Here is a 72,089-nt window from a genome sequence, read left to right as displayed (position 1 = left end):
GACCGTTTAGAGAAATATTTTCCAGAAAGTTTGAAAGAAATATTGCTTCTTCAAACCGAATAAATTTTCTCCAGTAATTTATTTGAAGGCAGATAAGCCACTGCTCCAAAAAGATAGCCTATTGTCATTAATGTATTGAATACCTTACCATGTTTTAGAAAATAGATGTGGTAAAACTTAAGGGGCAGGGAGATACGATTGAAGATACAAAACCCACAATGTCCTCCAAACATATTTGTCCTAGTATTGCTTACAGGTTAGGGAGTGCTGTAAACTAGCATTAATGCATTTTAAAAATGTGGAAGGGAAGAAAGAGCTATTGCCTGATTTCCCAACTATTCTCTTCTTTACGTTTATACCAAAGTATGTAATATTTAGCATAGCCAATCTATCCATATTCAATACTCTGTGTTTTATAAAATATGTGTAAAAAAGGCTAAAGAAGGAAACAGCAAAAAGAAGCACATTATATCCAGCCTAGAGCCCCAGCTACTGGCTCTTATCTCCATCTTTAGCAAAAGATGGTTGCAGATGAATTTTCAGGTAAAAGGAAGTACTTCTCTTAGTACTCTTTTCAGATGCTGAAATTTTAGATCTATTACCAAAGAGTCACAGAAATTGAGAATTGGAAATGATTCAAGTCAAACTTTCTTGTTTTTTGTAGAGAAAGTAAACCCAAAGAGGTCAAATAATTTGCGTAAGACAACAAAAGAATTGGTTAACTAAGGAAAGGGATGGGACTAGAAACAAAACTTCTTTATCCCTCAGGATTAGAGCAAGTGAGAGCCTGGATATCTTAGGAAACAGGCCTTTAGAGTAATGGCTCAAGTTTTAGTTAAATCTCACTTTATGAAAAAACAATATTCTTAAGATGAAAGACTTTAAAAACTCTTTATATCAAGAGAATAACCCAGTTCTGGAAAATGTTTTTCTCCATTTCAAAGTGAAAACATTGGTGACAGATATAGAAAATATTTAGAAAGAACTATAAAGTGATAGTTTTTTAAAGAGGTGACACATATCAGAGTTCCTGTTGTGGTGTAGTGGAAACGAATCCAACTAGGAACCATGAAGTTGCCAGTTCCATCCCTGGTCTCCCTCAGTGGGTTAAGGATCTGGCATTGCCGTGAGCTATGGTGTAGGTCACAGATGCAGCTTGGATCCTGTGTTGCTATGGCTGTGGCACAGGCCAGCAGCTGTAGCTCTGATGTAACCCTATCCTGGGAACCTCCATATGCTGCAGGTGTGACCCTAAGAAGCAAAAAAAAGAAAGAATGAATGAATGAATGAAAGGAAGGAAGGAAGGAAGAGGTGACATATCAAGCCATTCTATTCTTTTTAAAATGGCCAGCATTGGACATTGTATGCATTTTAAATTATTCTTTCATGAGGCAATTTTTTTTTTGCCTTTTTGTCTTTTTCCTTTTTGTTGTTGTTGTTGTTGCTATTTCTTGGGCCGCTCCCACGCATATGGAGGTTCCCAGGCTAGGGGTCGAATAGGAGCTGTAGCCACTGGCCTACGCCAGAGCCACAGCAACGCGGGATCCGAGCCGCGTCTGCAACCTACACCACAGCTCACGGCAACGCCGGATGGTTAACCCACTGAGCAAGGGCAGGGATTGAACCCGCAACCTCATGGTTCCTAGTCGGATTCGTTAACCACTGCGCCATGACGGGAACTCCTCATGAGGCAAATTTTTTTTAGGGCCGCACTCTCACCATAAGTAAGTTCCCAGGCTAGGGGTCAAATTGGAGCATAGCTGCCTGCCTACATCACAGCCACAGCAACTTGAGATCTGAGAGCCGCATCTGTGACCTACACCAGAGCTCAGGGCAATGCTGCATCCCTAACCCACTGAGCAAGGCCAGAGATCTAACTGCATCCTCATGGATACTAGATGGGTTTGTTTCCACTCAGCCACAATGGGAACTCCCTCACAAGGAAAATTCTTTAAGGAAGTCCTGTAATTTAACATTTCTGAAAAATCCTGGATTGTTCATCTGAAAGTCCCTGTGGCATTTTGATTTTTTAATCTCTAGCTAGATTCAGAATTCTGAAAGTACATTAAATTTCGTATCATCTAATTTTGAAAGCCACAAAAATAAGATAATCAACACTAAAAAGAGGATAGAATGTTGCAAATAAAGGTATGCTAAGAAGCAAATGTCAATTTAAGTCCATAATTTCCATTTCCATCTCTAGTCTTAGACTTTGAACTTAACAGGAAGAATTTTTCTTAAAAAAGACATAATTTATCATAGAATACAAAAATATGAATTTATATATACATATAAATCTTGCCCTATAGACACTGAACAAATCAAGTAATTATTTCAAATTACTAAATCATTCATATTGGTAGGAGATGCATGTGGGAGATAGCAAAATAGTAGCAAATCTGAAGGTTAAATCTCCTAAGACATGAAATCAAGAGGAACTAAAATATAACAGATAAGTATGATCATGTCAAAAGCATAAAGGAAACAGTCTGAAGGGGCTCCTTCTGGCCAAATATGGGACAATTTGACATCGAAATAATAATGGTGTTGATGAATTATTGTGCCTTGAAAAATTTAATAATCCATAGTATTAACGAGAGAGAAAGACGGAGAAATTTGAAAGAAAATAAAAGATAATTTGGCAAACCATTAACAATTGGTAAATCTAAGTAAGAGATATACAAAGATTTATTTTAAAGATTTATTTTACTGCTCTTTTCAACTGTACTGTAATTTTGAAAATTTTCAAAATAAAATAATAGGGAAAACAACATTGCCCCCTCCATCCCCCACAGTATATTTATAGCAGGAGGAAAAAAGGAAAGGATAAGATTGGACATCTTTTGGTAGACAACTAAAATCCTGATCTAACATCACTATCATCCTTATAGGACTTAATATGCTAATTATAGCCCTGTACTAAAGTGATCTAGAAGTTCACTAGCTTAGTGGGTTAAGGATCTGGCATTGCACATTGTCACCACGTGGCTCAGTTTCAATCCCCAGCTTAGGAAATTCTGCATGTTGCGCGGGGGGGGGGGCGCTAAAAAAATAATAAATAAAATGATCTAGGTAAAAGTTCAGAGGAGTAATAGGATTAAATGATTAGGTTATGATCATACCTGGGAGGCTTAAACCCAATCAATTTTATAGACATTACCTTTTTTTTTTTTTTTTTTTGGCCCCATCCATGGCATATGGACGTTCCCTGCCCAGGGACTGAAGCCACAGCTGAGGCAACATGCACTGATGGACCTGGACTCGGACTGCCAGATCCTTTAACACACTGCAGGGAAGAGGAACAAACCCCCACCCCCAACAGCGACCTGAGCCTGTGCAGTAGGATGGATTCTTTTTTTGGCTGCACCCGTGTCATGTAGAAGTTCCCAGGCCTAACTTTTTTTTTCTTTTTAAAGAATATATAAACAAAAATGGAGTAGTCCTCTTGTTATGCAGGAAAGGGGAATCTGAAAACCTAATTTGACTGGTGTTGGATTTCAAGCACTCTCCAGAGGACAGAGTGGTCTGACAAGCAAAGAATTTGGTGTTAATCTGGGAGTTAAACCACCATCATGGAAATGAATGTCAGGTGTTAGCTATGGTGGCACAGTTGTTAAAATTATCTACCTCTTTGCTCCCATGGAGGTTTTGTTATATTGTGTATAATTTATTTTAAAATTCTTCAACATGGAGGTAATTTTCTTTCACAGGGGCCCTTATCTCTCAAACCACACCCCATTTCATGTGCTACACTGGCCTAACTAGTTTATCAAATTATTTCAGTTTTCAGCACAATGTCAGAAAAGAAACTAGCGGGATACTGTAATGACAAACCCAGGTTTTGTCAAATCTAATTTAGTCTTACAAATAAGTGAAATTTTCGAGAGATGATATCCTGCCCAAAGTGCTAGATCTTTGCTTTTTATCCTTTAACAAACATTGGCCACATAGAGTGTTTCTGAAACCACATACCATAGAATACCATGCTCTGTTTAGATACCCCAGGGGAGTGTTAGTGATGGCAGAATGGGAAGTAACAAGATACCAGCACTGGCTATTTCTGGAAATCCATTCATCACCAAATACTATAAATGAAATAATCAATACACAATAAAGATTGTGGAATACCATGGGAATATTTGGGGCAGGAAAAGATTACAGTAAATGAATCAAGTAATCTTTATAAGGAAACATATAGAGCAGTAATTATTACATTTGCAGACACTAAGGGAGAAGTTATACAACAACAAGAAACAAATAGGAAATACAATACACCATAATAATTATTCCCAGAAAGCCATTTTGGCAGAAGCACAATGGGAATTATTTTAAAAATTGATAGAATATACATTAGAGAGTAGCCATGTAGTGCAGGGTCAATTAGCGTCCTGGAGACAGATAACTGCTGAGTACACTACCTCTAAATTTTAGGGGCAAAGAAACGAGTTAACATTTCTTCCACCTCTCCAGAAGGAACTGCCATCTACAATTACAAAAATTACCTTAGTTGAAGTGAGTCCACTTGACAAAAAAATTCAGCCAATAACTCTGAAATAAATGATAGAATTACAAATGTAATTAATTTGTAAACCCTAATGAGATTATTGATTTGGCCAAAGCTTACCAACTGGTGCTAAAAGGATTAGGCAAATGGCTGGTTGGTAATCCAGAGTCACCTAGTTTCAGCCAAAGAAAATGTGATCACAAGCTGAGAAACATAACTTTACAATGGAAAGAATCATAATTTCAAACCCCTCAATCATACGGCCAAATTTAATATCACCACTGGTGGAACTACCAGACATGTGTGACACCTAGTGTGATTCAACGTGAACTATGACTTGAACTTTGACAAAATGTCTCACTAAACTTTATAAAGCTTTAGATTTGACTCCTGGATTATAGAGATTACTGGGGGTGAAAGAACTAGTGCAGCATCCCTACATGAAAGGAATCAAACAATACGACATTCTAAAGGACCACTCAGAGAACTTCAGCAGGTCAGAATGTCATTGTAACAAGTACTGTGGAATGGAATTCCCATTGTGGCTTAGCAGGTTATGAACCCGACTAGTACCCATGAGGATATGGGTTCAATCCCTGGCCTCAATAAGTGGGTTAAGGATCCACAGTTGCTGTAAATTGGTGTGGCCAGGAGCTTCAGATCCCTAGCCTGGGAACTTCCATATGCCCCAGGTACAGCCCTAAAAAGAAAAAAAAAAGAGAGAGGAAAAAAAAGTGCTGTGGAAGAATAAAAGATACTCAAGGGGTTTAACAAGATGTGTTTGGTTCAAATCTTGATTCAAATGGACCGCTTACAAAGGGACAATAGTGAAATTTAAGTATGAACTGAGTATTATGTGGCATTAATAAATCATTAACTTTGTAGGGTGTGATAATGTCATTTTGGTGATGTTTTTATTTTTAAAAAGCCATTTGAAGTATTAGGATGAAATGTTATATTTATTTAATTTAAAATACATCATCGAAGGCAGTACAACATATATGTACACATCAGCTTTAATCTACAAACTAAAAGCAGAGTACATATACCGGGGATAGTAAGAACTTGGAAGAATATTCAAAAGCCCTTCAAACTACCCATTTTGGAGTTCCTGCTGTGGTGCAACAGGATCAACAGCATCTCTGTAGCACCAGGATACAGGTTCAATCCCTGGCCTGGAACAGTGGGTTAAAGGATCCAGCGCTGCCACAGCTGCAGCATCTGATCCCTGGCTCAGTAACTCCATATGCCCCAGGGCAGCCAATCTTTATCTCCAACTACTGAGTATTTATTAATACATAATGGATGTTAGTAATTATTTTGTATTAGTGAAATGACCAGTACTCTATGTACACAGATTGGGCTAGAAATATTTTGCAGGCACACTGGTCCTGAATTCTGTTGTTAGAAGATTATTTCATCTACCTTAAGTAATCTTCTACTTGTTTGCCAGGGACCCAAAAAGGGAGCTGGACATCACTGAGAATACTGAGAAATGGTGTGACTGTGCTGGTGCTTGCATACTAATAAATGCTTGCTGAATTTCAAAATTCAGTCAAAATCTTGCTTTATTTCTCACACTGATTACCTCATACCTAGGTTAAGGAAAAAGAGACCTATAGTCTTCCCCTTCATCTAATTACTGGAAGTCATTAACTACCTAACCACCAAAGGAACTGAACTGCAAAGGAGTAACATAGAGCTTATGCCAGTTTAAAATAGGGTCTAATAGGTGGCAACAGACAGGTATTTCAGGTATCCATTTACGTAAACACTGGGCTGAGTGCAAAAACAATGGTTGACCCAATGGGATATTCTTCTCAAAGAGCTTATATTGTATAGACAAAACTCAAGACCATAAAACTTGACATTTTCTTTAAGTTGAAAAAATTTTCAGAAAATGCTTTTTTTTTTTTTTTTTGGTCTTTTTGGGCCGCTCCCGCGGCATATGGAGGTTCCCAGGCTAGGGGTCAAATGGGAGCTGTAGCCCCCAGCGTACACCAGAGCCACAGCAATGCGGGATCCGAGCCGCGTCTGTGACCTACACCACAGCTCATGGCAACACACGGATCGTTAACCCACTGAGCAAGGGCAGAGACCAAACCTGCAACCTCATGGTTCCTAGTCGGATATCGTTAACCACTGTGCCACGACGGGAACTCCTCATTATTTTTCCATTTAGTTTTTATATCTATATAAAAGTAACATCTGGATATCATTTTTTTTTTCTTTTTAGGGCCGCACCTGTGGCATATGGAAGTTCCCAGGCGAGGGGTAGAATCAGAGCTGCAGCTGCTGGCCTACTCCACAGCCACAGCAACACCAGATTCAAGCCACATCTGCAACCTACACCATAGCTCATGGCAACACTGAATTCTTAATCCACTGAGCGAGACTAGGGATCGAACCCACATCCTCAAGGATACTAGTAAGTTTTTTTACCTGCTGACCCACAACGGGAAATCCTGGATATCTATTTTCAATCTAAAATTTAGTGCTCAGTTTAACTTCACTAGTCTAATTACCACTTTTTTGCCTTTTTATTTTACCCACAAAGCATATCACACTCCCTAAAATAGATTCTGATTATCTTTTTAACATCAAAAGTATATTTATGCTAATTCTTTGAAGCTAGTCATAAAACATATTAAACCCATAATTCCCATCAAGATTAAAAAAACAAAGGATGTTTTATAGGACTCCAGGTTCTAACTAATCAATTGATTATAAATCATTGCTTGCTATTTATATGATAATTCTAAATAAGGCCAAGAAAAATTTCTCAGGTCTTTTACTCAAAAAAGCATTCCTGGTACTGAATCTTGTCAAAATAACTCCCAGCTTTGTGGAGGCATAAAAGGAGAAAAAGCTGCTTACTATTAGATCATTTAGGACTTGACAACTGCCAGTAAGCAAGATATTTTGGTAAGAAAAAAGTGAAAAATTTTATTTGAGCCAAATTTGAGGATTATAACTCAAAAAGAGCATCTCAGAAAGCTCTGAGAACTATTCCCAAGCAACATACTTTTAAAAATCAAAGGTCAGATGTTAAAATTTTCTGGTCAAGTGATGACTTGAAATAAGATTCCCTAGTAATAATCTGTTAGAGCATTGTGGCTTTTAATATTTCCTACTATTAATCCACTGTGCATGAAGGAGTTTATACATCTAAAGAATATATATTTTAACTTGAAGCTAATTAATGTGGTATTTAAATACAGATTTATGGCCCCACTTTTGTAATAGATCTACTCCTGAAAAATTATCCAAATATCAATATTCATCAAATATTCAGGAACTTTAAATAATAGCATCTAAAATACGCAATGAAAAAAAAATGCTTATGTTACAAGAAAAGTTTTTTACACTCAATTCGTATGTACTTTTCGGTATAAACTATGTTTGACTATATTTCAAGTGCACCTGGAATTTCTAATTAAGGTAACATAGCTTTTAAGCTTCATTATTCCAGCAAAAAAAGTGAGATTTTAAATTATTTATATTTTTTACATATGGGCTTATGATTCAGATTTATAATCTGGGGTTAACAGATGCAAACTATTGCCTTTGGAATGGATAAGCAATGAGATTCTGCTGTATAGCACTAGGAACTATATCTAATCAATTATAATGGAGCATGATAGAGGATGATATGAGAAAAAGAATGTATATATGTATGTGTGACTAGGTCACTTTGCTGTACAGTAGAAAATTGATAGAACACTGTAAACCCGCTATAATGGAAAAAATAAAAATCATTTAAGAAGCTAAAAAACAGGAGTTCCCGTTGTGGCTCAGTGGTTAATGAATCCGACTAGGAACCATGAGGTTGGGGGTTCGATCCCTCCCCTTGCTCAGTGGGTTAAGGATCCGGTGTTGCCGTGAGCTGTGGTATGGACTGCAGACTCGGCTAGGATCCTGTGTTGCTGTGGCTGTGGCATAGGCCAGTGGCTACAGCTCCCATTTGACCCCTAGCCTGGGAACCTCCCTATGCCACAGGAGCAGCCCCAGAAAAGGCAAAAAGACAAGAGAAGGAAAAAAAAAAAAAAAAGCTAAAAAACAAAACAAAACAAAAAACAAATGATCATTTGTTTCTTCTTAGGACATTTGTAGTTGGGTTGATAAAACCAGCTAAAGAAAGGTTGACATATTTCCTTGAGGTCACTATCATCAACATTCTTGCTGCTTAAACCAGTGAAGGGTCGTGCTTTGGAATATGATGAGGTCCTTGAGCTTTTCTCCCCAGAGCTAAAAAAGAGCAGAAGTGGCCGCAGGCCATTCAGTTACTCCTATTTTATCAAAACTATAATTCAAAAAGAGACATGCACCTCTATGTTCATAGCAGCATTATTTGTGATAGCCAAGACATGGCAACAACCTAAGTGTCCATCTGCAGAAGACTGGATTAAGAAGATGTGCTACATATACACAATAGAACACTACTCAGCCATAAAAAAGAATTAAGTAATATCATCTGCAGCAACATGGATGAAACTAGAAAGTAACATACCAAGTAAAGTAAGTCAGAAAGAGAAAGACAGATACCATATGATATCACTTATATGGAATCTAAAACATGGAACAATGAACCTATCCACAAAATAGAAACAGACTCACAGACATGGAGAACAGACTTGTGGTTGCCAAGGGGGAGGGGGAGGGAGTGGGGTGGACTGGTAGTTTGGGGTTGGTATGTGCAAACTATTACATTTAGAATGGATAAATAACAAGGTCTTACTGTATAGCACAGAGAACTATATCCAAACTCCAAGGATAGACCATGATGGAAAATAATACTAAAAAGACAATGTATATATATGTATGACTGAGTCACTTTTCTGTACAGTAGAAATTGGTACAATATTGTAAACCAAGTATAATTTTTAAAAATGGAAACAGTTAAAAAAAAAAAGAAAGAAAAAGAAAAAGTGTTTCCCCCCACAGAGTAAATTTAAACTACTAGCATATTTAAGAAAAATTAATGAACATGAAGCACTATTTCAAGAAATACAAAAAAGCAGGTGAAGTCTTCCAAGGTCACCGATTTGAAGGTAAATAAAACACTTTTTCAACTTGAATCTTTTTTTAGACCCTTCCTCTTTCCTATTTTAATCTACTTCCAGAAAACTGCTTCCTTTTGGCAGCTGATGATGTTAATTGCACTGTTGACTAAATTGCCCTAAGGAAGAACATTGTGTATTTTTAGCTGGTTTATAATCTTCAAGAACCCCAAGCAAGTCGTTACCCTGCACTTGCTTTAAGGAAATAATTCTCCCAGGAGGGAGAATTTCTTCCTTCCGAGTCCTATCAATTCATGAATGTCAAAGAATTGTGTATTCTGAATAAGTTTTAAACATAATTGTCCCCTTGTATCTTTTTTCTAGTTATTAGACAATTACTTTTTTTAGTTTTTTTATTTTTTAGTTTTTAGTTTATTTTTTATTATTACTCAATTTATTACATTTATAGTTGTACAATGATCATCACAATCCAATTTTATAGGATTTCCATTCCACAACCCCAGCACAAATAAACTCAAAATGGATTAAAGACCTAGATATATAAGGCCAGACACTATAAAACTCTTAGAGGAAAACATAGGCCAAACACTATCTGACATAAATGACAGCATATGGTTTCCAAAGGAGACAGTTTTTCAATGTCTGTGAGTCAGCATCTGTTCTGCAAAGAAGTTCATTCTGTCCTTTCTTCGGATTCCACATGTCAGTGAAAGCATTTGATGTTGGTGTCTCACTGTAGGGCTGACTTCACTTAGCACAATAATTTCTAGGTCCATCCATGTCGCTAAAAATGCCAGTATTTCGTTCCTTTTAATGGCTGAGTAATTCTCCATTGTGTATATGTACCACATCTTCTGGATCCACTCCTCTGTCGATGGACATTTAGGTTGTTTCCATGTCTTGGCTATTGCAAATAGTGCTGCAATGAACATCGGAGTACATGTGTCTTTGCCAGTCATGGTTCTCTCTGGATAGATGCCCAGAGTGGGATTGCTGGATCAAATGGTAGTTCTATTTTTAGTTTTCTGAGGAATCTCCATACTGTTTTCCACAGTGGTTGCACCAATTTACAATCCCACCAACAGTGTAATAGGATTCCTTTTTCTCCACACCCTCTCCAGCACTTACTGTTTGTAGACTTTTGGATGATGGCCATTTTGGCTGGTATAAGGTGGTATCTCATAGTGGTTTTGATTTGCATTTCTCTAATAATGAGTGATGTTGAACATCTTTTCATGTGTTTTTTGGCCATCTGTATGTCTTCTTTGGAGAACTTTCTGCTTAGATCTTCTGCCCATCTTTTGATGGGCTTGGTTTTTTTCTTTTGCTATTTACCAGTAGGAGGTGTTTATAAATTTTGGAGATTAATCACTTGTCAGTCGATTCACTTGCAAAGATTTTCTCCCATTCTGTGGGTTGTCTTTTCATTTTGTTTAGGGTTTCCTTTGCTGTGCAGAAACTTTGAAGTTTGATTAGGTCCCATTTGTTTATTTTTGTTTTTACTATCATTACTCTAAGATATGGATCTGAGAAGATGTTGCTGTCATTGATGTCAGAGAGTGTTTGGCCTATGTTTTCCTCTAAGAGTTTTACAGTGTCTGGTCTTATATCTAGGTCTTTAATCCATTTTGAGTTTATTTTTGTGTGTGGTGTTAGGGAGTGTTCTAATTTCATTCTTTTTCATGTGGCTGTCCAGTTTTCCCAGCACCACTTATTGAACAAGCTATCTTTTCTCCATTGTATATTCTTGCCTCCTTTGTCATAATTAGTTGGCTGTAGGTGCATGGGTTGAATTCTGTGCTTTCTATCCTATTCCACCGATCTATATTTCTGTCTTTGTGCTAGTACCATATGGTTTTGATGATTGTTGTTTTGTAGTATAGTCTGAAGTCTGGGCGCCTGATTCCTCCAGCTCCATTTTTCTTTTTCAGGATGTCTTTGGCTATTCTGGGTCTTTTGTGCTTCCAAACAAACTTTAAAATATTTTGTTCGAGTTCTGTGAAAAATGTCCTTGGTAATTTGATAGGGATTGCATTGAATCTGTAGATTGCCTTGGGTAGTATAGTCATTTTGAAAATATTGACTCTTCCAATCCAAGAGCATGGTATGTCTTTCCATCTATTTGTGTCATCTTTGATTTCCTTCATCAGTGGCTTATAGTTTTCAGAATACAGGTCTTTTGTCTCTTTAGGTAGGTTTACTCCTAGGTATTTTATTCTTTTGGATGCAATGGTAAATAGGACTGCTTCCCTAATTTCTCTTTCTGCTCTTTCATTGTTGGTGTATAGAAATGCCATTTATTTCTGTGTATTAATTTTGTATCCTGCGACTTTGCCAAATTAATGAATGTGCTCTAACAGTTTTCTGGTGGAGTCTTTAGGATCCTCTAGGTATAGTATCATGTCATCTGCAAATAGTGATAGTTTTAGTTCTTTCTTTCCAATTTGGATTCCTTTTATTTCTTTTTCTTCTCTGATAGCTGTGGCTAGGACTTGAAAAACTATGTTGAAGAGTAGTGGTGAGAGCAGACATCCTTGTCTTGTTCCTGATCTCAGCGGGAATTCCTTCAGCTTTTCACCATTGAGAATGATGTTAGCTGTGGGTTTGTCATATATGGCCTTTATTATGTTGAGGTAGGTTCCTGTTATGCCCACTTTCTGAAGGGTTTTTATCAGAAATGGGTGTTGGATTTTGTCAAAGGCTTTTTCCGCATCTATTGAGAGGATCATATGGTTTTTATTCTTCAGTTTGTTAATGTGGTGTATCACACTGATTGATTTTCGGATATTGAAGAACCCTTGCATCCCTGAGATAAATCCCACTTGATCATTAATGTACAATCCTTTTAATGTATTGTTGGATGTGGTTTGCTAGTATTTTGTGAGGATTTTTGCATCAATGTTCATCAGTGAAACAGGCCTGTAGTTTGTGTGTGTGTGTGTGTGTGTGTGTGGTATCTTTTCTGGTTTTGGTATCAGGGTGATGGTGGCTTCATAGAATGAGTTTGGGAGTTTCCCTTCCTCTGCAATTTTTTGAAGTAGTTTCAGAAGGAGAGGTGTTAGCTCTCTAAATCTTTGAGAGAATTTGCCTGTGAAGCCATCTGGTCCTGGACTTTTGTTTGGTGGAAGTTTTTTAATCACAGTTTCAATTTCAGTTCTTGTGATGGGTCCATTCATCTTTTCTATTTCATCTTGGTTTAGTCTTGGAAGATTGTACTTTTCTAAGAATTTGTCCATTTCTTCTAGGTTTTCCATTTTATTGGCATATAGTTGCATATAGTAGTCTCTCATGATCCTTTGTATTTCTGTAATGTCCACTGTTTCTTCTCCTTTTTCATTTTTAATTTTATTGATTTGAGTCCTCTCTCTTTTATTCTTGGTAAGTCTGGCTAAGGGCTTATTAATTTTATTGATCTTTTCAAAGAACCATCTTTTTGTTTCTTTGATCCTTTCTATGGTTTTCTTGTTTTCTATTTCATTGATTTCTGCTCTGATCTTTATGATTTCTTTCCTTCTACTAACTTTAGGTCTTGTCTGTTCTTCTCTGTTGAGCTGCTTTAGATGTAAAGTTAGCTTGTTTCTTTGAGCTTTTTCTTGTTTCCTGAGGTGGGCTTGGATTGCTATAAACTTTCCTCTTAGAACGGCTTTTGCTGCATCCCATAAGTTTTGGAGTGTTGTATATTTGTTGTCATTTACTTCTAGGTATTTTTTAATTTCCTCTTTGATTTCTTCAGGGATCCATTGGTTGTTCAGTAGCATTTTGTTGAGTCTCCACGTGTTTGTGTTTTTTGCAGATTTTTTCTTGTTGTTGATTTTCAGTCATATAGTGTTGTGATCGGAAAAGATGCTTGATATGATTTCAATTTTCTTAAAGTTACCAAGGTTTGATTTGTAGCCCAGGATGTGATCATGTGCACTTGAGAAGAATGTGTATTCTGTTGCTTTTGGATGGAATGTCCTATAAATATCTATTACATCCATCTGATCTAATGCTTCATTCAGGGCCTGTGTTTCCTTATTGATTTTCTGTCTGGTTGATCTGTCCATTGCTGTAAGTTGGGTGTTAAAAGTCCCCCACTATTATTGTGTTATTGTTGATTTGTCCTTTTAAGGTTGTTAGCAGTTGCCTTATATATTGTGGTGAACCTATGTTGGGTGTGTAGATATTTAAAATTGTTGTATCTTCTTTTTGGATTGATCCTTTGATCATTATGTAATGTCCTCCTTTTTTTCTTATAATATTCTTTATTTTAAGGTCTATTTTGTCTGATATGAGTATTGCTACTCCAGCTTTCTTTTGATCCCCGTTTGCATGAAATATTTTCTTCCATCCTCTCACCTTCAATTTGTATGTGTCCCTAGAATTGAAGTGGGTCTCTTGAAGACAGCATATATATGGGTCTTGTTTTTGAATCCACTCAGCCAGCCTATGTCTCTTGGTTGGGGCGTTTAGTCCATTAACATTTAAGGTAATTATTGATATGTATGTTCTTATTGCCATCTTTTAATTGCTTTGGATTTGTTTTTGTTACTCTTTTTTCTTTCCTTCTTCTCTTGTTCTCTCCTCTTCTGGTTTGATGATTATCTTTAGTGTTGCATTTGAGTTGATTTTTCTTCATTTGTGTATCAATTAGAGATTTTTGGTTTGCAATTATTCTGAAGTTTTGATATGAGTCTATATATATATAAGATTGTTTTAGGTTGTAGGTCTCTTAATTGCAAGTGCATCTCCAGTGTCCTGCATTTGTACCCTCCTCTTCTCATGATTTCTGATTTTGGTGGTATAATTGTGCATGGATGATTTTGTATCTTTACTGTACTTATACACTTTACACTTATACACTTATACACTTTTACTGGTGAGCCTTGTCATTTGTGGAGTTTTTGTTTCCTGTTGCTGTGTTTTCTTTTCTGCCTAGAGAAATTCCTTTGGTTTAGTGTTGCTGAATTCTCTTAGCTTTTGCTTTTCTATGAAGGTTTTGATTTCTTCTTCAAATCTGAATGAGAGCCTTGCTGGGTAAAGTAATCTTGGTTGGAGGTTTTTTCCTTTCATCATGCTAAGTATATCATGCCACTCCCTTCTGGCCTGCAGAGTTTCTGCTGAAAAATCTGCCAATAACCTTATTGGAGTTCTCTTGTATCTTACTTGTTTCTTCTCTCTAGCTGCTTTCAAGATTTTCTCTGTCTTTAATTTTGGTCAGTTTGATTAATATGTGTCTTGGGGAGTTCCTCCTTGGGTTTATTTTGTATGGTACTCGTTGTGCCTCCTGGATTTGACTGAATGGTTCCTTTCCTATGTTAGGGAAGTTTTCAGCTATTATCTCTTGGAATATTTTTTCTTTCCCCTTCTCTCTCTCTTCTCCTTCTGGCACCCCTATAATATGGATGTTGGTGCATTTAATGTTGTCCCAGAGTTCTCTGAGACCCTCTTCATTTGTTTTCAATCTTTTTTCTCTTTTCTGTTCTGCATCCGTAATTTCCACTAGTCTGTCCTCCACCTTGCTTATTCATTCCTCTGACTCCTGTATTCTGCTGTTGGCTGCTTCTAGCGAATTTTTTATTTCAGTTATTGTATTTTGCACCTCTTCTGTTTAAGTTTGATATCTTGTATCTCTTTGCTCGGTGTTTCCTGTAAGTTATCCATCTTTGCCTCCAGTTTATTTCCAAGGTCTTGCATCACCTTCAGCATCAACAGTCTAAAGTCTTTTTCCTGGAGGCTGAGAATCTCATAATCACTTAGCTGATTTTCTGGGGGGCTTTCTTTCTCTTTCATCTGAGTTATAGTTCTCTGTCTTTTCATTTTTATAGGTTTTTGGCATGGTGACTTTTTATAGATAATAGAATTGTAGCCTCTCTTACTTCTGATGTCTGCCCCCCTTGTGGCTGAAGTTGGTATGGGGGCTTGCTGTAGGCTTCCTGATGGGAGGGACTGATGGCTGCCCACTGGTAGGTGGAGCTGATTCCTATCCCTCTGGTGGGTGAGGCTTTGTCTCTGGATGGGATTAGAGGTGGCTGTGTGCCTGGGGGGAGTTTAGGCATCCTGTTTACTGATGGGCAGGGCTGTGATCCCACCTGGATTGTTATTTGCCCTGGGGCTTCTCAGTGCTGATGGGTGAGGCCAGATTTTCCCAAAATGGCCACCTCTAGAGAAAGGCATGCTGCTGAATACTCCCAAGAGCTTTGCTTCCAATGTCCTTCCCCCACAACAAGCCACATTCACCCCTGTTTTCCCAGGAGGTCCTCTAAGAACTGCAGCCAGGTTTAACCCAGATACCTACGGAGACTTTGCTTTGCCCTGAGACCCAGTGCACGTGAAAGCCTGTGTGCACCTTTTAAGAATGGGGCCTCCATTTCCCCCAGTCCCGCGGAGCTCCTGTGCACAAACCCCACTGGCCTTCAATGCCAAATGCTCCAGGGGCTCTTTCTCCCAGTGCTAGATTCCCACACGTGGGAGTTTGATGTGTGGCTCAGAACTCTCACTCCTGTAGGTGAATATCTATGAATCAGTTGCTTTCCAGTCTGTGGGGCTTCCCACCCCAGAGGTGTGGGGTTGTTTATATCATGAAGTCACCCCTCCTACCTCTTGATGTGGCCTCCTCTTTGTCTTCTGGAGTAGGATATCTTTTTGAAGGTTTCCAGTCTATTTGGTTGAAGATTGCTCAGCATGTAGTTGTAAATTTTGTTGTTTTGGGGAGAGAAGTTGAGCTCTAGTCCTTCTATTCTGCTATCTTAATCCCATCTTCCTAGACAATTATTATTCATGAGAGTTACACATTCACTGTTTTCCTGAGTGCTGCTTCTTAGTTCAGTACTCTGTTCTAGCTAAATAGTTTTTGGCTTTCTATAGAATAGTCAAGTCTCAAAGGACCCAAATATTTCTTTTTTCTTTCAGGGTGTGTGTGTGTGTCTGTGTGTATGTACGCACATACATGTGCACTCCATCTTTAAAGTAGATTGGGGAAGATAGTGCTTATTTGTTCTTTTTATCATATTTTTAATTATAAAATTCACATACTTTTTTTTTTGGTTTTGATTTTTAGGGCCGCATCCATGGCATATGGAGGCTTCCAGGCTAGGGGTCAAATCGGAGCTATAGCTGCCGGCCTATACCACAGCTACAGCGATGCAGGATCCTTAACCCACTAAGCAAGGCCAGGGATCAAACCTACAACCTCATAGTTCCTAGTTGGATTCATTTCCACTGCACCACAATAGAAACTCCAAAATTCACATACTTTTAAACTAACACAATATTATAAATCAGCTACACTTCAATTTTTAAAAATGTCTACATACTTCTGATGGAAAGCAGATAAATATTACCCATTACTCCATGATCCAAAGAAAACAGTAATAAAACTGCACTGAATATCTTCCCAATATGTTTTATGTGTACATATGTGTGTGTATATATATATATATATATATATACACATATACAAATTTTTTACTTTGTTTTTTAACAAAAGAGTTTCTATTATACATATATTTCTTAGTCAATTTTCCTACAGCAATATAATACTTTCATGTATCAAAAAATATCCTATATGAGTTCCCCTTGTGGCACAGTGGTTAACGAATCCGACTAGGAACCATGAGGTTGCGGGTTCGATCCCTGCCCTTGCTCAGTCAGTGGGTTAAGGATCTAGCATTGCCGTGAGCTGTGGTGTAGGTTGCAGATGAAGCTCAGATCCCAAGTTGCTGTGGCTCTAGCGTAGGCCGGTGGCTACAGCTCAGATTAGACCCCTAGCCTAGGAACTTCCATATGCTGCAGGAAGCAGCCCTAGAAAAGACAGAAAGACAAAAAAAAAAAAAAATACTACAATGTGATTCTACCATGTGATTTTAATGGACTCATAGTAACAATGGTGTTCTTTTTTAAAAAAAATTTTTTTATGGCCACACCTACAGCACATGGAAGTTCCTGTGCCAGGGATTGAATATGAGCCATGGCTTCAACCTACACCACAGCTACGGCAACACTGGACCCTTTAACCCACTGTATGGGGCTGAGGAATCAAACATATGCCTCTCCAGTGACCCTAGCCACTGTAGTTGAATTCTTAACCCACTGTACCGCAGTAAGAACTCTAATAAGGATGTGTTAAAGTAGCTGCAAGGTGTTCATTTTATGCCTCTCTTCAGAGATAAAGTAACAGAAAAAAAATCCATAACAACAAAGAGCATACTGAGCAATTTTTGTGAAATGCCTACTATTTGCTTACATGCTGGGAAAAACAAAGATACACAATGAGTTCTTAGACCAGTTGTATTAGAGAAAAGCCAGTCAAATATTTTTGTGTGTGCTGAGGACTATGATAGAGGCAGACCTGGGTGATAGAGAACAAAAAGGAGCATCTACATCAAAATGAGGATCACCTGTTAAGGGACACTAAAATTCTGAAGGACAAGAGGGAAGGGTACTGCAGAACAAAAAAAGAACATAAATAAAAGGATTACCTAGAAACAAACCCACAGGTAGTATTTCATAAACTGGCCCCATTTTAAGAATCACTAGGGATTCCAAAGTCCTAGTCCTGGTGATTCCAATTCAATAAATTTAAGGCAAAGCCAAGAATCTACAAGTTTAACAATGCCCCCAAGAATTTCTTTCTTTTTTTTTTTTTTTTTTTGGCTTTTGTTGTTGTTGTTATTGTTGTTGTTGTTGCTATTTCTTGGGCCGCTCCCGCAGCATATGGAAGTTCCCAGGCTAGGGGGTCCAATCGGAGCTGTAGCCATCGGCCTACACCAGAGCCACAGCAACACAGGATCCTAGCCGAGTCTGCAGTCCATACCACAGCTCACGGCAACACCGGATCCTTAACCCACTGAGCAAGGGGAGGGACCGAACCCTCAACCTCATGGTTCCTAGTCGGATTCGTTAACCACTGCGCCACGATGGGAACTCCGCTCAAGAATTTCTTAAATGTAGGCAAATTTACAAAAAAAATTCCAGACCCTCCAACAGGAAACCTGATTGTTTTATAGTAAAGAGGTAAGAAACTGGCCATCAGCAAGGCCTAGAAAGTGGCTAAAGACAGACTATGTGGGATAAATTTTGAAGTTTATCCTGAAAGACTGAATCCCAACTTCCAGATTAGATTAGCATTTTAGGAAGATCACTCTGTGAAAAATGGAGTGTGATGTGGAAGGAAAACTGGTGGAAGCTAATGTGGCAATCTAAGTGAAAAAGTACAAAGATCCTAATCAAAAGCATGTCACGAGAGAATAAGAAAAAGAACTATTTAGGAAGTAAAGCCACAGAGTTTCATGAGTGGCTGGTGACTGCTGAGTGAGTGTTAGGTGTCACGGTGACCTGGGAAGACTCAGGGGAAGTGGACTGAGAAACTGATTACAGATGTGCCATTCACCAAAAAGAAGAACAGATCTGGAAGAAAGAAGTTTCTCTTCTAAACACACTGAATTTTATTGGATATTCAAGTGTGGGTTTCAGTCCAAAACCCAAGAGAGACTTTTGACATGACTTGAAGTACAGTTTGTGATATAACAGTAGTAGAAGTTGTATCCATGCATCTGAGAAGAGACAAGACATAAAGCCATGGAGAAGCCAATATTTAAGCAAAAAGAAAAAACCTACAGTGGAGACTAAAAAGAATATCAACTCTTTCTTTTTTTAAGTGAAGAGAATAGTGTCATAGAAATCAAAGAAAGAGAAAGATTCAGGAAGGAGAAAATGTTCATCTCTGTTAAGTACTACAAAGAAATCAAGCAAGATAAGGGCAAACACTGTCCAGTGAACTGTGCCATGTGGAAGTCAGAGTTGAAAGAATCAAGAATGCCTCCTCTACACATGTTTCTGGTGGGCCAGGCCAAGCAAACAGTTCCTTCTTATGAGCTGAATCTTGAGTGGTGACACACAGGGAGGGAAGGTTGAACATACATGTGCAAATATATATGATCAGGAAGGTCCACAGGTCCATTTTCTGTGATCCTGATCCTGTTTTGGTTGTTTAGCATTTTCTTCTAGACTATGAGTTACATCAGTATTCTTCCAATGAATTCCACTTTTTCTACAAATTATTGAGTTAGTTTCTATTGCTTAGAGATAAAAAGCCCAAATTGATACAGTAGAGTTGCTTTTTGTTTGGTTTGGTTTGTTTTTAATGAGATAAAGGATTGTTCCCTTTGTTGTCTGAGGTACAAGAGGAGAGGGGAGATGACTGATGTAATGACCTTACGTAGGCAGCGTGGGAGGGAATCCAGCCACAGCTTGAAAAATGAACCTTTCCTGGGGGAGCTCTCCCACCAGGAAAGGGAGGTACCGATGCCAATAAGCTTATAAATAAAAAAGAGGAAGATTACAGTTCTCACTTTTGTCCTTGGCTTTTCTCAGTGAAATGCCAGACGCATAATCTGAGTCTGAGAAAGCTCGGTGGCAAAAAGGGGATTGGAGAGGAGACGGAAGATTTAAAATAACCACTGTCAGTTGAACAAGCAGACCTACTGACTATAAATGAGGACCGAACCTTAGAAAGCAGCAATATGCAGTGACATCAATTGTCACAGCTGTGTAATTTTTCTCCATAAAGACTCAGCTGCTCAGTTCCAGGACCAGAGAAACAGGATGGCTGCATTAGAGTTGAAAGTAATATTAAAAGCATGATGCAAGTTGTGGACACCAGTGTCTGAGGCTGGACAGGGGAAAATGGGGAGACAGGAGGGGCTGATTGATTAGGAGGAAATGGAGGACTCAAAGCACTTGGGGTCAGGAGGTCAAAGAGCAAGTATAGTTCAAGTAAGGACAAGAAAGTTAACAGAAGCAAATGGTGGAGAGAAGCAGATGTCTTGCTTAAACATGAAGCCTGAACCTAAATCTCTCTACAGATGGAGAATTTGTGTTCATCCACCTTCTACCTATCTTTCTTTCTTAAAAAGGATTCCTAATTCGTGTTTCTGTGACTTTCACCCACAGGCTGCATGACCACTTGGTGGGGCTCTTGCAGAGAGAATATCAGCCTATGTTTGAATATTAAGATTCTCTGAAAAACTGAAATTCTATGAAATTATGCAGTTTAGTTTAGCCTAGTACATTAAACGCTAAGTACTGAGAAGTACTTTTTTTTTTTTTTTTTCATTTTTATGGGCTACCTATTCCCTGTTGCTTTCAATGGAAAAAGAGCTGACTTCTGGTACTCTGAGCAACCAAGAATTTGAAAGGTTCTTGATCTTAACTCAACAATTACTGTTCCCTGTATAACTAGCCTAACCCTAACTTTTTTTTTTCTTTCTAGTCCTCCAGTAGCAGCAGAAATCATCTTTAAGAGGAGATCGGAGAAAGGGACTATAATTAGGACATTGTTCTTTTAGTCTATTAATACTATCTTTAATAGTTCACCTCACAGGTTTAAAAAAAATTCTGTCTATTGCTTAGTGCCACCTTTCTTTACTGCTGACTATGAAACCATAATCTGTTGAATAAATTGCCACCTACCTTTTATTCTGTAGCAGCCATATATTAACATTCTAAGGCCAGTAATTACCAGTAAAGAGAGTGGCATTATCTGCTGAGGCCTCCTGTTCAGTTTAACTTTGAAAAAGTCTTAGCAGATTAGCTTACTTGGGTACTGTGTGCCATAGACTACTTATTCTCCCATTCTTGGCACAGTCCCCAAAATGTACCTCATCTCTGCAAGAAGAAAGTGGCTGAATTGCTGCATGTTCACCTCTGTAACTGGCAAGATGACTCACCACCAGATTTCATTATATACTGATCGTGATTTCATCTTGATTTATGATCGACAGCACGTACTTTCTTTTTTTTTTTTTTTTTTTTTTGGTCTTTTTCCAGGGCCACACCCATGGCATATGGAGGTTCCCAGTCTAAGGGTCTAATCAGAACTGTAGCCACCAGCCTATGCCAGAGCCACAGCAAGGCCAGATCCAAGCCGCAGTTCACAGCAACGCCGGATCCTTAACCCAATGGGCGAACCTCATGGTTCCTAGTCGGATTCGTTAACCACTGAGCCACGATGGGAACTCCTAGCAACACGTACTTTCTAATGTAGTATGAGAAAAGCAAGAAAATGTTAGACTAATAACTTTGCAAAAAAAATACTTGTGTGCTTCTTACAACTGGCACCTAGTGGTTGGAATCATTAGACTGAAAAGCCACTTGTTAGGTAAGCTATGGATGTCGGTATGCTTCTTACACTGGGCAGAAGGTTGGATCAAAGATTCTCTGTAATCTCTTTCATGCTAAAAATATCAACTTAATTAAATTACAATGCCTGTCAGCAATCCAAGGGCAAAAGTTTGCTCCAGGCCTTAGCGTACAGCCTTAATATCTTAAGAGATGTTACAGAATACAATATAATACAACCAGTGCAAAAATAAAGTAGGCCAATACTTGCAAAATCGTTGGGGCGAAGAAGAAGAAAGTGATTACACAATATTCAGGATCATTCTTGTGTCACCTAAAAACATGTTAAAATCATATTATCTCGGAGTTCCCGTCGTGGCTCAGTGGTTAACGAATCTGACTAGGAACCATGAGGTTGCGGGCTCGATTCCTGGCCTTGCTCAGTGGGTTGGAGATCCAGCATTGCCATTAGCTGTGGTGTAGGTTGCAGATGCAGCTCAGATCTGGCCTTGCTGTGGCTCTGACATAGGCTGGTGGCTACAGCTATGATTTGACCCCTACCCTGGGAACCTCCATATGCTGCGGGAACAGCCCTAGAAAAGGCAAAAAAAAGACCAAAAATATATATATATATCTCATTATATCAAATTTATATTTGATTTTATGATAGACAAAGCAACTGTCAATCTTCCTAATGTCCAAGATAGAGAATTCTCTAATTCTCAAAACTTTACATTCCACAAACCTATCAAGATGTCTTCCTTGATTTAATCAGCATCCCAAATTATTGGCTGAGTGCTTAATCATGGTGCCGCTTTCTTCTAAGAAACACAGACACAAAGCATTCTGTTCCAGTTTGTTCTGCTACTAAGCAGAAATAAATAACAGTCTCACTTTCTGTTTTGTTCTCTTTCTGCAAGGAGAATGAGTTGCCTATCAGAAACAAATGGGCAAAGGCAAAGTGAAAATAATTAGTGGAAAGAAAAAGCGAAGTTGAAGGATAGGATGGTAAAAAAGAGAAAGAAGCGTGTGCAGTTGAGCAGAGCAACCACATGTCTGAATCCCTTCACTCTCTTGCAATGCCCTGAGGAATTATAGTTTGGAGGGCACTAGCTAGTAAAGGAAGTGGGCAAGGGAGAAACGTGAAGGCAAGACCAGAGCCTAAATAGAGTGGCATTTGTGTAAAAGAGGATGTGTTTTTGTTTGCAGTTACAAAGGAAGGTCTAGCCAGGTCAGACCTTGAGAAAGATGCAAAAGTCTGATTAAAACACTTTTTTAAAAAACCAAGTATGTGGTGGAGTTCCTGTTGTGGCTTAGCAGATTAAGAACCCAATGTAGTCTCCATGAGAATGTGGATTTGATCCCTGGCCTTGTTCAGTGGGTTAAGTATCCGGCATTGCCACAATCTGTGGTGTGAGTCAAAGATATGGCTCAGATCTGGTGTGGCTGTGGCTGTTGCTCTGATTCCACCCCTAGCCTGGGAACTTCCTTATGCCGCAGATATGGCCATAAATAGAGGGAAAATTTTTTTAATAAATAAAACCAAGTACGTGTGTTTTGAAATTTCTGAACTTATTTTATGACTTTGTATAAAATAATCACATATTTTCATAATTTTTAAAAAATTTTAAGATCTAATTGGCTTTATTCAACAACTCAGCCCATCTAGTGAGTAGAGAGATACTCCTTCTCTTCATGACATTTCTTTGAGGTGAATTTTATTTTGATATTTCTTTGATAACTTTGGGGTCAGGTATAGTTATCCAGAGATCACGAATGGAAGGACTGAGGAGAATAAAATGGAATAAGGAAAATCAGTGTATGGAATGCTCTCAAGTTGAATGTGACCACAGGAAACCAAGACACGATCCATTAGGATCCTAAGAATTGTGGATCCAAGGGGTTGAAGAGAGTCACATTAATCCACTGGGTCTGTCCTTTATTGCTCAAGAGTTGTTCCAAAGGCATTAACTCATCCTCATATATTGTGTGAGGCAGGTCTGTTACGTGACGCTAGCATCCCAGCCACTGTGTAGAGAGTAGCAATGAGGTTGGAATCGAGGTGAGAGCATGATGTCAGTTGTTATCTGGCTGACGATGGCTGCTTCAGTGATGGCTGGAAGGAGAGGAGGCCTAACAGGCTGTGATTTGGGCACACCAGCTGCCTTTACAGCAATTAACCCTTTTTTTTTTTTTGCTTTTTAGGGCCGTACATGCGGCATATGGAAGTTCCCAGGCTAGGGGTTGAATCAGAGCTACAGCTGCTGGTCTACACCACAGCCACAGCCACAGCCACACAGGATCCAAGCCACGTCTGCAACCTACACCACAGCTCACGACAACACCGGATCCTTAACCCACTGAGCAAAGCCAGGTATCGAACCTGCATCCTCATAGTTCCTAGTCGGGTTTGTTAACTGCTGAGCCACAAAGGGAACTCACCATTAACCTTTCTTGAGATTAAAAAAATTTAAAGCCCTGTGTATAACTCAGAGTTGAAAAATAGTAACTTTATAAAGACAACTTTATCAAGCAAAGAAAGCTGGCAGATATCACCAATGATGGGACAAGATGACACCATGTGCCTCCCGGTATAATACACTGAGAAGGAAACAGCATTACTCTTACAGAGTTTTCTGCCAAACTGTGTAACCTAGATCTAACCATGAGGAAACATTAGACATATCTAAATTAAGGTCCATCCTACAGAGTAAATACCCCAAATTCCTAAAACAAAAATCAATATCATGAAATAAAAGGAAAGAATGAGGGACACACAAAAATACAAAAAGTAAATACAATGTGTGATCCTCTTCAATCCTGAGCCAGAAAAAAAGTCACAAAAGACATGATTAGGAAAATTTGCAAACCTTTAATATCTGTTAATTAAGGTATTATATCAATGCTAAATTTCCTGATTTTGATATTTTACTATGATATATAAGTAAATAGCCTTGTCTTAAAAAATATGAACTGATGAATTTAGGGGGAAAGGAGCATTGTTGTCTGCAACATTCAAATGATTCATAAAATTATAGATAAATAAGATAGGAACGTAGGTAGGTAGATGAGAGAAATAAATGTAGTAAAATAACAATGGGTGAAGCTGGGTGAAATACACAGGTGTTCACATTAATCTTGCGACTCTTCCATAAGTTTGAAACTGTTCGAAAAATAATTTAAAAATAAGCTCTAGATCAGGAGTTCCCGTCGTGGCTCAGTGGTTAACGAATCCGACTAGGAACCATGAGGTTGCGGGTTCGCTCCCTGCCCTTGCTCAGTGGGTTAACGATCAGGCATTGCTGTGAGCTGTGGTGTAGGTTGCAGACGCGGCTCGGATCCAGCGTTGCTGTGGCTCTGGTGTAGGCCGGTGGCTACAGCTCCGATTGGACCCCTAGCCTGGGAACCTCCATATGCCGCGGGAGCGGCCCAAGAAATAGCAACAACAACAACAAAAAGAGACAAAAGACAAAAGACAAAAAAAGAAATAATAATAAAAAAATAAAAAATAAAAAATAAAAATAAGCTCTAGATCAAATGATGCTACACTGAGAATTTAAAAGACCTGAGTTCTAGTCCAAGTGACTGATGCTTGCTAAGTTTCCATTTTCTCATCTGGAACTTTGTAAAAATTTTTATAAGAACTAAATAAAGCAGTGCATGCAAAAGAGGTTTGAAATATTTATAGCATACAATTGTGTATCATTGTTAGAAATGAGAGTCTGACATTTGAAAGGCAGCTTAATAGATGGGGTGTCTGATAACACATCATCTAAGCAGTGGCAGATTTATCCAGACAAACAGAGGAATGGGTTGGATAAAATGAAAGAAGGAGACATTTTAGGTCATTTTCAGCTACCAAGTCCCTATTCCAAATTGGTTCCCTTCAACAGGCTTTATTATCTACTATATACTAGATAATGTGTACATTGCAAGAATTGAAAGGATACACATTTTGTATCCTAAAGGAATTCAGAATCTATCACAGGACAAAACTACAAAAATAAAAATCTGTAATGTGTTAAGAAATGCCTACAGTAACATAAATAAGAAAGCAGTTAATCTGAGATCTGGAGGTGGATATAACAAAATTTCTGACAGGAAGTAGTATTTGAACTAGCCTTGATGAATGAGGAGATCACTTAAAAGTAAGAAAAGTGCATTTTAAGCAAAGAGAATGTCTGAGGATGGTATAAAAGGACTTGACTTGTTTAATCTCTTGGCAATTTTTGGCCTCCTCTTAACTTCCTAACATGCGTGATGCCAGGAGAATTCCGTTTTTATTTCTTTTCTGTCACTATCTTTGCAAAGTATGTTAATATACTGAGTGATCTACCACAATTATGAGGAATGAATGGAACCTGCTGATAAAAAGTTTATCTGTTTTAGGGCTAATTAATTCTCTTAAATCTTGGATCCCAAGACGGTTTCATTAAAGAAGTAGCAAACATCTGCATACCATGAATTCTCTTCTTTGCTTTGGTGTTTGGGTTATTTCATAGAGCATTGCGGGGGGGGGGGGGCAGTTAAATTGTTTTATTTGGGAAAAGTGCTTCTTACAAAAAGGCAGCTATGAAATACATAGGCCTCTACAATAATTACTTTTCTTTTTTCTTAAAGTAAAAGAATGAGTGGGATCCAAGGAATTAAAGCCGTAGATGGACAAATCAGGAGCATCTATCTCCAAGTTAGTTTCAGGAAACAGCAACAAAACACAAAGCTAAAATTTCCAATCAAGGAATTCTTCTAACAATTTATCTTGTCTTGTGGATTACCACACCTCCCCTCCCCTTTCACAGTAGAAAAGCATGACTTATTACAAAACAATTATTCCATTAGAGGAAATACCTTAGAACATAGTTTTGAATCACAACAGTCTAGCTGCAATGCTCAGAGATGAACTGAGGCAAATACCCACAGAAACAAAAACCCGACAACAAAACCCCTCGAATGAGGACAAAGTTTTGTCAAAAAGTGCATATACTGGAAAGGCTAGGAAATTATAAAACAAATAAATACAACTGTATTTCCAAGACCTAGTTTGTGTTAATACGTGAGAAAACCAGATAGCTTTAACTTTTGTGGATAAGCCAATTTCTCTATTTATATTGACAGACAGAGCTAGCACTGGTCTTCACAGAGCATTGTGATTAATGGTATACATTTGTCTAATTACCAAATCAAGCTAAAGTGCTCAGAAGTGATATCAGTGAATACTCATGCTGTGGAAAGGAAAAGAAGCATGACTATTCATAAAGCCACTAAGAACAATTTTGGGTACCCATAATGTGACTGGGCTGGTTAAAAAAAAAAAAAAAAAAAAAGGCAGTAAGATATGTCCCGATTTAGGACATAAGTGAAAGACGCCTCTGTGGTTAATCATTTCACTTGCAACAAGGGAGCAAAAGCCCCGGGTGGACACACTCTACTGGCGCTGCACACAGGTAGAAGGAGAGTTTCAGTTTCAATTTTGCTCTCTCTTTCTCTGAAATGATTACAGCTTCTGCTTTTGAACAAACAGTAATAGTTCCTAATCTCTGTTTTACTGCCATTGAAGACCAAAGTGAGAACTTGTTTTTGACACAGGAAATGCTGGTGAAACCTCTAGCTCTGTCAACACTTTCTAAGCAAATTTAGGCACATTTCTTCCATTCTCATGCTCTGAGGTCTCCCTCTCTCTCAGATACTCATTGTAATCTGGAAGCTAAAATAATGCAGACCGTGGGTACTACTGACTTTGTTTTAAAGTGGTACGAAGACTTTATACCAAGCAATTCTGAAAAGTGTTCTAAACACCTTGGGAGAAAATTATATATTCTAAAATCATCGACTCGGAAGTCATTGCTAGAACTCTGCTCCAACTCTGCAAAATATGGACCAGGAATAATTTACAGGGCACACAGTAAGTTACGATGGGTATTTTGGGCCTTTTGTTTTGGAAGTCAACAAAATGCAACTTGTTAAAACAATTTTAGCTCTGTAGTCTTTGGCTGCCAATTTATGCTAAAATAAGTCATTTTTTTATACACACACAAATTAGTGCCTTTCTACTCACTTCACCAAAGCAAGCCATATGGGTAAAGCTGCTCTCTACTCAATTTAGGCCACCTCCGGCTCTTCTGAAATATTCTATTTCCCTCCCCCCTGCCACCGGGCTGCCTTTGACATGCAGTTTAAATGTACTTTACCTATAATGAAAATGAAAGCAGCTGACAAGCAGGAGAGGCAGGAAGATTTCTCAGATTCTGGAATTCTCAGGTTCCATCCTCAGAGAATTTCAGAAATTCTCTAGAGGTAGCTAAGTTAGCACACAGCCACTTACCTGCAGCGCATATTGCTTTTTCTCCTTTGGGATTTAAGGCTTTAATTAGCAATATTTAACTTAAATAGTCCCACAGCGCCACAGATTGGTATGCCTTTCCCAGGTGAGCCAGATGGACTGAGGAAGCTCCCAGGAACTACTACTTGTTTCCAAGCCCTTTCAAGCCCTTGCCAAGACTCTCCCACAGCTCCCTCTCCTCTAAAAAAATTCTCTTTTAGTTAATACTTAAAATCTTCTTATTTGAACTTTCTCCTTCAGCCTAATGTTTGTTTTTGCTAAAATGAAAACACATTTTGCAATACTATTAACTACTTACACTCTACTGAAATGGATGAATCTGAATAACAATTTTAGTAAGTAGATAAGACTTCAAGAGGGAATTAACCATGACTGATCAATTTGAGAATGAATTAACCAATTATTGCTCACTTACTGTATTATAAGCTCTGGCCTGGGTACTTTTTAAAAGACCCTGGTATGTTACCTACTTTAAGCCTCACAATAATTCATTGTTGACCCAATCAATTTTCAAAAGGCTTTTAAATTTTCCTTTTTTGGGGTTATTTTCAAAAAAATAAATGACACATGCATATGAAACAAATTTCAAAAAGTAGCAAAGAATGCAGACTGAAGAGTAAGTGGCCTTCACAACTCTGCCCCTATTTACCAGTTCTCCATCACAGAGAAAACCTTGTTTTCAGTTTTTTTGATATTCTTCCAAAGATCATCTTTAAATATACTTAATATAATATATACATAAGAATTATATATTATATATATTCTTTAAGATAAAGTATATACATGTTGTTTAAAAACTATAAAGACAAATACGGAAATTCCCAGGCTAGGGGTCGAATCAGAGCTACAGCTGCAGGCCTACACTATAGCCACAGCAATGCAGGATCCAAGCCATGTCTGTGACCTATACCACAGCTCACGGCAACACCGGATCCTTAACCCTCTGAGCAAGGCCAGGGATCAAACCTTAATCCTTATGGATCCTAGTCGAATTTCTTTCCATTGCACCATAACCTGAACTCCTACATCTTGCTTTTCTTAACAAATCATGTTAGTACACACAGGCTACCTTATTCATCTTTATGGCTATATAGTATTCCATTGTATTCATGTGCCATAAGTTATTTAATACCAGGTCCCTTTTGATGGACATTTAGGATGTTTGCAATATTTTACTATTAAATAAGTGCTGCAATGAATACCCTTATATGCATATCATTTTGCAAATATGCAAGTATATTTGCAGGGCAAATTCCTAGAAGCAGAATTGCTGAGTCAAATAATCTGTGCATTTGTATATAATTTTGTTTGTTTTTTTCTCTTTTCTAGGGCCGCACCTGCAGCATATGGAGGTTCCCAGGCTAGGGGTCTAATCAGAGCTGTAGCCACCGGCCTACACCAGAGCCACAGCAACACCAGATCTGAGCCACGTCTGCGACCTACCACCACAGTTCATGGCAACACCGGATCCTTAACCCCCTAAGCAGGGCCAGGGATCGGACCCACGACCTCATGGTTCCTAATCGGATTTGTTAACCACTGAGTCACCACGGGAACTCCCATTTGTATGTAATTTTGACAGTCATTACCAAAGTATCTATTTCCCTATACCTTACCACACCAGACCTTATCTGGTGTGGATAATCTGTAAGTGGAATAGTGTCTCTATAGTTTTTATTTGAATAGTCAACCTTTTAAAGGCAGGGTATTTCTGCTTATTTCTCTCCTTAGATATAGGCAGGGGAGAGAAAAAGCATGACTTCCAGTTCCCATTAAAAAAAAATATCTGAAATCTGGCAACTCTGGACCCACATTCCCACATGGCGAACAGCTGAATGGGGGCTGTGCTCCTTCGATAGAACATATGTGCTCAATATTGTGCCACCCCGCCACACACACACCCTCCATACTTTCCTTGATACTGAAGCTAAGAGCCGGTTACCATTTATCATCTTTCACTATCGCCCCATTTACTAATTTATATTTTCTTCCTGGCTTTAGATATTTGGATTTCCAACTGGTCTAGAGAGAGATTAATGATAGAAGAGAAAACAAATGAAGCGAGTAGGTAAAACTGCCAAAACAGTAAGTAAATATAGAAGAAAAGTACGTTAACATAGTTCATGAACAACCAATTTTAGGCTCTTCTGAATGATCACCCAACCTCTCAGAATTTAATTATCAGGTTATTTGCACAAATTTAATCCAGCACCAAATAACTTTATGCCTCTGGCACAAACATCCCAGAGTAATTTAGGAAATCTTGGGGTTAACCCTGATGTGAATTTAATCTTAAAGCAACCATGGCCCTGGCCTTTTAGAAGGCAAATGTCTTCTATATATCCAGGTGCAGGGAGCATCACATTGCTTTATTTTCCTAAATCAAATTAAATTTGGAGTCATGCCCATACTCACAAGGGAAGTAAAATCAGCAGATATTAGTTATCATGGGGAGGCAGGGCATGAAGTCCTCCCTGAAGTGAGTTGATGCTGCCCTGATAACTTGGAGAAGCACTCAGGTGTCTGTTCTATTGCCATCTTAACCTATCTGGTGCATCTAAAGACCAGCAGCCCATGCCTTTCAAGGCAGTTATGAGCACAGGGACCTTCTGCCATGATTCAGTTTATTTTTCCCTGATGAAGTAGCAGGAGATAAAACTCTAACTTTACAAACAAATTGCTGGCTACTCCTCTCTTGCTTGGGAAAAGGAGATGGCTTGTTCTTCCCTTTTTAATTCACAGTGCAAGAAAACATCCTTTGGCTTGATTTTCTTCATAATTTACTCTGTTGCTTCAGGAGCAAAGGTTCTACAGGTTCTGCAATATAAGTTCTGTAGGTTAAATCTTCCTTAGATTGGGACTATATAACAGATCAGAGCCTAGATTAACCAAGCCAACCTAGAGAATATTTAAACTGCCTCAGATGAAACTCAAAAATCCCCTGCTGTCCATTGGGCCCTTTTTCCATACAAGTATCTGTGTAAATACATCTAGCCTGGATCTCAGACACACCGTCTTGGGATTTTTACCATGTATTAATCTTTTTAATGCTGATCTGTCACTTAATCTATTGCTGCATGATTTTGAAATGATTTGTTTGCTGTAGAAAATAGTTACATTTACTTTCCACAAGTTTTCAGTCAAAGAGAAGAATGGGGAGGGAAGGAATGACAATTGGAATCAGGTTCAATTAAAACTTGAAACAAATGTGAGTCAGAACAAATTATCAGTCACGGAGTTCCCACTGTGGCGCAGTGGTTAACGAATCCAACTAGGAACCATGAGGTTGCAGGTTCGATCCCTGGCCTTGCTCAGTGGGTTAAGGATCCGGCATTGCTGAGAGCTGTGGTGTAGGTCGCAGACATGGTTCGGATCCTGCATTGCTGTGGCCCTGGTGTAGGCTGGCGGCTACAGCTCCGATTCAACCCCTAGCCTGGGAACCTCCCTGTAAGCAGCCCTAGAAAAGGCAAAAAGACAAAAAATAAAAATAAAAAAACAAATTATCAGTCACACAGACTTTCCTTCTTTCTGCTACTGACAGAAACTGCCAAATAAGTATGTATCTGAATAAGTCTCCTCCCCACCATTTTTTTTTTTTTTTTTTGGCAATACCCAGCAGTGGCAAAGCCAGACCCTTACCCTGTTGAGCCACCAGGGAACTCCAAGTCTCCTCTTCTTATAAAAAAAAAATTACTACAGAGAAATAACTCCCATAACAAAGGACAAGGACATATATGACGGTTTTTCCTCCTTTTATAAGATCTCAGCAATCGACTACAATTGAATATTTTGCTAACTGATAGTTTCCTCAAACATTTTGAGACATTTCTAATAAATGATCTGCAATTTTTGACACCAAAAGGGAAGAAGGTATTTTTTCCAATGCCTAAAAATATGTGCAATGTTACATATAAGCTAGTTTTAGTTATAAGATTTGTTGACTTTTGAAAGTCAACTTACTGTGACTGCTTAAGAGATAAGTATATGAAGTTGGAATCCTGAATGTTTACACCTCATGTCAGAGAACAGTTAAGCCTGTATAAAACCTTGACTTTGTACTTTGCCCTCTCAAGTGTGAACTTGCATCCAGAATTCAAACTTTGAAAATATAATTAAATTGGATTTGCAGTGATAGAGTCTTCAACAAGGCATATAACATGTTGATAAGAGAATTTTGGACTAATTTAAAGCAAAATGGCTATAGGTAAATATTTTTTCCATAGTGAAGTTTTCCAGAAATAAAGTTGTTCTTAAATGAGAATGATGTCATAAAAAAGCCATATATCAAGGACAATTACCCAACATTTGTTCTGTGAGAAATATAAACTCGTTACAGGTTTTTTGTAATGAGTCACCACACTTATAGTCACTGCTTAGTGTCAACAGTGCAAATTTTGAATAGACTCTCCAGTTCATAGAAATTTTTGGCCAGCTTTTATACATAAAACACTGCAGATTTCTCCATGTCCTATTTGTTCTGTTTTGTTTTCTTTTGCATGGATTCAGCCCAGAGCTTCTCAGGAGTTCTCCTAGGCAGAAGAGAACTTTCCTCCACCATTCCTGCTCCCTGTTTCCTCTGTTCTTTCTCAGTCTATCTGACAGCATTTGCTTTCTTTTTTTTTTTTGTCTTTTTTTGCCTTTTCTAGGGCCACTCCTGCAGCATATGGAGGTTCCCAGGCTAGGGGTCCAATCAGAGCTGCAGCTGCTGGCCTATGCCAGAGCCACAGCAACGCCAGATCCGAGCTGTGTCTGCGACCTACCACCACAGTTCATAGCAACACCAGATCCTTAACCCACTGAGCGCCTCACTCAGGGATGGAACCCGAAACCTCATGGTTCCTAGTCAGATTCGTTAACCATTGAGCCACGATGGGAACTCCTTTTGTTTTTGTTGTTGTTGTTGTTGTTGTTGTTTTGTCAGCATTTGCTTTCTACCTCCCATTATTCCTCATGTCTTACCTACTTAAGAATGATGTTATGGTTTCATTATCAAAACGAACATATAAAACTAAAAAAACAAGCAAAGCTTTCCCATTGTCTCAGTAGGAGCTTGACAGGGAAGTGGGGGAGATGTATAAATTCAGTTCCAATTCTTGAACATTTTCAGTGGCTCTTCATTACCTATTTTAAAAAATTTAATTTCCTCCATGTAGGAGTTCCCATTGTGGCTCAGTGGTTAACAAACCCGACTAGTATCCATGAGGACGTGAGTTCGATCCCTGTCCTCACTCAGTGGGTTAAGGATCTGGAGTGGCTGTGGCTGTGGTGTAGGCCTGTAGCTACAGCTCTGATTCTACCCACAACCTGGGAACTTCAATATGTTGTGAGTGCAGCCCTAAAAAGACAAAATAAATAAATTAATTAAATTAAATTAAATAATTTCCTCCATCTAGTATTCATGGCCTAGCAGTTCTCTTCAAACATACTATGTTACTCCCAAAACAACGTTCTATAAAACTGCTGTTAAGAGTTCAATTGTGTTGCCCCAAAGTGCTATGTTGAAGTCTTAACTCCTGGTCCCTCAGAATGTGACCCTATTTGGAAACAGGATTTTTACAGAGGCATCAATGAGGTCCTTAGGATGAGTCCTAAGCCAATAAAACATGTCTTTATAAAAATGTGAAATTTGGGCATAGAGACAGACATGAACAGAAGAAAGATGATAGGAAGACACAAGGGGAGCTCCCTTCATGGCACAGTGGAAACGAATCTGACCAGTATCCATGAGGATGCAGATTTAATCCCTGGCCTTGCTCAGTGGGTCAGGGATCCGGCATTGCTGTGAGCTGTGGCGTAGCTGGGCAGCTGTAGTTCCAACTGGACCTCTAGCCTGGGAATCTCCATATGCCACTGGTGTGGCCATAAAAAGCAAAAAAAAAAAAAAAAAGGAAAACACAGGAAGAACACCATGTGAAGATGGGAGTTTGAAGTGATGTGCGTACTACAAGCAAAGAACACCAAATTTGGCTGGCAAACCATTGGAGCTAGCAAGAGGCGAAGAAGGAAGGAGAATGACCCTGCCTACACCTTGGCTTTGGATTTCTATCTTCCAGAACTATGAGACAATAAAATTCTATTGTTTCAAGCCACTTAGTTTTTGGTACTTTCTTATGGTAGCTCTAGGAAACCAATACAATTGTCAAGTAAATGTCAAGCTTCTCTCAATACTATTTCTTCAGCTCCCATTTATCTCCTTCTTTCTTTAAAAAATTCTATTCTTTTTCAGAAGCCCACTTACATCTTACTTCCTCTGCTGCTACTGTCCCTTATTAAAAAATCATTCCTTGGAATTTGAACTCCTATAGAATTTCCTATATTCTTAATACTGACCTTATATCTTAACTCAATACCTTATAACTTCCTTATGTCCTGTGGGTAGTTAACTTACATACATATGTTCTCTTCTTTATTCTAGACTCTAAACAGACTCTAGTTTTTCATATTCCTTAAGTTAGCAATTAATTATGTAAAAGTATTCAATAAATCATTTTAGTGACATGATGTATTGTTTCCCAAATGACAAATACGGTTGACCCTTGAATAACATGGGTTTGCACTGTGCAGGTCCACTTATGTGTGTATTTTTTTCAATAAATATATATATGTACTGTAAGTGTATTTTCTCTTCCTTATGATTTTCCTAATAAGATTTTCTTTTCTCTAGCTTACCTTATTGTAAGAACACAGTATATAACACATATAACACACAAAATACATGTTAATCAACTGCTTAGGCTATCAGTAAAGCTTCCAGTAAACACTAGGCTATTAGTTAAGTTTTGGAGAAGTTAAAATTTATACACAGATCTTTAACTGCTGAAGGATTGACGCCCCTAACCCCCACAGTGTTCAAGGGTCAAATGTGAACTTAAGTAATTTATATAGATAGACTCTATCTATCTATCTATCCTATTAGTTCTGTTTCTCTGGAGAACTCTGACTAACACAGCTACATAATATTTCTTTTTTCTAATTGAAGTATAGTTGACTTACAATATTATATTAATTTCAGATGTAGAACATAGTGATTCAATACTCTTAGATTCCACACCAAAAGTTATTAGAAGACATTAACACTATTCCCTGTACTATACATTACAGCACTGCTACTCATTTACTTTATAACTAGTAGTTTGTACCTCTTAATCCTCTTCACCTGTTTCACACTCCCCCACCCTCTCCCCATCACAACCACTATTTTGTTATCTGTGTCTGTGAGTTTGCTTTTCTTTTGTTACATTGATTTGTTTTTTAGATTCCTCATATAAGTGAAAACATACAGTATTTCCCTTTCTCAGCTACGTAATATTTCAAACATACGGTTACACCATAATTTAACAATTCTTTTAATGGCCATTTAAGTGGTTGCAATCTTTTTAAATTTTTTTTTTTTTTTTTACTTTTTGCTTTTTAGGGCTGCACCCATGGCATAGGGAAGTTCTCAAGCTAGGAGTTGAATCAGAGCTACACCTGCCAGCCTACACCACAGCAACAGCAGCTTGGGATCCAAGTCACATACAGCTCAGGGAACTGCCAGATCCTTAACTAAGTGGTTGCAATCTTTACTCTTATAATTTCATGAAGACTATTTTTCCTCATATATCCTTGATAGCACCTAAGAGCATTTTCTTGGGTAGATTACTGGAAAGAGAATTAGTTCTTCACACCTGGCTATTAAGGTTTAAAGTTCCATTAACAGTGAATGAAAAGTACCTATACATCACAACCTGAAACATTTTGGTATTATAATTTTTAATGGTAATATAATATGTAAAACTATTACACTAGTCTAATAATTTTTAATGATGTGAAATGTATATGTAATGTAAATGTATATTAGTCTTTTGTATTCCTGTGAATTTTCTGCTTAAGCTCTTTGATCATTTTTCTATTGTAGTATTAGCATTTTTTTAATAGAATGTGATGTCTGCTATCTGGAATCTAGATTCAACTTTAAAGTTGAGGTTCAGAAATCCAAAGTATCCTACATGCTAAAGAGAGACATCAAAATGTCATCAAAAATTTTAACCGGACAGTTCTCCCTCCCTCCAAGGTTTACAAAGAGACAACAGAAACAACCCTATTTATCCCTGTCTCCTCCTACCTCCTATCTGCCACCTCAAGCAAGGCACCAGACTGGGGAGCAGGGACAGGAGAATTCAGAGTAATAATTTTTGGTTATTCGAACACTGTACAGTTTTTATAGCGTTTCCTCAACCCCCTATACCCATTCCCTGAAGTCACCCCCACTAGCCAGAGACACAGCTTTTGATGGTCAGAGGGATGAAATTGTGGCTTTAAACTATTCAGAACTCATTTAATAACAAAGTGACTAGAAGCTTTTGGAATCTGTCCAAGAAAATGTTAAGGGATTAAAAAAAAAGAAGAGAGAAAGAAAATTCAACACAGCACAATTCCAAGCAATGATTTTTTTTAAGCCGTTTCATTTTTATACCTCAAGTAGAAACTGCTCAATGATCTGTTATAGTTATTAATATAAAGTGCTTTTTACTTTTGACAAATTGTTACTATGTGTTGAAGATAGTTTTCTCAATTTGTCTTTTGCCTTTTCTTTAAATTTTTTATTTTATGTACTGTGTTATCTTAAAACTACTGGTCTATCTTACAATTTAAATGAATCTTTTCCCATGCATGATTTTGTAACATCACGCTTTGACCATTTCAAAAATGTTAGTTCACTGAGTTATTCAGACCTTCCAAATGGTGAAAAATTACATTATACCATATCAAAAATAAATTTATATTAAGTAATATCACCATTATAATATTTTAAAAGTCTTTCATTGCAAAGCTTTCAAGTTCACAGGAGTGAAGCTTTCAAAAATTCAAACTTTATTTGAAAGCCTGACTTTTATTTTAATGGCCTCACCCCCTGCATATGCAAGTTCCTGGGCCAGGGACTGGATCTGGGCCACAGCTACAACCCACACCACAGCTGTAGCAATACCGGATATTTTAGCCCAAGGCACCAGGCCAGGGATTGAACCCACACCTCCACAATGACATGGGCCACTGCAGTAGGATTCTTAACCCACTGCCCCACAGTGGGAACTCCTGAAAGGTTGACTTTTTCCATTGGAAACAAAATACTGTCAATTATTTCCCATGAAGCAACAGGTTCACTTCATTTATTTTTGAGAAAATATCTGCCAAATATACAAATGTGAGTAATCCTAATTGTTCTATCAAGTAAAAAAGCATCTAGTTCAGCCTGCAATTTACACAATCACACAAGTGCTTTTCCACAAGACAAATATGTTTTGATATGTAATAAAAGTGCTCTATGCATGACTTCTCATTTGTTGAACAGAATATTAAGACTTGTCCTAGAGAATCAAATTTAAATAAAATTAAACATTTTTTTTTTTCCCACTGTATAGCAAGGGGGTCAGGTTATCCTTACATGTATACATTACAATTACATTTTTCCCCCAGCCTTTCTTCTGTTGCAACATGAGTATCTAGACAAAGTTCTCAATGCTATTCAGCAGGATCTCCTTGTAAATCTATTCTAAGTTGGGTCTGATAAGCCCAAGCTCCCGATCCCTCCCACTCCCTCCCCCTCCCATCAGGCAGCCACAAGTCTCTTCTCCAAGTCCATGATTTTCTTTTCTAAGGAGATGTTCATTTGTGCTGGATATTAGATTCCAGTTATAAGTGATATCATATGGTATTTGTCTTTGTCTTTCTGGCTCATTTCACTCAGTATGAGATTCTCTAGCTCCATCCATGTTGCTGCAAATGGCATTATGTCATTCTTTTTTATGGCTGAGTAGTATTCCATTGTGTATATATACCACTTCTTCCGAATCCAATCCTCTGTCGATGGACATTTGGGTTGTTTCCATGTCTTGGCTATTGTGAATAGTGCTGCAATGAACATGCGGGTGCACGTGTCTCTTTTAAGTAGAGTTTAAAATTAAACATTTTTACTACCTCATCTTGAATATTTACATTTTCTCGATGTGAAATTTTTTCTTTGAGCACCTAGTAGTGAAGAATCCTATCATTTTTAGTCCAGTTTAGTGTCCTTTCTTTGATTCATGCTAAGAGTTCAGAGATTTTACCAACAATTGACTTTGTTCCATCTGTATAAATGAACACAAAGAAAATGGCAAACAATTTGGTCTTGTTATACTGAAATACAGTTTTGACCTCATAGACTCCCTGAGAGTTCTGGAGAACCCTAGGGTCATATTGAGTAAACACTATTGTGTGAGATACCAAAATAGTGAATATAGCATTAGTAAGTTCATCAAGGGGGGTGCTGATAGAGACATTTCAGGAATTCAAGTTAAATTTTAAAGCCAAATTTATCCAAAAGAAGAGTATATCTAAGGAAATCAACCTGCCACTAGATTGCTAGCTAGTCTCCCAGGACATTGTTGTCATTCCAGAGACTCTCAGCAATGATCTACTCTACTGGCCAGTTAAGTGCTCAGCAGTGGTGGTAGTCAGATCAGCTATGAGGAGAGTGAGTTTGTGTTGTTGAGCCCAAGCAGAATCTCCATCCTTGCTCTCTTGCCACTTTGTTTACAAACTCTTGAGCTGAGCACTGGGATGGCTAGAGATAGAGGCTGAGAGTTATTCACAGAATTTGTCATCTTTTCTAGCTAGCACTTGCAAGACTCAAGTTAGTGACTTTTGGTAGGAATTCACACGAGACAAATCTTCATATTCTGTCCTCTTTCTAAGGGTTGCATCTATGTACCTCTTCCCAGATCTTCTTGTCTCTACTCTTTCAATATTGTATCATCCAAGTCCCTTAATATCCAGTATCAACCACTAGCCACCGCCCCTGTGATCTATACTTCTGGCCATCTCTTCTTTCAGACAGGGTGGGCAAGAAAATATACTGCTTGAAGTTCTACTCAATGAAAGTATTTCACTTGCTTTCTATCAATCAGAATACCCCTTAGTTGGATCATAATTATGCAGCAATTCACTTCCATCTGTGGCAGCATATCATAAAGGATCATGTGTAAACTGGGCCTGAAATTCTTCTTCCTCAGTCATCTGGTCAGAGGCAACTTCCCATGAGGTCATAAATGTGAGGTGAAGGAGAGGCAACAATGCAGTAGGAGTAGGTGTCATGAGAGTCTGAACTTCAACTCATGCAAATTATATATTCAATATATCTTTGAGTTCAATCTCACACCACTACCACTTTATGATGGAGTGCTGCTGCTCATGTCCAACTTTAGAGTTTTATATCTCAGATAACACTCAGTTCATTAGAGTCATCCCAGATTGCCTGGTCATTTGGTGTCCCATAATCAGGTATTTAGTCCCAATCATCATTAAGCAGCAAGTAAGGTGCCATTTTGCGAAAGGAGAATGGACATCTGCATGGCTTTGCTTTAGAATCCTAGGTACAGGAGTTCCCATCGTGGCTCAGTGGTTAACGAATCCAACTAGGAACAATGAGGGTGTGGGTTTGATTCCTGGCCTCACTCAGTGGATTAAGGATCCAGCGTTGCCATGAGCTATGGTGTAGGTTACAGACGCAGCTTGGATCTGTCGTTGCTGTGGCTCTGGCGTAGGCTGGTGGCTTCAGCTCTGATTAGACCCCTAGCCTGGGAACCTCCATTTGCCACAGATGCGGCCCTAGAAAAGGACAAAAAAATTTTTTTCAATAAAAAAATAAAATAAAACCCTAGGTACAACGCACTGTCATTCTCTTATGAGGGGCTGCCAGAAGCGCCTTAGTGTAGTCCTAAAATTCACAGACCTGCTGCTTCATTTGGCTTAAATGGTAGAATAACTTGTACTGTACCCTGGATCAGCTACAGAGCTTTCTTTTGGTCTGAGCCCCATTTGAAACTCAGTAAATATATAAAGTAAATCACTCATATGTGGCATATATTGGCTCTAGAACCCTAAGGGGCCACAAAGCACTGGATCTCTTTTTTAAGGATAGTAGGTGGAAGATACATCACCTTAACTTTTACTTTAAAGGAGAGATCTCAGTATACCCCAAGACTCCTGGAACCCTAGAAACCTACCAAATTTTCATGAGGCTTATTTCCTACCTTCTGGCACATATAAGTCCTATTAAAGCTTCCAGGTTTTTGCTACTTCCTGCCCAATGGATCTATTAGCATTATTTCATAAATTCTGTAGCCTAGATTATGACAAAGCACTCTAGAGCTAAGAGCAACAATAAATACATTTTGTTGATCTGACCAGTGAGAGCAAATCGCTTTTTAGTTGGTATAGAGAGAATAAAGTATTTGCCAAAAGAGCAACAGTTGTATATCAGTTGTCACAGATTGTGTGTTTTGCTCCAGTAAGGAGACCTCATTTATAAAAGCAACAGTATTTAGGGTTACCACTTGATTAAGTTTATAGAAATCCTGTACCACTAGCCAAAACCCCATTACCATGACAGGACAAGTCAACAATCTTGGATTTCTCAAGATTTTCAGAGCAAAATCAATCTTCACAGACCTCCTCAGAGATGCAGTATTGATTTTGGTTTAATATTCTGGTTGAGCAGAGTTTCCAGGGGTTTCCACTTGGCCCTTCCTGTCATATAAGCCCTTGTACCACAGGCCAGGGAACAATTGTTAAGTGTCTGTTGGTTTGTAAATGTATTCTTAGGAAATATAAATTCAGGTAAAGTTCAGGTACAGAGAGAACTGCTATAGGGATGTATGTGTGGACCCACTGGGTCTACTGTTAGAAGGAAATGGACCAAAACACAATTTATCATCTAATCCCTATAAATTCTTATTCTGAGTATTTGACCAAAGAACATTTGGGATCCCCAGGAATTAGTATCAACTCCAAACCTATTCTAGTAATTTCAAAAATCTGAATGTTCCCCTCTTTCCAGTAAAAAGATACCTCGGTGAATGATCCCAGGTCACTCTCAGGAAGGCAAAAAGAAAGATGTATGATATACTCCCCTGGCAAAGTTGTAGCATTCTTCCTCAAGGGACTCCACTTAAAACTCTGTTTTGGACATGTATTCCTGCACCACTACCAAATTGTTTCTAGTAATACAGCTTTATAATATGCCTTCAAAACTAATATGGCAATTCCTGATATCAAATATTATTTTGACATTCTTACACATTTGCTTGTCCTAATGAATTTTGGAATCCTCTTGGCAAAGTCCACACAAAAATTCTATTAGCATTTTTATTGAGATTGTTTGGATTTATATATTAATTCAGAGAACACTGAAATTTTTTATAACACTAAGGTAGTCCATCAACGAACATGATATATCTATTTATTTGGATATGTTATGCCTTTTATTAAATTCTATAATTTTCTCATATTTTCTTTATAATTTATACATTTTAATTAGTTTTATTCCTTATTGGCCTCCCATTAAAAATTTAAAAATTTTATGAACCAATATTTTCATCCAGCTACTTCCCTTCTCCTCTTTACAGTTAAAGCTTCTTGAAAAAAATCATCTACATTAAATGTTTTGATTTACACACCTCACTTCCTCTTAAATATAATGCAGTTAGGTTTCTATGAGCCCCAGTTCATCAAAACAGCTCGGTCATCAACAACATACATCACTTGGAGTTCCCGTCGTGGCGCAGTGGTTGACGAATCCGACTAGGAACCATGAGGTTGCGGGTTCGGTCCCTGCCCTTGCTCAGTGGGTTAACGATCCGGCGTTGCCGTGAGCTGTGGTGTAGGTTGCAGACGCGGCTCAGATCCCGCGTTGCTGTGGCTCTGGCGTAGGCCGGTGGCTACAGCTCCGATTCAACCCCTAGCCTGGGAACCTCCATATGCCGCGGGAGCGGCCCAAGAAATAGCAACAACAATAACAACAACAACAAAAAGACAAAAAAAAAAACATACATCACTTTATACATCCAAAAATCTTTTCTAGATGCTTATCTTGACTTTTAAAAAATTTATATGCTTTTAGTCCTAGTTCCCAGTTCTGCATGCAAGGAGCTTGAAAATTGCCAACACTGAAACCTCAACAACTCTTCTTGGATCCATAAGAGAGGGGAAGACATAAAACAAACAGCTAACCCCAAGATCTGAGGGACAGAAATGTGAATATAGGGGCAGTGGCATACCAGAGCAGAGCCCGGCTAGTGGAAACTGCCTCAGGAACTAGTTTAGTGCTGGTGTAGCAAAGCTTGAATTGTATTTGCCAAATTACCGGTGGCTGAGAAAGGACAACACTGAGAACTGAAAGTTCCAGGGTAAACCATTTATGATGAGGTACCCACAATAATGTGAGATTTACCTCCAGAAGCTTAACTAAATTACCATAGTAAATATCTGACAAAAATTACAATTATATGGAAGTAGCAGCTCTGTTCCAAAATATTTATCCAAAAGAACTAAAAACTTAGTGTGCACACAAAAATTTGTACATGCACGTTTGCTTCAGCTTTATAAGTGTCAAAACTTGTAGATAAAACAGTACTGAATATGGTAAATGTTAATTCAACTATATCAAAAATCACTTTGAATGGCAATGATCTAAATGCACCAATTAAAAAACAGATTGTCAGAGGAAAACACAGGATCAACACTCTCTGACATAAACCACTGCAATGCCTTCTCAAATCCACCTCCTAGAGTAATGACAATAAAAACAAAAATTAAAAAATGGGATCTAGTTAAACTTAAGATATTTTACACAGCAAAAGAAATCTTAAACAAAATGAAAACCCACAGAATGGGAGAAAATATTTGCAAATGAAGCAACTGACAAGGGATTAATCTCCAAAATATTTAAACACCTTCTGCAGTTCAATATAAAAAAATAAAATAAAATAAATGGGCAAAAGATCTAAACACAAAATTCTCCAAAGAGGATGTACAGATGGCCAAAAACCCATGAGAAGATCCTCAACATCACTAATTATTTGAGAAATGCAAGTCAAAACTACTATGAGGTACCACCTTACCCCAACCAGAATGGTCATAATCAAAAAGTCTACAAACAATAAATGCTAGAGAGGGTGTGGAGAAAAGGGAACCCACTTACACTGTTGGTGGGAATGTAAATTGGTGTAACCACTATGAACAGTATGGAGATTCCCCAAAAAATTAAAAATAGGATTAATGTTTGATCCAGCAATCCCATTCCTGGGCATCTATCAAGTGAAAACCATAACTGAAAAAGATGCATGTACCCTAATGTTCATTGCAGCACTATATACAATAGCCAAGACATGGAAGCAACCTAAATGTCCATCAACAGAGGAATGGAAATTGCCAACACTGAAACCTATATATATATATATATATATATATATATATATGCGTGTGTGTGTGTATGTGTATATGTATATATACACACAATGGAATATTACTCAGCCATAAAAAGAATGAAATAATGCCATTTGCAGCAACATGGATGGACATAGAAACTATCATACTAAGTGAAGTTAGTCAAACAGTGAAAGACAAATATCATATGATATCACCTATAGGTGGAATTTTTAAAAGAAAGGATACAATGAACTTATCCACAGAACAGAAACTGACTCACAAACTTTGAAAGACTTACGGTTACCAAAGGGAAAAGATGGAGGAGGGCAGGAGGAATGGACTGGGGGTTTTGGATTGGCATAGACACACTGAGGTATATGGAAAGATTGGCCAACAGAAACCTGCCATATAGCACAGAGAACTCACAGTATTCTGTGATACTCTATGGGAGAAAAGAATCTGAAAGAGAATAGATATCTGAATATGTATGACTGGGTCACTTTGTTGTACAGCAGAAATTATCATAGCCTTGTAAATATACTTCAATAAAACTTTTAAAAAATAAAAAAGAAAGAAAAGATACATGTACCCCAACATTCATTGCAGCACTATATACAATAGTCCGGACATGGAAGCAATCTAAATGTCCATTGACAGAGGAATGGATAAAGAAGATGTGGTACATACACACAGTGGAATATTACTCAGCCATAAAAAAGGATGAAATAATGGCATTTGTATCAACATGACTGGACCTAGAAATTATCATGCTAAGTGAAGTCAATCACCAGTGAGACACAAACATCATATGCTATCACTTATATGTGGAATCTAAAAAAAGGATAAAAATGAACTCATTTGCAGAACAGAAACAGAACCATAGACTTTGAAATACTTATGGTTACCAAAGGGGACAGGTTGGTGGGGAGGGATGGACTGGGGTTTGGGATGAAAATGTAAAATTAGGTTGAAATGATGGTTGTACAACTATAAATATAATAAAATTAATTGAATTTAAAAAACAGAAGGAAAAAATAAAATAGAATAAATAAATAAATAATTGAAGTTTCAGCAATTTTTGTTTTATTTATTTAGAGGCAGACAGATTACAAATGTGACATGTATCTGGTACTATGAACCTTCATCACAATCTTGTGACTCAATTTATTTCTAGTATGTATAAGATATATCTTTCTTTGTTATCAATGTAGCTGAAACAGTTTTATTAGGTTACTACTGGCCTAGTATGTCTTTATGCCAATCCCTCTTAACTATTCGAATTTTCTACATCTTTGTGTTTTAGGTGTATCTCTTACGAAAAGCAAATATCTGAATTTTTATACTACTTTTAATGATCCTTTTTCCCTAGAATATTTAGTACTTTTGCACACATCATGATTAATTACACAGATTTGCTTGTCGTCTTCTGCCTATTTATTACATTTTTTTCATTATTTCATTGTATGGGCATTCTTGTTTTCTTTTCATATCTTCCTTAAAATTGCATTGGAATAAATAAAACAAAAATTGCTGGAACTACAGTATAAACCTACAAGTTTGCTATCATAGTGGAGATTTTAACACAATAGTAATTGATAAATCAAGCAGTGAAGGGAAAAAAATAAGAATGTAGAAGCTGTGAATATAAAACACTGTGTCCTCATGGACCTAGAAGATGTTATGCTGAGTGAAACAATTAAACAGAGAAAGACAAATACTATAATTTCACTGATATGTGGAATCTAACAAGAAAAAAAAAGAACAAGTAACATAAAACAGAAACAGATTCACAGAAACAGAGAACAAACTGGTGGTTGGCAGAGATGGGGGTGGTAGGTGGGGAGTGGGGAGGTAGGGGAGGGGGTTTGGGTGAAATTGGTGAAGGGAATTAAAAGACCCAAGCCTACAGTTATAAAGTAAATAGCTCACAGGAGTATAATGTACAGTATGGGGATAGAGTCAAACTGTAATAACTATGTGTGGTGACAGATGATTACTAGACTTATGGTGATCAATTAGTAATGATCAATATGCTGAATCACTATGATATACACCTGAAACTAATATAATATTGTATGTCAATCTATACTTCAATTTTAAAAAGGAAAAGGATAGAAAAGCCAAAAAAAAAAGCAACTGGATAAAGAAAAATATATTCATGCTAATCAAAAGAAAGCAGGAATAGCTGTATTAATCCCAGACAGAACAGACTTCAAAATGAGAAAGTTATCAGACATAAATAAGTGCATTACATAATGATAAAGGGGCCAGTTCCCCAAGACATAACAAAACAACATGTACACATCCAACAGCAGAGCATCAAACAACATGAGACAAAAACTGATAGAACTGCAAGGAGACATAGATGAATCCACTATCACTGTTGGATATTTCAACACTTCCTCTCATAAGTGGACAGATCCAGCAAGAAGAAAATCAGTAAGGACATAGTTGAACCCAACACCACCATCAATCAACTGATAAAACTGACATCTTTATCCAACAAAAGCAGAACAGACATTCTTCTTCTCAAGCGCATATGGAATATTCACTAAGATCACATTCTGGTTCATAAAACACACCTTAATGAATGTTTAAAAATAGAAATCATACACATGCCTGCTTTCAAACCACAATATAATTAAACTAGAAATCTATAATAAAGCTTTACATGTTTTAAATTACATAATTAACTCCCTGTGATATAAATTTCAATACATTTTGATAAATGCATAGAGCTGTATATACCATAACAGTCATGATCCAAAAAGCTGCGTCTGCTTTTCCACTAATACTGTCAATGACTAAAATGATACCTGGCAAATAATTATTGGAAGGAAACAAGCAAGGGAAAAAGGAAGGAAGGCTCTTAAAGGAGAGGTCAAAGATTATTCTGAGAATTCAAGTTCAAGAAACTGGCCAATTGTTATGATTTAAATGGAAAAAGAAAATACAAGATGGAACAGCAACACCCCACTTTCCCCTTCCCCAGCGGCAACCAAAATTCAACTACTTTCTGTTTTATGAGTTTGAATTTTTTTTTTTTTTTTTTTGCCACAGGATGCAGTAGCTTGATGTCGGATCTTAGTTCCCAAACCAGGCACTGAACCCAGGCTGCAGCAAAGAAAGCACCAAGGCCTAACAACCAGACCACCAGACCACCCAACTCCCATGAGTTTGATTATTTTAGATACCTCATGTAAGTAGAATCATGCAATATTTGTCCTTCTGTAACTGGCTTATTTCACTTAATATAATGTCCTGAAATTTCATCCATATGGTAGCATATGACAGCATTCCCTTCTTTATTAAGGCTGAATAATATTCTATTGTATGCATATACTACCTTTCCTTTATCCATTCTTCTATCAGTGATTTAGACTCTTTTCACTTCTTCACTGTTGTGAATAAAGCTGCAGTGAACATAGTAATGCAAATATCTTTTTGAGACTCTGCTTTTCATTCTTTTGGATAAATATCCAGAAGTGAGATTGTTGGATCATATGATAGTTCTATTTTTAATTTTTTGAGGACCTCCATACTGTTTTCATAGTGGCTGCACCATTTTAATTCCTATCAACAGTGCACAAGTGTTTCAATTCCTCCACATCCTCACCAACACTTGTTACTTTCTGGTTTGGTTGGTTTTGTTTTTATAATGGTCATGTTAATAGGTGTAAGGTGATATCACATAGTGGTTTTGATTTGCATCTCCTTATGATTAGTGACATTTTTCTTATTCCTGTTAGCCACTTACATGTCTTCTTTGAAGAATTGTCTATTCAAGTTCCTGGCCTATCTTTTAATTTTTTCTTTCCTACAGTTTATGCATTTCTTATATATTTTAGATATCAACCCCTTATTGGATAAACAATTTGCAAATATTTTCTCCCATTCTGTAGGTTGTCTTTCCATTTCTATTGATGGTTTCCTTTGCTGCACAGAAACTTTTTAGTTTGATGTAGTCTCATTTATCTATTTTTCTTCTTGTTACCCGTGCTTTTGGTGTCATATAAGAGCAAACCTTTTAGCAATGTATCTCAGGCTTTCAAAATCTCAAAGTCTCCTTTCTTCTTTCATCTTTCACCATTACACTGCTGCATACCACAATCCAGGCCCCTGGGCCACTCCTAATTCCTGAAAATGCTATGCACATCTGTGTATCTCTGCATATTTTCCTTTCTTCTTGGAATATCTGTCCTCTGCTCTCTATCCACAAGGCACAGTATTACAAAAGTCTCTAGAGGTTTTCCTGCTCATCTCTCTCCCAAGGAAGAATTAGTTGCATTCAGCTTTGTTTAGTCCCCAGTAAAGTATTCACTATACTTGCTTACATAATTGTTTCTTATTCTAGAATATATCCCAGCAATTAATATCTACCAAAGATAGTGAATGCTATTTTTTAAGGAAAGACTTCTTAGAACAAATAACTTTGTTTTTTTATTTTATTTTTATTACAGTACGGTTGATTTCCAGTGTTGTGTCAATTTCTGCTGTACAGCATAGTGATCCAGTCGTACATATATATACATTCTTTTTCTCATACTATCTTCCACCATGTTCTATCCCAAGAGACTGGATATAGTTCCCTGTGCTCTATAGTAGGGCCTCATTGCTTATCCATTCTGAAGGTAAATAGTTTGCATCTACCAACCCCAAACTCCCTGTTATTTTATTTTGGTTTCTTTATAAAATGAAGGTGCTTCTACATAGGCTTGCTAATAATAAATAGCTGAGATGCATATTTAAATATAGATTCTACAGTCTCCCTCATAGATTATGAATTCATAGGTCCAGAAATTCCTATTTGAATTGACCTCACATGGTAATTTTTATAATCAGATATATTTATGAGGAATTTCTTGGGCCCTATTCTACTCTAAAATTTCTTGGTTTTTTTTGGTCTAAAATTTCGTATGTCATAAAAGGAAATAGAAGTGAGGGACAAAGGTGAAGGGCATGCTTTAAGATGTCCAGCTGGAATTTCAGTAACTGACACCCGTTGCCTTTCCTTTAGTCCTCAATTTCAAGGGCAATTTTGAAAAATTTTTCTTCAGGCCACCTGCAGCATATGGAAGTTCTCTGGCCTACACCAAAGCCACAGCCACACCAGTTCCAAGAGGCATCTGTGACCTACATTGCAGCCTGTGGCAACACTGGATGCTTAATTCACAGAGTGACACCAGGGATCAAACCCACATCCTCACAGACACTATGTCAGGGTCTTAACCCACTGAGCCATAACAGAACTATGCAATTTTGAAATTTGAAGCCTGTTAAATAAAAGGAATTATCATTTAGAGTACAGGGAAATTAGAGTACACCTCACACCTGTTCAGTGCTTACAACTTGCAAAATACTTTCCACTTCCTTTATTCTTTTTAATTCATTATAGCAACTCTATAAGTTCAGCAGGGCAGGAGAGTAATCATCATTCCCATTTTATCTTTAGTGCCTATGTCATATAGGAAAAATAGAGTGTTTCATACAGGAAAAGACTATGATCTCCCATGCATTTGAAAGAGGTAAAATTACCCTTCCCCCTCATTATTTACTTACTCATTTGTGCCCTTCATTTTTGCTCAAGTGTTTCTTTCTGTTTCTTTTCCTTGTCAGGCCAGTAGCAATTTAGCAAGCAACAGATAAAAGTAAATATCACTTAAAAGGACAACTCACAAAGAATTTTCAAAATTTTCTCACTATCCTGTCAAGCCAGATGGACTAGTCAAACAAAAAAAGTTAGATTAAGATCAGACACATAAATACCATTGATTAAAGCAACATGAATCCCAAAGAAACAAATTGACCTCAAAAAAGACCTTGCTGAATGTCTTGAGAGCAAAAGTGAAGTCAATGCATTTTGATGACTAATGTTCATTTTGTTCTTCTCTGACTCTCATATTGGGTGAAGTTTCTAAATAGAAGAAACTAATCACTTTATTTCAAAATGAATAGTGGTTTTAATGGTTTATTTTTGGCTTGGGGCTTTTCCTCTCCAATCAGGATATCTATTATTTTTCATAAAACAATCCAGGAAATTATCAGTATTGAGTTGTATGAACATTGGTATCATCTAAAGTTTCTACTTAAGGAAGATTATTTCCATATCTATTATCAATAAAATATTTTACAAAATAGGTTGCTTTTGCAACAGATTGGTATATGGTGAATCAGGAGAATATGCATTGATTTGGGAAATGAGCCATAATTTCTTGGATGGCCTGAGAACAAGTTAGCAAACTTGCCTAGACCTGATTTTCTCATCTATGAAATAATAATAGTTTTTACCTACCTCGTTAAGAGATGTCAGACATTTAATTAATGTTCATAATGGGCTTGAAATCTGTGATTAAAATCTGTTATCCTTGATGGAGAACACTGTCATTCAACTGTAGAGAAGCAGTAAACAAACCCAGGGAGGTGTTATAGTCCATGAGAAGAAATAATGGTAAGTGAAGTTAGGAACTGAGGAGCATGGGCTGGGACAAGAATCTCTTTTGATGTGTAAGTACTTGCACATTTTTTTCTTTATAGAATTAAGTAATACACCTCTCTAATGTGTTGATAAGGGGACTATTCTTCTCTACACTATGATTCTTAATCTGTTTTTTTCTTTTTTATTCTTTTTAGGGCTGTACCTGAGGCATACGGAAGTTCCCAGGCTAGGGGTCAAATTGGAGCTGTAACTGCTGGCCTACACCTCAGTAACGCAGGATTCGAGCTGTTTTGACCTAAACAAAACTCATAGCAATGTCAGATCCTTAATCCAGGGAGGGAGGCCAAGGAGGGAACCTGCATGCTTTTGGATATTAGTCAGGTTTGTAATGTGCTGAGCCACAATGGGAACTCTAGATTCTTAAACTTTTTTTGATGCATGGATCTTTTTAAAGTTTTAGTGAAGCCATAGACTTCACCTCACAATAATTTTTAAATGCATTAAAAATATGTAGGATTATGAAAAAAATCAATTTTACAAAGGCACAGTTATTAAAATGCTTTTTAAAGTTTAATTTTTAGAGTACTGCATATACATTTTTATTAAATTAAATGAGACCTAATGGTAGTCTGATAACTACCATAATTTCAAAGTAGTAACGAATGTAAACAACATTTCAAGACATTTGCAACAACTCTAGTGTGGTATGAAAATATCTGTGTTTTCTACTGATGATAAGGTTAGAGGAACTGCTCTTACTTCTGTGGTTTATTGCCTACATTTACAATTTTTTTAATGCTAAGTTTTAGTTGAAAATAAAGATGTGATCTACTTTTTTTTTCCCATCCAAGTTTGTGGGTCATAGGCTCCCTGTGAGTATTTGGATCTCAGGTTAAGATACCCCATTTTACATCTATTCTTGGATCCCTCAAAGTGTGTCAGGTGATCAGATTTACGGAGTGCTTATTAAAAATGCAATTCTTGGAGTTTCCACTGTGACACAAAGGAAAGGAATCCGGCTAGTATCCATGACGAAGTGGGTACGATCCCTGGCCTAGCTCAGTAGGTTGACGATCCAGCATTGCTGTGAGCTGTGGTACAGGTCGCAGACGCAGCTTGGATCCTGCCATTGCCATGGTGATGGTGTAGGCCGGCAGCTGTAGCTCTGATTCGGCCCCTAGCCTGGGAACTTCCATATGCCATGGGTGCATCCCTAAAAAGACCAAAAAAAAAAAAAAAAAGGCAATTCTTGGCCTTTTCCTAGACCTACTGAATCTGTATTCTTAACAAGCATCCAGGAGAGTGATAAACACACTAAAGTTGGAGAAATATTTCAAAAATGGTTACATCTGGAGTTCCCGTCGTGGCGCAGTGGTGAACGAATCCGACTAGGAACCATGAGGTTGCGGGTTCGGTCCCTGCCCTTGCTCAGTGGGTTAACGATCTGGCATTGCCGTGAGCTGTGGTGTAGGTTGCAGACGCGGCTCGGATCCCGCGTTGCTGTGGCTCTGGCGTAGGCCGGTGGCTACAGCTCCGATTGGACCCCTAGCCTGGGAACCTCCATATGCCGCGGGAGCGGCCCAAGAAATAGCAACAACAACAACAACAACAACAAAAAAGACAAAAGACAAAAAAAAAAAAAAAAAGGAATTCCTGTCATGGTGCAGCAGAAACGAATTCGACTAGTAACCATGAGGTGGTGGGTTCAATCCCTGGCCTCACTCAGTGGGTTAAAGATCTGGTGTTGCCGTGAGCTGCGGCTCGGATCTGGCGTGGCTGGAGGCTACAGCTTCTATTAGACCCCTAGCCTGGGAACCTCTATATGCTGCAGTGCGGCCCTAAAAAGACAAAAAAAAAAAAAAAGGTTACATCAATAGTTATCTTTGGTGGAATCATAATTATCAAGCCAGAGATTCTTAAATATTAGTTTGAGATGTTATAATATGATAAAACAATAAGATAGGTCTGAAAATGACATAGAAATTTTAATTTTTTTTTCTTTTCTTTTTTTTTAGGAAATTTGCATTTGCGGCACATGGAGGTTCCCAGGCTAGGGTCAAATTGGAGCTGTAGCCTACATCACAGCCACAGCAAAGCCTGATCTGAGCCTCATCTGAGATTTACACCACAGCTCACAGCAACACTGGATCCTTAAACCACTGAGCGAGGCCAGGAATCAAACCTACGTCCTCACGGATTCTAGTCAGATTCATTTCTGCTGAGCCATGATGGGAACTCCAGAAATTTCAATTTTTAATAAGCACTTAAAATACTGTGATGAAAATGTTTTCAACTCCATTATGCAAAATAATCCTAAACAAAGACACTGAAAGTCAAAGTATAGAACCTGCCTGGGAAGGAGAGGAGCTGATGAGGAGATCTGTATGAAAATCACCGTAATTATATTCTACTCCCCTTTCTGTTTCTGCAACAGTTAGCACACTTCAAAAGAAGACTTTTACATAGAACCATCAAATATGGAATCAATGCATTATATCTCAGAGGACGCGAAAGATGAGGGTTATTCTCTGCCCATTTTAACATCATACTTTAAACTGGTAGGCAAAAATTAGTCATCCATAACAGGAAAAGTAATAATAACAGAGTATAATAGGGCTACAGAAGATCTAAAGATCATTATGTACTTTCAACAACTACTTTTTTCTTCTACCTCACAAATCTCTATTCCTATCCCAGAACTCACTCTAACTTGAGATTTAGACCAGTATATAAATGCTTGCTAGATATTTACCCCTGCATACCACAGACAACTCAAATACTACAAACCAACACTGAATTTATCACACTTTTCCACAGAATGACTTTCTCTTTTATATTGTCTTGGATACAGGTACCACCATGTAGCAGCCAAAGATTGTCCTAGATGTGTCCCTACTTCTCTACTAGAGGACACTTTTGGAGTGATGAGCCGTTTTAGAGCTCCATCTGTGGCCTAGTGTTCTTTGAGTCAGCATTTTTAGAGTGCCAACCTTCAATCTGGCTGATGTTATAAGATGGACATAGTGAGTCCGCAGAAGAGTCCTCAGATAGCTCTCATGCCCCAAACTAATTCCAACAACACATCTGAAGCCCTAGGCAGTGTTAGGACAAGTGGTTTATACCAGCTCAAATTTAGGCCTCCAAAAGAAATGTCTTTTGTTTCTATGATTCATTTTTCCTTATATTCATGTTTTCTTGCCCTTCACTTCATTCAATTGGTGAAATTTTGAGGTATAAGTTTAAGGTATAGTTCTTGGAGAATGCCTCTGCTGCAGGCAAGAGAAATCCTTGGAGGCTCACAGGATCCTGGCTGAACCATGAATAAACTAGATTGGGGTTGAAAAGCCAAAAGCCATCCCAATAACATGATTCATGATCTGGGATTCTGATCACCAACATCTGGTGTAGTTAAGGTTCTAAGGCACACAGTTCTAAGGTAAGGGCTGATCTCAAGTCTTCATCTAAATATGTTGAACTTTTGACTTAGCAATGCTAGTTCATCTTGCTGGACTGCTCTGTGTTCTCCATTCTAAGTTCTATTTTCCTCTTCATTGTATTCTTTAGCCAGGGTTGAAGGGAAAATGTGTAACTCCAGGGAAAATAGATCAAATTTCTGCTGATGCAGGAAAATAGGTGGCAGAAAAGAATGTCTGCATTGCTGTGAGAAGGATAAGTTTAATCAAAACTATGTGATTTCAACACTGACAAAAGGTGAGATTTGGGCAGTTTAACATGGCAGAGATAATATAGTTCTTAATGAGCCCTGATATGTAGAGTGCTAGGAGGCAACAGTGCAAGTAAATAAGGCTGGCATTCTGCTGGGGTTAAAGCAGCTCACACAGGCCACCCTCAATTCAGAATTTGAGACCAAACCAGTGGGACCCCTATGGGACAAGAGGAACAATTCAGAAAAAGACAGAAGAGGAGAATTTCAGGAAAGGCCTGTGTCATGAAGGTGCAAACACTGCAGTCAGTGAAAGTGGATCCTGAACAACTAAAAGAAATTGATTGGTCTCTTGGTGAAATTGGAGTCAAAAAACCTATTTTATTTTATTTTTATGTCTACTCCCTTACCACAGAAAATACGACTGTTCTTTTGGCCTACAGCTGGTAACATCAACATGGATCCAGATCTGCTCTTTCTAACCTAGTAGGTACTAAGCTACATATGGCTCCTGAGCACTTGAAATGTGGCTAGTCTGAACTGAAAGATGGTTTAAGTATGAAATATCTACTGAATTTCAAAAACTTAGTACAAAAAAAGAATATAAAATATTTCATTAATTTTTATATTAACTATATGTTGAAAAAATATTTTGGACATATTAGTTTAAATAAATATTATTAAAGTTAATGTCTTCTGTTTCTTTATACATTTCAAAGAGCAACTACTAGGATATTCAAAATTATTTACATAGGTTGCATTATTTTTCCATTCAAGAGTGCTGATCTCAATCATGACATATATTGGTTCTGAGGCCATTGTTCTTTTTTTGTGTATGGGCTAAATATAAAGAAACTAGTATTTAACCAATGGTTCTAAAATTTAGTGTATTTAATAATCAACTGGGGAACATAAGAAAATGCCATTCTTACTCCCCACCCACCCAGCAAGATTCTATGCAATGAACTTGTATTTTCAAAGAGTATCCTCAAGATTCAGGTACAGGGAATCCTCTGACCATACTTTGAGAAATACTGGCTTAGGGTACATAGTGCTGCCTTGATCATATTTGATTCTAGGATATTGTTTTTCTCAATTTTATGGGTGAGACCACCTACTGTGATAATCTCATGTTCTTGTCGACTCTTTGGGACTAAGCATACCTGATGAAGGCTTTGGGATTGGATTAACTAAATTTTGGAGGAGGGGAGGAGAAGGAGAAGGGGAAGGGGAAGGAGAGGAAGAGGAAGGAGAAGGAGAAGAAGAAGGACTGTTGTGCCTACTGCAAATAGCAATAGGAAAATAGGAAGCAGAAAGGCCAAGTGCTTCTAGAGGACAGGGAATTTGCACAAACATATGTAAAAGGTATATATGGGGATGAGGAGAGAGGGAAAGAAATTGTAGGAAATGAAGGAACTGGGAAGAAGTTGCCTTTTGCAAATTAGAACAAGCATGTGCAACCTAAGGACATTCAAATTCAGTATTTATCAAGTGCTAGCTAAACATAAAAAAATGTTTTTAAGTCAGATTACCCTAAACTCCCATACATCCACACTCATTCTTTCCAGAGTTGCTTAGTGTCATCTCAGTTAAAGTATTGTCCCTTCCTATTTCAGATGTTTCTGGAGGAAACTGGAGAACTTGAGAGTCTGAATGGCTCATCTCTGAATGAGACAAGGGAGCCTTGGTGAGGATTATGTGCAGATAAGGCATGTCTTTTTTTTTTTTTAAGTATAAGAGATTTACAATGTCCTGTCAACTTCTGCTGTATACGGCATTTCCAATACCTTGCAACCTCTCTTGAATGGAACAGTAGCATCTCAAGCCTTGAGTGTTAAATCCATGTGGGTCCAGAGGAAGACAAAATATGGGCTATTATTGGCTAAGTATTTGAGGGCACTCAATGTATTTCTTGTTTCACTTCATCTCCAAAAGAGGACAAGGAAGTGATAAAAAAATTTTTTGGTAACAGTGCTGGAGGCTGGAGTTCTTGATGTGAGAAATGAAAAGATTAAAGCATTATTTTCATACCTTTCTCAGTTTATTTCACCACCTAATGCAAATTTTTTTTTTAACTTGCAACATACCTTTGCTTGAGGTAGTTCTTCCCAACCTCTCCTCACCATCTATAAGCCATCAAGAGTCCAGATTAGTATGTGTGCTTATGAGACAGTGGTCAGGGGTAACAGATGAGGATAAGGAAAATGTGTAAGGGTGCAGACACAGAGCAAAAAGGAAAGCAAAACTGCTTAAGCAAAATGCATAATTTAAATTTTTGACCTTTATCTACCAAGAACTAGAATAATTTTAGTGAATATTAATTAAATGTATTCATATAACTCTGGAAAGAATAGTTACCCCAGGTTTCAGGTAATCAGAAGTATTAAGTATGGGAATGGAGATGGTGTATAAAACCTCAGTGGTATGCCACAGAATCAGCCACAGTATAGTTCTCCTTAACTAACTCCTCATTCCCAATGTCTGATACCCATGGTTGATGAATCTTGCACTGATGTGCCTTTCCAGTGCCTCCTAATATTCTAACTCTCCTGGATGAGTCAAAAACTTTTTAAGAGTTGTATACGCATTCTCCAACCTATTTAAACTAGCCATGTTATCAGTATAATTACTTAATTTAATAAAATATTTACTTTTTAAAAATTATAAATGAATACTAATGTTTTAATAAAATTTTCTTAAACTTAATATAATATCTTCCATTTTGTTATATTGTAAATAAATGCTAAAATATAACTCTGTCTTTTTACATTTATATTTTTTTGGTTTTAAACTTTACTGTTAATCCCATAAAACCTAAACTTAATGCCTATAAAGATTTAATAAAGATAAGCTTTTAAAATGTAGCTGTCAAGCTAGAGTGTTCAAGGCAACTGTAAAAATTGTCAGGAAAGTCTTAAAAGTCAAAAGTGAGTGCACTCAAGTTGATTTATAAGTGTAATTAAGTCCTGTTTTACTTTAAAGAAACGGAAACTAAAAGTAAGAAATGATGCAATTTGTGTTCCATCATGCCATTTCAAGTATTTTTTCATGCCACAAAGAAGAAATCAGCCGACTTATACTCAGGTAAAATTCATGAATGAATGAACATATATATGTTATAAGTCAAGAAAAAAATATTTAAGGAGTTTCCATAGTGGCTCAGTGGTTAACAAATCCGATTAGGAACCATGAGGTTGCAGGTTCGATCCTGGCCTCTATCAGTGGGTTAAGGATCTGGCATTGCTGTGAGCTGGTGTGTAGGTCACAGACGCGGCCTGGATCCCAAGTTGCTTTTGCTCTGATGTAGGCCAGCGGCTATAGCTCAGATTAGACCCCTGGCCTGGGAACTCCTTATGCTGAGGGTATGGCCCTAGAAAAGAGGGGAAAAAAAAAATTAAGATATATTTTTGTCATTTTAAAACTGGCTTCCCAATTTTTTTTTTTTGTCTTTTTGTCTTTGTTGTTGTTGTTGTTGTTGCTATTTCTTGGGCCGCTCCCGCGGCATATGGAGGTTCCCAGGCTAGGGGTTGAATCGGAGCTGTAGCCACCGGCCTACGCCAGAGCCACAGCAACGCAGGATCCGAGCCGCGTCTGCAACCTACACCACAGCTCACGGCAACGCCGGATCGTCAACCCACTGAGCAAGGGCAGGGACCGAACCCGCAACCTCATGGTTCCTAGTCGGATTCGTTAACCACTGCGCCACGATGGGAACTCCCCTTCCCAATTTTAGTTGACATTTTTGGTGTGAACCAAACAACTTTGAATCATTTTTGGGTCCCAACTACCTGGAGTAAGGTGGCTACTATTGAGTTTTTTGAAATTTGTAACTGGATACCTTTATATAGCTGCTTCCTGGGATTGTATTTTTTTATTTCCGGGGGAAATAAATGGCATCTTATTTCTAGAGGATATTATGTAATACCTAGGAAACAATGTATGGGTGGTAAGAGTGTAACAAATAGGTAGGAGAAACATCAAGGGCATTTTTTCAGAAACCAAGAGATGAGAAGGAGCTATATCAACTTTGGTATTCAAAATTAAGAATTTTTACATGAATGCTATCAAATAACTTACTTTTATTCATTTAATATTTATAAGCTTGTTTTTTTTCATAGATTGACTTTCTTATAGAAGACATAACAGAACTCTTCAATCATAACAAGTGAATAGGAGTTCCTGTCATGGCTCAGCAGTTAACAAACCCGAATAGCATCCCTGAGGACATGGGTTCGATCCCTGGCCTCACTCGGTGGGTTAAGGATCTGGCATTGCTGTGAGCTGTGGTGTAGGTCACAAACACAGCTCAGATCCAGCATTGCTGTGGCTCTGGAGTAAGCCAGCGGCTACAGCTCCAATTGGACCCCTAGCCTGGGAACCTCCGTATGCCGTGAGTGTGGCCCTAAAAAGCAGGAGAAAAAAAAAAAAAGACAAAAAAAAATAAGTGACAAAAGGAAAACTTTTACACCTAAGGGAAAAAACTGAATTGTGCTTATATTTAATTAAATATAAACAGAAAAAAAAAGTCTAAGCAATCTCCTATCATTACTCACCTACATCCCACTAGGAAATAAATCTCTTATATTGCCAGGAACAGTGATATGTTTAACATTTCAGTCAAATGCCTGATTAAAGCTTTAAAAAGAATTCTATAAATCTTATTAATTTTATGTGACAAACTATGCCTCCAAAATTATAATAAAACTCTATTTAAAAATCCCAAACTATGTAAAAACACTATGAAGTTCTACAATGATAATTAATTATAAAATCTGATATGTACTCTTAATGGCACATATTTTTAAGTTGTCCTTTATTTTTTAACAATCAAGAACATACACTTTTTAAAATAATTACATATCCCTTTTCACAAATATGAAAATGAACATACTTTGCCCTAACTAAATAGAAATCTTTATTTCTTCATTTAGAAAATATTTATTGAGTGTTAAATAGGCCTAGCACTATGCTAGACACTAGAGAGACAGCAATAAAGAAAAGAATCCTTAAAGAATTTACATTAAAGCAGAGAGAGACAGATAATAGAATTAGTAATTAATGACTAAAGTTTTCAACTGGTGACAAGGTCCAAAAAATAAAGCAGGAAAGGGAGATGAAAAGTTGTGGGGGGGATATGGGGGAACACAGAAGGCAGCATGAAATTTTTAATAGGATGATCAAGAAAGGCCTCACTGAAAAGACACTGGCAGGTCTTGTAGATATTTGAAGACTTTGAATTTTATGTTAAGTGAAATGGGAAGCTTTTAGAAGTTTGGAAAAGAAGTGGCATGATCTGACTTACCCTAGCTGCTGTGTTGAGCATGGATTGGAAAAGAAGAGGGGTTTGGAGTAGGAGGGCAGGGAACATAGGGAGAATGCAGAGGACAAGTTCAGAGTCTACTGCAGTAATCCACATAAAAGATCAAAAGTTTTAAAAATTTTAAGGTGGATTCTAAAAGAATTAGTAATGGATTGAATGTGAACGAAGAAAAAAAATGATTATTTCCCATTATAAATTCCTTAATGTAAAATGGCATTCCAAAAAAATTAAATTCAGCACTTGTTAAATAAAAGCATCTTTAGAAATAACAATAACAATAATAGCTGTGTGAATCAGGAGAATCTAGGTTATGCTGCTATAAGAAAAAAAAGAAAAATCTCATATAAAAATTAATTTCTGCCTTTATGCAAAGTTTGCTGCTGTTTTCAGGAGTTGCTTTAGGGCAGCTCCATAGACTTTCCAGTCATCTAGATCATTTCAGTGTGCTGGCTCTTTCATCTCGACATGAGGCCCACTCTTATAACCAACAGGAAAAGAAAGAGGGCAAAATGCGATGGGACTACTTCTCTTTCTTAAAAATGCTTTTATTGTGGGGGAAAAAATGTAATTGTAATGTATACATGTAAGGATAACCTGACCCCCTTGCTGTACAGTGGGAAAATAAAAAAAAAAAATATTTTTAAAAAAAAATGCTTTTATTGGGGCATGCAGCACACTAGCTACATTTCAAGTGCCCAGCATCCACATGGGGGGAATTCCATCATGGCTCAGTGGGTTAAGAACCTGACTTGTATCCACGAGGATGTGGGTTCCATCCCTGGCCTTGCTCAGTGGGTTAAGGATTGGGCATTGCTGCAAGCTGCAGTGTAGGCCTCAGATGTGGCTCGGATCTGACATTGCTGTGGCTGTGATATAGGTCGGCAGCCGCAGCTCTGATTCAGCTCCTAGGCTGGGAACTTCCATATGCCACAGGTGTAATCCGAAAAAAGGGGAAAAAATTGCTTTTTATTTCTCCTTCAAAAATGCTGATTTGTGGTAAGATTAGAGACTTCTCCTAGAATAAATTTCACACAATCTATCTGATGGACAGTAGTGAGGAGAACCTAGATATAGAGGTCTTAAGACATAATAAAGATATCAACAGAAAATGCCTTTTCCTTTGCCTACTGCATCTCCATGTGCTTCCTTTGTTTTACTTTATCTCACTCAAGATAAACGACTCAAATCCTTCACATAAAAATCAATTCGCACTAAAATATTAGTGAGAAATATAGACTTTAGTTGAGCTCTTGCAGAGGACAAGGAATAATTTGTATGTCATATTCTTATAAGACATCACTGATTTCCTAAGTTCTTTCTCAGAAAACATGCCAGAGGAATTTTCTTTTTCTGGCCCTTCCCTCTTTCATACATTAACTTTCCTTACTTCTCTTCTCCCCTCCCATATATTCCTCAGAAGCTCAAATTCCTCTGCTTCTCTCAAAGAGTTACTTTTCCCTTCCTCTTAAATTTTCATGACAGCTAATACCCAGACTTCAGGACCTCAGCTCCCACACTCAAGTTTTTTTTTTTTTTTTTTGTCTTTTTGCCTTTTCTTGAGCCACTCCCATGGCATAGGAGGTTCCCAGGCTAGGGGTCTAATCAGAGCTGTAGCCACTGGCCTATGCCAGAGCCACAGCAACGCGGGATCCGAGCCGAGTCTGCAACCTACACCACAGCTCACGGCAATGCCAGATCCTTAACCCACTGAGCAAGGCCAGGGATCAAACCCATAACCCCATGGTTCTTAGTCGGATTCGTTAACCACTGAGCCACAACGGGAACTCCCCACACTCAGCTTTAAGATAAGTATTTTCCCAATAAAAATAGCTCTTTCTCTATAAAAGGAATTTTCACATTTGCTCCTAAGAAAATAAAAATCCCTCCATCTTTATAACGAGTGATTTGGGCTTTTTTTTTTTCCTTCTTTTAAGAGAGAATCTGACCATAAAGACTAAGAGAAATTCAATAGAGCGTTCTTACTTGAGTGATTCCACAACAACATTTTCTAAAGCTGTTGACTATCTCAAAAAGTTTGGCAGACATTATCTAGATGCCTGCAAAACCGTATCTCTTCCTAGGTACACAACATTTTCTCAGGCTCTGTTACAATTAAATGTATGATAAGACTGAGTTCTAGCCAATGGAATATAGGCATGATTGACATGAGCCATTTTCAGCCTGACCTACAACAACTTCCCATGTAAAGTCCTCAATCTGTTACCTGATTGGAGAGGTATTAGAGGACCTAGAACAGGATAGAGTCTGGATACCTGAAAAAATGGTTGGAAGATCTCCCAACCAGGGCACTTACATGGGATGGCTGAAAGAGTGAGAAATAAATTAAATACGTTAAGCCATTAAAATTTGCTTATCTGTTAGAGCAGCTAGATTACAAGCTAAACTAATACAAAGAATCACAGTTTTCACTACAAAAAAAGATTCATATCTTTTCTCTCATACTTAAAATCATAGAATTCTGGAGTTAAAAGTGAAATAAGAAATCATCTAGTCCAACTGATGTTTGTTAATAGCTCTTCATGAACTCTCTTCCAAGTGAAACTACTAATTTTTGTTTCATTTCCCACATCCTTCCACCATTACCAGACTGGGTTTTGGTATACCTTCCCCAAGGATGATTTTTTAACTGTTCAGGAATGGTGCTTGTTTTTAGGTTACCCCCAAATGGCAATGGAAACACATAAGCAAATTACATGAGATTATAGCAATAAATGTTTAAGGTGCTTCTTGTTCTGGATGAAGTTATACCACCACCATTTGTGTTAGCATAAAAATAAGGTCCAGGGAGTTCCCATTGTGGCTCAGTAGTAACGAACCTGACCAGGATCCATAAAGATGAAGGTTTGACCCCTGGCCTCAATCTGTGGGTTAAGGATCTGGCATTGCCGTGAGCTGTGGTGTAGGTCGTAGACGTGGCTTGAATTCTATGCTGCTGTAGCTGTGGCGCAGGCCAGCAGCTGTAGCTCCATTTCGACCTCTACATCCCCTAGCCTGAGAACTTTCATATGCTGCAAGTGCGGCCCTAAAAAGGCAAAACAAAACAAAACAAAACAAAACAAAAAAACCCAGAAAACAAAAAAACTTATTCAATACTCTGCTTCCGGATGAGCAATACTGAGGAATATAATACTTAGAATATTTGTTCCTATTAGAAAGTTATTTGTGATGTTCCATGATTTTACTTTAAGAGTTGTTTTTTCCTTTATTTCTTCTGATGGTATCATCTGCATTATGATAACTATGATACTCATAACAATTTCCCACATAACTCCCACTGATGAAAACTCTAGAAAAATTTTGATTTTTGCATGCCGTGATTCTTCCAGAAGCACTTTCAAAACTGGCTATTTAAGGAGTTCCCATTGTGGAGCAGCAGAAGCAAATCTAACAAGGAACCACGAGGTTGCAGGTTCAATCCCTGGCCTGCTCAGTGGGTTAAGGATCCGTGTTGCAGTGAGCGGTGGTGTAGGTTGAAGACATAGCTCGGATCTGGCATCTCTGTGGCTATGGCATAGGCCGGCAGCTACAGCTCCAATTTGACCCCTAACCTGGGAACCTCCATATGCCATGGGTGCGGCCTTAAAAAGACAAAAGAAAAAAAAAACTGGCTATTTATATATCTACAATTGTAAATATGTAATTTGGTGGGGGGGGCTGCACCCCTAGCACATGTTAGTTCCCAGGCTAGGGGTCAAATCAGAGCTGCAGCCACCAGCCTACAGGATCCAATGCAGGATCTGAGCTGCATCTACAAACTATACTGCAGCTCACAGCAACACCAGATCCTTAACCCACTGAGTGGGGCCGGGGATTGAATCTGCATCCTCATGGATACTAGTCGAGTTCATTACTGCCGAGCCACAAGGAGAACTCTTGTTATTTATTTATTTATTTATTTATCTTTTTAGGGCCACCCCCTCAGCATATGGAAGTTCCTAAACTAGGGGTCAAGAGCTACAGTTGCTGGCCTACACCACGGCCACAGCAATGTGGGACCTCAGCCGTGGCAATGCAGGAATCCTGACCCACTGAGCAAGGCCAGGGATTGAACCCATGTCCTCATGGATACTAGTCGGATTCTTTTCTGCTGAGCCACAAAGGGAACTCCCTATTTTTATATAACAAATTTTTAGTTTCTATTTAGGAATCTTAGTTCAGTGTCTAATAACATTAGCAATACTATTATGTGATCTGCTTGATGAAATATTGTTTTGGGGTAAATCTTCCCAGACCACCTTAAGAAATTATGCTAATATGCTCTTTTTTTTTAAGCAGTTCATATTTAATCTTAAAATACTCACTAGTTCACTTCTATTATAGGAAAATTTTCCTCATACCTTATATTCCATTGCTATAGTAAAAGTTTATATTATAGGAGTTATGCAACAAAGTGTATCTTAAGAAAATTACATTTTTAATTCAAACTCCAAAGTAAAATTTTGTCATTTAAACAGTAACAATAGCAACAAATTTCAAGTTGTATGTATTTTCAAGAGTCATGTGTCATTACAGAGTCAGTAATTTCTTGAAAAGCCATGGAGCATCAAAATGGTTGCCTGGAGTTCCCGTCGTGGCGCAGTGGTTAACGAATCCGACTAGGAACCATGAGGTTGCGGGTTCGGTCCCTGCCCTCGCTCAGTGGGTTAACGATCTGGCATTGCCGTGAGCTGTGGTGTAGGTTGCAGACGCAGCTCGGATCCCGCGTTGCTGTGGCTCTGGCATAGGCCGGAGACTACGGCTGCGATTGGACCCCTAGCCTGGGAACCTCCATATGCCGCGGGAGCGGCCCAAGAAATAGCAAAAAGACAAAAAAAAAATGGTTGCCTAATAATTGAAACATATTTGTAGCCTTCCCACTTTGTAATAACAATTGCCATTTAATGTTTTCTGACATATTTTTTTTTCTTCAAGATAAATCTCCTTACTCTAACAGTGAGAGAATTCTCATTATTAAAAACTACAATTGAGTTTCACAAAAATTCTGTTTAATGTTATTATCTAGAAATCCATTTGACCAATTTATTACAGTGGTGGTTTTGTTTTTGTTTTTGTAAATTGTGAAATTCTTTTCATCTAACCTAGTTGGAAGCCCATAATTAGATTGATAAAATATTATTAGGTTTTTATTTTCACAATAAACAAATACTATTCTTAACTGTATTAGCTTCAAACTAACTTCCCATTATATTATTTTTTATGTGCAATACCCATTAGGAAAAAAAATGTTTCTAATGCTTCATCCTTCTTAATGTCTTGGATATTATTTCTCTTTTCCTCTTTCTTGACACGTCATGGTGGGCTATGTACTGACACCTTTAAATCAGTCTGACTACCACAGATTCCTAACTATTCTCTCCCCCTCCTTCTCTCTCCATCCCCTCTCAAAAATTCCAATATCTCCTGTACCTATTAGCCTTACTACTTTTCCTAAAATAATTCTATTCGCCCATTCTCTTATTCAATAACTTGCTTTGCTGGCCACAGCAGTGATTTCTTTTTCAAGTATATCTCATTCATTTTTGTAACCCTTGCTCCTATACGAAATCATTTTTTTTATTATTAGTGGCTTCAAAATTATTCCAAGTAGGTACTAGAGTAGGACAAACAGAAAACAAATAATAGTGCAAGGAAAAAGGAAAGCAAAGAAAAATAATATGTGATAAGCCCTTACAATGTCATCTTATACATTCCCCCAAAATGGCCTGTAAGTTGGTTATCATCATTCTCATTTCATCTATGAAAGACTAAGGCTGAAAAGTTAAGTGATGATCAAGTGCACACTGCTTGAAAGGGACAAGTCAAGAATCAATGACAAGTCTGGCTGTAAAAAACTTTCTGCCTCTTTCTCTGTCTCCAGGTGGTGCCATCTATGTTTTGAATCATGAGTGTTGTTTTTTTAGCTGGGAGAGAAGAGGGGATTCTATTACAGGAAGAGGAAATAGTGTAAACAAATAGATGCCCATATCATGGGGCATTCAGGAAAACTGGAATTGTCAACTATTGTTGGAGCACAGTTCCACCATCTTTTCCTTTGCTGGATTAGATTGGCAGAATGGGGAACCTGCCAGTGGCCTGGAATAAGACTTGGAATAAAGCGTAGAATTATATGTTAAGCATTTAGCCATGATAGTATAGCTGTTACTTGAGGTGTTTTACAGTAAGATGAAGTTATATGCCATCCCATTCTCAAAGCTAGCCACTATTCTAACTTCTAAAATACAGTTTCTGAGTGTTCTCTTGTGGTACAGAGGGTTAAGGATCTAGTATTGTCACTGCAGGGGATTGTTTGCTGCTGTGGCTTGAGTTCAATCTCTAGCCGAGGAACTTTCACGTGTTGTGGACACAGCCATAAAAATTATATATTAATATAAAATTACATATATAATATAAACTTAAGAAACTGTACATATATATGCGCACATGTGTGTGTGTGTGTGTATATGTGTGTAAACGTATTCTTTCTTTGGCATGACCTAAGTAAAAGCTAGCATGCATTCAGGAGCACCCTTGATATGGAGGTTAGGTTGCAGCACAGCAGATGACTAGAACACTGATTCCACTGTGTACTCTGATTCTCCACCTGAAGCTGTAGGCCCCAGATGTGGAGCAGTGCTTATGTCAGCCAGGCCTGGCATAAAGGAATTAAAGATAGCATAAATGAGCAGGGGTAAATATAGGAGGTAATTCTAAAGGGTTGCTTGGTTAATTCAATGAATTATCTTTAAAAGCCTTGTCTATTGTCCTCCAGTGGGTGCAAGTGTAAATGTCTATAAGACAGGGAGAGCCATCCAGGGTTTCCCATGTGGTCTGACTGCTTAGATGTTTGGTACAGGTTTCTATACTTTATGTTGCTTCTTGCATATTGGAGAATATATTATTGAGTTTTTCAGTTTTAAAAGCCAAACTGGCTTCTGAAAAGACAGGAAGGGAAGAGAAATTTCATTGTTTAATTGAAAAAAATCAAGAAGTTCATGATTTCAGGCATGACTACATCTAGGGACTTAAAGACAACAAAAATTGGGTCTCAGTCTTTCTCTTCTCTCTACTCTCTCTCTCCCTCTGAAGCCTGTGTACTTATTACCAACAGCATATATTGAAGTAGTCTAATAGTGGTAAAAAACACATATTCTAGATCCAGACTGCCTGGGTTCAAATCTCACCTTTACCACTGGCTGTAAAACTTTGGGGAAGCCATTTAGCCTCATTTACCTCATCTCTAATCAGGGGTGATAAATGTCGACCCTGCCTCTAAGGATTATTGTAGGACTAAATGATTAAATGCATAGTTAATTAACACATAGTAATTGCTCAACTAATCTTGATTCTAGCCATATCTTGATTGTATTTTCCTCTTCATTAACTTCAATCTCAGACTCTCCTCAGACAGGTTCTCCACAAATGGTAGCAAAATTGCTACTAGCAGCTCAAGATTTTTATTAGTAAGTTTAAATCTGTTGTAAAGAGAGCTTTTCTGTTTTCAACAATTCCAACATATAGCTCAAAAATTATCTTCCTGTCTCTTATTATGTCCATGACCCAGCATTGTGACTGGGCTAATGTCTGATTGGATCAGATAATCACGCCTGGATCAAAGCTAGTGGCAGGAGCCCCAACCTAACAATGTGGATTGACAATAGAAGAGAGGCAATGCCCTAAAAAAAGCTGATGTCTTTATTATAAGAAAGGAGAATGTGCTGGCTAAGCTAAAACATCAAATGTCAAAGAGCAGACAGGATCCTGTAGCTTTTCTTGAGCAATTCATCCAGGTATCATTCAGAAGCTTGTTAGTGGAGGGACAAAAAAGTGGGGAAGTGGGGATGGAAATTGTGATGAAAAAAAAATGTTACTAGCTGAATAGGTAGAGCAATAGACTCTGAAAATTCCACTGTAGTAGGTTATTCCTTGGGTCTGTATAATAGCATGTACATGGAAAGAACATGCTATTGATATCTAAATGATACTCTAGAACATGTCTGGAGCAATAATTGGTCGAAGATGGTGAGTGGTAGACAAGTGGATATGAGGATTTAAAACTTTGAGCAGTGACAGCCAGAAGCATACAGAGAAAAAGGTTTAATGGTCATAATAATGTTAGGCAGTTTCTCTCAGTAAATTATATGACAATGACAGGGTATTAGAGGTTCAGCAAAGAAAATGAAGTCTGGCATCTTGGTGAGTGCATCTACCAAGACTGTGATGTCATCTTTGGAAAGATGCAAGTATTTTATGAAATCAATGGTGATGGTTTATCAGAGGAGATAGGTGCTTGCAGTAATTAATAAGGTCTTCCAGGATTTCCTAATTCCAAAGAAGTATATGACTGGGTGATGTGATAGTGTAGGGCATTGTGGTGGAAGAGGGAGCATGTGAAATTTCTGAGAGCAATTGCATGAAGATAAAATTAAGATTTAGGCCTATATTTTCTTCATTTGAAACATGGGGCAAGGTGTTTTTGTCTAATTTAGGACCTCATTTGGGGCTGTGTCTGGCTCATTGTCAGACATTAAAGGCATCATCTCCACTTGCTGTTTCTGCCTAATTATCTCAGTTATTGACAGTGGTTGTCTGCTAGTGGACTCATGATCTGGACTAGCTTCCCATTCAGTGCTCTCTTGAGGTCCTCCTGATCTAAGCCGAAAGTTTCAGATCAGCTGCTGGGCCAGTTTCAGATCAGCTGCTGCTAGAAGAACCTGAAATCTACATGCACACTGTCCCAAAGAGACGTGCTAACTTGTTCTATTAGAGGAGATTGGATACTTCAAACATAGTCTAGGAGATAGCCAGAAACCCCCACATAATTCCCCAATGAGGAACTGCCAGGTTATTTAAATGAAATTAACCATTTATCTATGCCTAATTAGCAAGAGGATTAAAATGTTCCTTTTGTAGATTCCACATTCATTTATTTAAAAAATATTTATTGAGCATTTACTATGTGGCAGGAAACTTTTCAATAGCTGGAAATGTTTCTGTAAATGTAGCAAATAGAAATCACTGCCCTCATCTAGTTCACATTTTACTAAGTTAAGACAGACAGGAAACAAAATAAGCAAAACACAAGAAGGAAATCTCCAAATGTCTGGGATTTGCTTTAAATACACTAGAAAAAAAAAAAAAAAAGGTAGTTGGGGTATAGGTTAAATAAAATTGGTAAGGTATTAATAATTATTGAAGAGCATGGGGATTCATTATATCATTCAAATATGTGCATGCATGCCCACACACCTAACTGCTATAAGTGCTATATTAAAAAGTAAAGTAGAATAGGATAAAGCAGAATAAGGAGTGGTTGGGATATAATTAAAAACAAAATAGTTAGGGAGGCCTGCTGAAAGAGGATATCTGAGCAGACATCATAAGCATAGGGTTACACACTTACTCACTATCCTCAGCTATATGACAAGAAGGGCTTTGCATTTTCTATCTGATCCTCCTTGTGAAAACTCATCATTTTGAGAAGCAAGGAGGAAAAAAAAAAATCTGAATTTAATCCCACCCAGGTAAATCTCAGCCTAATCTATTTGTTGCCTCAAAGATGTAGGATGGGGCCACCGATAAGGAGTGAAGGCAACCTTGTCACTTAATTATAACAAGTTAAGGTACCCAGGTATTTTCTAAGTATGCAAGTCTGAACATTTTTATGCCAGAACTAAGTATATGATTTCTATGCTCTCATCTTGCACAACTCCTCCCCAACCCCACAACTGCTCCCTAGTTTTTCCTTAAAAGGACACTAGACCACAGGTTTAACAATTACTTCATTTTCTTATTTGATTTTCTTATTTGATTTTCTTATTAAAATTACCAGAATCATGAGGAAGATTTGAATGCCCAGGCCATCAAGAGTGGGGTCTATACAGTGTAATATCAGTTACGGTCTGTCCCTTGGTGAAACTCCAATTGTAATTGTAGCTCACCCTCTGCAATATCATCATAAGAATGTAAACATTCTGTAGTTGCTTCATCTTTATCTATTTTTCACAATGTCCTGATGACCTTACGTTTCTCTCTGAATTCAGTGACTTCATACATTCTGCTTTTTATAACCTACTTTAAGATAATTCCATTTTCCAATATAAGATGTTTTGATCAATCTATTCAACGCCAGGAATTTGAACAAAGATTCTTTAGATCGCCCCCACCCCACCCCTGCCCCAGCACTGGCCCCTTACCCCATCCATTCCCTCCAGAAGCCATTCTCTTTTTCTGTACCTTTGAACCCTCCCTTTAGGAAAAACCCTAGGCAATTTTTGTTTGTTTGTTTGTTTTAGTGTGCTGTGAGTAGTGCATTAAAAAGAAATGAAATTGTAGCAAAAATAGATTATATCAAAATGCACTGCAAGCAATAAAAGTAAGTTACTTATGAGAAACTTTCCTTTCTGTAACTTACATATACACCCTAAATATTATACATATATGTGCTGAGTTACAGCACAATGTTTCCTATTGTGGTTAGTGGTATTTTGAAAGCCTGGTAGTTATCTGGGCCTAGCTTTTCATATGTTAAATGCAAGTAAAAGGAGTTTGGGAAAACCTTTTCACCCTCAGGGTTTGCAAGACAATTACCTTCCTAGAGAGGTCATGAAAGTCAGCTTTTGAGGCTAAAGCTCATCAATATCCTTTTTGGTTAAGCTTCTTTTGTGCAATAGCCCTGGGCTCCTTTTGTGCGATAAGCCTCAAACCCAGGGGGAGGAAGGTTGCAAAGAAGCACTAAGTTGTATCAGTATAATATTATAAAATATCACCCTATTAAACATGCCAATTATAAGTCTTGGGCTTCCATGTGGATTTGCAATTGCTTAAGCAAGAAAGTCATTTTTCCTTAGTGACCCCAAGACTATTTGAAAAGATAAAGCAGCGATGGCTCACAGATCCCTTGGACAGCTATAGGAGGAGATGCTGATACCTGCAGGACAAGCAGTTTCTCTTTTTAAGCCAAGTGGAGAATATAACTATTGTGTTCCGCATTTCCCTCCCTCATCTCTGAACTTTAACAGAGGCACTTATCCCACCAGAATATAAGGATTTTTGACCGCTGTCTCATTAGTAACCAGAACAGCATCTAGAATACAGTGTGTGCTCAAAAAATATTTGTTGAAAAATTGCTGATTTAAAATGCATTTTTGCACATATCTTTGAAAACAACAACTATGTTCCTAGAATCAACAGTGAGCAGCACTGAGGGATGGGAATTAGGCTGGCCTGGGCTGCAAACCATTGGGCATGAGAAGGATTATGGTGACAAAATTACCAATAGAGGTCCAGAATAGAGGAAGCCAAGTCAGAGTCCCAAATTCAAGATTTATCAGCCAGAACTTACACATAAATGCCAAGGTTAGGAAGTAGAAGAGATGTAATGAAGGCTCAGGATAATTATAAGAAATGGACCAAAGCAGGGAGTGGAGGCCAGAATGATTTTTGCAACACCAATGGGTAGTTTCTTTTATAGGATTGCAGGTAAGTGGCATATGGTGAGTTAGACTGGTTAAGGGATGAATGATTGAAAGATAAAATGGGAGGATAGTTAAAAGAAATAAGATTGGATATGTAGGTGCAGTTTGGGGCAAAAAAAGAAAAAACAGTGAGAGGCTGAGTAAAGCAGAAGGAAAAATAGATTTTAGACACTCTTCAGATTAGAATTTTCAAGACTTTGCAACCTGTACAACACAGAGAATATGCCCGATACTTTACAACCAAAAATGGAACATAACCTTTAAAAATTGTGAATCACTATATTGTATACCTGTAACTTATATTGTAGAGCAACTTTACTTCAATTTAAAAAAAGACTTGGTAACCAACAGTTAGTATGATATGAAGAAAGAATAACAATGAGGAAATTTACTTGGGGAACTAGGAAGATAGTGATTGTATTAAAAAGAGATAGGGGAGCAGATGTGTTCCTCCATAAACGCATTACCTATACGAGTTTAACTGTGAACACAATGAAGTGTCTGCAGTAAATTCAACTGGAGGAGTCAAAAAGCCGTTTGGAAATTTCATCTAGATCTCAAAAATAAGGTTAGAATTGGTCAAAACAATCTTGAGAAGGAGGAAAAGAGCTGGAGGTATCAAGCTCCCTGACTTCAGACTATACTACAAAGCTACAGTCATCAAAACGGTACTGGTACAGTTTCTCTGTGGCTCAAAAGGTTAAGGATCTGATGTTGTCACTGCTGTGGCTTGGGTTCAATCCCTGGCCTGGGAAATTCCATATACCACCACTGTGATTAACAAACAAACAAAACAGTGCTGGTACAAAAACAGAAACATACATCAATGGAACAGAATAGTGAGCCAAAAATAAATCTACACACTTATGGTCAATTAATCTATAACAAAGGAGGTAAGAATACATACTAGTGAAAAGACAGTTTCTAGAGTAAGTGATGCTCAGAAAATTAGACAGTACATATAAAACATTTTCTTACTCTATATCCCAAAATAAACTCAAAATGGGAGTTCCTTTCATGGCTCAGTGGTTAACAAACCTGACCAGGATCCATGAGGATGCTGGTTCGATCCATGGCCTTGCTCCGTGGGTTAAGGATCCGGCATTGCCATGAGCTGTGGAATCTAAAAAAAGGACACAATGAATTTCTTTGCAGAACAGATAATGACTCACAGACTTTGAAAAAGTTATGGTTTCCAGAGGAGACAGGTTGGGGGGGGGTGGGGGGATGGGCTGGGGTTTGGGGCTGGAAATGCTATAAAATCGGATTATGATGATTGTTGTACAAATATAAACATAATAAAGTTCATTGCGTTTAAAAAAATAAAAATAAAATAGACGACTGCAACAAAACAAAAACCCACTCACAGATATAGAGAATAGGCTAGTGGTTACCAGTGGGGAAAGGGGGAGGGGCAAGACAGAGGTAAGGGATTAAGAGGTGCAAACGACCATGTATAAGATAAATAAGTTACAAGAATATATTGTATAGTACAGGGAATAAAGCTATTATTTTATAATAAGTTTAAATGGGATACAATCCATAAAAATTTTGAATCACTCTGTTGTTTACCTAAAACTAATTTAATATCATAAATCAACTATACTTTAATAAAAAACAATAAAATATTTTTTAAAAAAGAGATTAGAGTTGGAGACAAAGATTTAGGAATCCATTTGGGTGTAATTGCTAATTAATTTCAGAGAACAAATGTGAATGCAAAGGTTGTTCATGGAATCATATAGAGAAAAAGGGAGTGAAGGATGGAAGGAAGAGGTAATCTAAAATTTAGGGGTGAATGGAAGAAAAAAATCCAGTATAAGAAATATAGATAAAATGAGGCCAGTGATATTTAAGAAAATGAATTTGATATTTGTTATTTTGTCCTTTCCTCCATGATTATGCCACGTCACAGCCAAGATAAATGAGCTCATTCACATTTCTTCTTTTCTCTCATGCTATGTCCATATACACATATATGTACACTGCTGAAGTTTGGGATC

At 37.8% G+C, this 72,089-nt stretch overlaps 1 long non-coding RNA gene across 1 annotated transcript; it reads left to right on the top strand.

Annotated features, from left to right (window-relative positions):
* Positions 1–27,194: 27,194 nt before the first annotated feature.
* On the top strand, positions 27,195–55,907 carry LOC125126200 (uncharacterized). Its single transcript, XR_007134554.1, has 5 exons — positions 27,195–27,526; positions 29,966–30,049; positions 46,253–46,391; positions 53,708–53,778; positions 54,909–55,907. It is a non-coding gene; the product is annotated as an uncharacterized LOC125126200 (long non-coding RNA).
* The last annotated feature ends 16,182 nt before the right edge of the window (positions 55,908–72,089 follow it).

The sequence above is a fragment of the Phacochoerus africanus genome, chromosome 4 (assembly GCF_016906955.1).
Source record: "Phacochoerus africanus isolate WHEZ1 chromosome 4, ROS_Pafr_v1, whole genome shotgun sequence".
Classification (NCBI taxonomy): Eukaryota; Metazoa; Chordata; class Mammalia; order Artiodactyla; family Suidae; genus Phacochoerus; species Phacochoerus africanus.
This window is presented reverse-complemented; position numbering and strand designations above follow the sequence as displayed.